This window comes from Triticum aestivum, chromosome 1A (assembly GCF_018294505.1).
Source record: "Triticum aestivum cultivar Chinese Spring chromosome 1A, IWGSC CS RefSeq v2.1, whole genome shotgun sequence".
NCBI classification, from domain to species: Eukaryota; Viridiplantae; Streptophyta; class Magnoliopsida; order Poales; family Poaceae; genus Triticum; species Triticum aestivum.
The window spans coordinates 37,721,740-37,793,828 of record NC_057794.1 but is presented as its reverse complement, the minus strand read 5'-3'; the positions used below and the strand labels follow the sequence as shown (position 1 = coordinate 37,793,828).

The 72,089-nt window shown below is 43.7% G+C and overlaps 1 protein-coding gene and 2 pseudogenes across 1 annotated transcript; all 3 read right to left on the bottom strand.

The window, feature by feature from the left end:
* The window catches only part of LOC123095524 (ubiquitin-activating enzyme E1 3-like), a 13,187-nt pseudogene extending 8,476 nt beyond the window's left edge, over window positions 1-4,711 (bottom strand).
* A 13,631-nt stretch (window positions 4,712-18,342) lies between these two features.
* Window positions 18,343-19,236, bottom strand: LOC123084807 (uncharacterized). The gene is made up of 2 exons (XM_044506350.1): window positions 18,562-19,236; window positions 18,343-18,453 (listed from the first exon to the last, which is right to left on the bottom strand). The coding sequence occupies exons 1-2, from the start codon at window positions 19,174-19,176 to the stop codon at window positions 18,385-18,387; spliced, it is 684 nt and encodes a 227-aa protein (XP_044362285.1). The 5' UTR covers window positions 19,177-19,236; the 3' UTR covers window positions 18,343-18,384.
* Window positions 19,237-20,776: 1,540 nt separating this feature from the next.
* LOC123084723 (ubiquitin-activating enzyme E1 3-like) lies at window positions 20,777-65,220 on the bottom strand (annotated as a pseudogene).
* Window positions 65,221-72,089: the final 6,869 nt, after the last annotated feature.

The following is a 72,089-nucleotide window of genomic DNA, read 5'->3' as shown; positions in this document are numbered from 1 at the left end:
TGTTCACTTCTTACCAGGTCACAGGTCACGGGTCCGTATTGATGGGGAATGGCGCGAGTGCTTCTATTCATGGTGTTGGCACGGTCGATCTGAAATTTACTTCGGGAAGGATCGTGCAGCTGAAGAACGTGCAGCATGTCCCCGCCATCAAGAAGAACCTCGTTAGTGGCTCCCTTCTATGTAGAGAAGGGTTTAAGTTGGTTTTCGAGTCTAATAAATTAGTTGTTACAAAATATGGACTCTTTGTTGGAAAAGGTTATGAGAGCGGAGGGATGTTCCGCCTTTCCCTCGCAGATTTTTGTAATAAAGTCGTGAACCATATTCATTCGAATGTTAATGAATCTGAAGTTTGGCATTCACGTCTTTGTCACATTAGTTTTGGTGTTATGACGCAGCTAGCCAAGTTGGATTTAATCCCGAGTTTCACTTTAGCCAAAGGTTCTAAGTGCCTTTCATGTGTGCAAGCTAAGCAACCTCGCAAGCCTCATAAGGCCGCGGAGGAGAGACACCTGGCACCATTAGAACTCATACATTCTGATCTTTGCGAGATGAATGGTGTGTTGACTAAAGGTGGAAAGAGATACTTTATGACATTGATAGATGATTCCACTAGATATTGCTATGTGTATCTGTTAAATACTAAAGATGAGGCTCTACACTACTTTAAAATCTATAAGGCAGAAGTTGAAAATCAACTTGAAAAGAAAATTAAACGAGTCCGGTCAGATCGTGATGGAGAGTACTTCTCGAGTGAGTTTGATTCCTTCTGTGCGGAACACGGCATTATTCATGAGAGGACGCCTCCCTATTCACCCCAGTCAAACGGGGTTGCCGAGCGGAAAAACCGTACTCTAACTGATTTGGTTAACGCCATGTTAGATACATCGGGTTTATCCAAGCATGGTGGGGGGAGGCTATATTGACGGCATGTCATGTCCTGAATAAAGTTCCGACAAAGGATAGTGAGATCACTCCCTATGAGAAATGGGCAAAGAGAAGGACGACACTCTCGTACTTGCGCACTTGGGGCTGTTTGGCGAAAGTCAACGTGCCGATCCCCTAAAAAGCGTAAGCTTGGACATAAGACCGTGGACTGCATTAATTTGGGCTACGCTAAGAACAGCGTTGGCTATAGATTTCTAGTAGTGAAATCTGAGGTACCTGACCAGAAGATCGGTACAATTATGGAGTCTAAGAATGCTACATTCTTTGAGGATATTTTTCCTATGAGAGATATGCAAAGCACTTCTAGACAGGAATCTGAGGAGACTCCTGAACCTGCCATCCCTATGGAATATTATGAACAAACACATGATGAAAATCCTGAGGAGGATGACGAGGAAACCCTTGGTAGGGGCAAGAGACAAAGAACTGCAAAGACCTTTGGTGATGATTTCTTCGTGTACCTCGTGGATGATACTCCCACTTCTATTTCAGAAGCGTATGCCTCTCCAGAAGCTGACTACTGGAAGGATGCGGTCCGTAGCGAGATGGATTCCATCATGGCTAACGGGACATGGGAGATCACTGACCGTCCCTATGGTTGCAAACCACTGGGATGTAAGTGGGTGTTCAAAAAGAAGCTTAGGCCCGATGGTACGATTGAAAAGTACAAGGCTAGGCTTGTGGCCAAGGGCTATGACCAGCAAGAAGAGGAAGATTTCTTTGATACTTATTCACATGTGGCTAGACTGACCACCATTCGAGTATTACTCTCGTTGGCGGCCTCACATGGTCTTCTCGTCCATCAGATGGATGTTAAGACGGCTTTTCTAAATGGAGAGCTAAAGGAGGAAATCTACATGCAACAGCCTGATGGCTTTGTGATAGATGGTCAGGAAAGAAAGGTGTGTAGGTTGATAAAATCTTTATATGGCCTGAAACAAGCACCTAAGCAATGGCATGATAAGTTTAATACAACTCTGACATCTGTTGGTTTCGTTGTTAATGAGGCTGACAAATGTGTATACTATCGCCATGGTGGGGGCGAAGGAGTTATACTGTGCTTGTATGTTGATGACATACTGATATTCGGAACAAACCTCAAAGTCATTGAGGAGGTCAAATCGTTTCTATCTCAGAACTTTGAGATGAAAGACCTTGGTGTGGCTGATGTTATCTTGAACATCAAGCTACTGAGAGATAATGAGGGTGGGATCACACTTCTGCAATCCCATTACGTTGAGAAGGTGTTGAGTCGTTTTGGATATTCGAACTGCACACCATCTCAAACACCATATGATCCTAGCGTATTGATTCGAAAGTCCAAAGGCATGGCTAAAGATCAATTGAGATACTCTCAAATCATTGGTTCACTGATGTACCTAGCGAGCGCAACGAGGCCTGATATCGCGTTTGCTGTGAGAAAACTGAGCCGGTTTGTTTCCAAACCGGGTGATGTACATTGGCATGCTGTTGAGAGAGTTATGCGCTATCTGAAAGGTACTATGAACTATGGACTTCACTATACCGGATACCCGTCGGTACTTGAAGGGTATAGTGATGCGAATTGGATCTCTGATGCTGATGAGATGAAGGCCACAACTGGGTATATGTTTACTCTTGGAGGTGGCGCTGTTTCCTGGAAGTCTTGCAAGAAACGATCTTAACGAGATCGACAATGGAAGCAGAATTAACGGCATTAGACACATCTGGTGTTGAAGCGAGATGGCTTCGAGATCTTTTGATGGACTTGCCATTGGTTGATAAACCGGTTCCGGCTATCCTTATGAACTGTGACAATCAGACTGTCATCACCAAGGTGAAGAGTTCAAAGGACAACATGAAGTCCACCAAACACATAAGAATGAGATTAAAAGCTGTCAGAAAATTAAGAAACTCCGGAGTGATAGCGTTGGACTATGTCCATACGGATAAGAATCTGGCAGATCCCTTTACAAAAGGGCTATCACGTGTTGTGATAGATAATGCATCGAGGGAGATGGGTATGAGACCCACATGAGTTGCCATGGTGGTAACCCAACCTATGTGATCGGAGATCCCGTGAACTAGGACCTGGGAAAACAAGCCAGTGGTGAACTGAGGAGAGTAACTATACTAACCCACTCCGTTGGAGATGCAATACTCTCGATACTGTATGGTAGGATGACTACGGTCTCAATGTGTTCCAAAGCTTATAAAAGCAAGATGCTATCCTACAGAGCGATCTTTGGAGGAACACACCTATATGAGCCCGACTGCTGGTCACAGTCTATGAGATTGGGGTGATCTCTAGTAAGCTCATGAATAGGCCAGGAGTGCGACTTATATGCTCCACCCGAGGGGTCAGCCTTCAACAGCCTAGTACTAGTAAGACATGTAGTGAAACTTCTTTACGCCAAACTGACAATTCAAGGCATAGTCCATTATTCAGTTGTGAAGGAGTGTAGCCACTTGTTCTAGGTGAAGTTCAACCTTAACAGGTCTTCACTGAAACACTGGTATATCGAAACAGCAATTGGAACAAAGGACACAATGGGCCCTCGAGATCTGGTGGGGGATTGCTGAAATCTGAGATGGGCTCTAGGCCCATATTGCAATTTCTGAAAAATCTCTAAGGTCCCATGTGGGTTATATGGCACTAGGTGTGGTGGGAAGTTTAGTCCCACCCCGGAAGTGGAAGGAGAGTTGGAGTGGTTTATAAGGGTTTCTCTTCTACATGCTATTGGAGCTTGAGAAGAGAAGAGGCCCTCGCGCACTCCTCCTCCGCCGCCCGCCTCGTCACGACGCGCCGTGGGTTGCGGGATTGAGCCGAGCCGAGCTCACACCTACGCGCTTATTTTTGCCAGTCACTAACGGAGAGTTTTCTGACAGCTGGGCCACGATCTGAGACGTCGGATTGTGGGCTGTCACGGACTCGGACGTGGGTCGAGCCCACGTCTCTCCACGCGGCTGCGCCTATAAGTATGCGGTGTCTCCTAACCCTAGCCGCCACGAACAGATCACATCTGCTCACGCGCACGCCCACCGTCGTTCCTTTGCTGCTGCTGCCGCCGGTGACTCCATCCCGTCCGCCGCGTACACGGTCGACGGGAGAGCAGGTCTCCGAAACCATGCCCTTCTGGTTCCTGTACGGGGTGAGGGGCGAATAGGTTTTTGGGCAGCGATTACGCGACTGCTCGCTTCCGATCGTCTACTTCCTCTACGTCCGCGTCGCCTTCATCATCACCATGTCCACCGACGCCGACCGTGCCGCCGCCGAGAAAGCTGAAGCCGACAAGAAGGCCGTCAAGGACGCCGCTGCTGCCACCAAAGCCGCGGCCTCTGCGTGGCCTACTGGAGGGTATAACTCGTTTATCCCGCTCCTGATTATTTTCATATTAGCAGTACTAGCAGTATGTGTAGATTTGTCTACTGTTTGCTTAGTACGTGCATGTTTAGATCAGAGTCAGTACGTCATCAACTTAGTCAATGCCACGCTAGTGATTTACTCATGGATTAATTTAATCGAGAAAGTGCCTATTTACTCAACAATAATCATCTGTTATAGTTAGCTTCCCTTTACGGCCACAAGAAACCCCCATTAAAGCGAAGTTCTTCAAGAATTCACATCCAAGAGCACCAGATCCCACAACAAAAATATTAGAGTCTCGCATCTTCTTCTGAAGCTTAGAACCAAAAACAGAAATCTGAGCATCGCAGCAGCTATTCAATGGCTTCAAGTCTTTAGGGTCCAATGCATACATACTTCAGCTCTAGATTGTTGTTTAATTGAGCTGAAAAAAATTCATTTGTGATTAGAATTTTGTGCGCCTTTTTCTGCTAGTTGAGTACCTGAAATGAAATGGGAGGTCAGCTTTGAGGTGGAGCACTTCATGTTTTCTGCCAATAGGAGCGCCCACGGATTACAAGCTAATATCTAATTTTTGCCTTTTGTTTCAGGTGTGTGAACATTGATTCATATGATTAATTAATTGGTACTTGAGATCATTGATCACCGCTTTCCACAATGATCAAGGAAGTTCAGTATAATAGGTATGGATGTTAAACTGTGTGGGGAACCTTATTTGATTGTTCCTATGCCATCATCTTTTGTTTCAGGTATGTTATCATTGCTTCATTACGATGATCTAATGTTTGAGAACAGGGAGAGCCATGGTGTTCCACATGACTCAAGCAAGTGAGAGACTAGATATATGATTCTAAATGACCAGTGAGATCTAATTGGCCAATCTTTCTGGAGCATTTGTGCTTTATCATGCAAAAGTTCAAGCCGTTAAGAGCATGAGGTTTATACACAGAAGATGCTGCTATATTTAGTGAGATTGCCTTTTACAACAATTTTGCAGAACTTCTACAGATGATAATCACTAACTGTACAATTCATTTTAAGATTTTGTTCTATTTAGTAAACACTGAATGCCATACAGATTTTCGAGGTTAATCAATAAAGATATAAATATCCATGTTTATTTATGTAGCTTATTGCGTTGATGTGATTCCAAATATTAGCTGTACGATATTCACGCTAGCTTTGCCCTAAATGTAAAATGCTAAAAGGTCTGGGTGCTACTTCATTTGGAATTTTACTGTGTTTTCTTTATATACATACATACTATGCCTTGCAGGAGTGCTCCCTTCTCCCAAGATAGATTGATTCATGTGTTCCATGGTGTGTTAAAACAGAGAGAAACATGCTAGACTTAATAATTTAATAAGGTTTTGACGGGACCCTTTCTTCTATTACCCCTGTTCCATTGCATAATGTGTAGAGAAAATGTAATGGTGTCTATTTTTACTCGGATGGTGCATCCAGCGGAGAAAGATGAGTACTATCCCCACTCCCCAGCAGTAATAACAAATAATGTTAGTCTCTGTATTGCTTTCACATCTATTGTGATGGATTTTCTATGCAATTATATGTAGGGATCAGTTATGCAATTCTAGCCCCACAAGCTTAGCATGTATAACAGATCGATTTACTTGGTGCGAAGAAATTGACAAGGACCACAACTTGGACATAATAGGAAGTGGCCGTACTAGTTTTTAGCTGTAATAATTTTTTAAAGCACGTCCTTGTGTTAAAATAAACCTCCTTTACAGTTAATGTATTGCTGAAATTTTTAACACATCCATCTGCACGGGTTGATGACTAGTTCAAATAGTAAGAATATTACCGTTGAAAAACGGGTTATTTCCTACATAACACTGCATACAAGATTTGAGCTCTGAATACAAGTGTGTAAACCTTATGTTAGTGGCGTTCTGTTAAACTTAAATCACATGAAAAGTTGTCATTACTGTCCTTCACTTTGGTGCCAAAACGAATAGAAGTTATTGTCATTCACTCTGGTGCCAAACGCGAATTAGACTGGTCTTTACATAAACTACGTGGCTCTAACAAGAGATTAATGGAATGGCGTTAAGAGAACCCAAAATTGTTATCCACTAATAAATAGGAACTAATATATACAAACAATTGATTTAAATTTTTTTTGGGGGGGGGGGAGGACTCAAAATATCAATCTATAGTACAACAAAAAAATGACAATAATCAAGCCAAAAATTATCCAGCGATACATAGGGAAAAGTTCATAACTTAATATATAGAGAGGATTGATATAATCATGGGACAAAAACTCAAATTATTAAGCTGTAATAGAACAAATAAATTGACAATAATCAAAGCCAAGAACAAGTCTGCAATGTCTACAGTGGCATCATGTCAGACCCAGAGGAGTCTGAAGAATAATATTCAGAGAAAAGGGGGAGGATTCCACTCAAACTAGCTCGATTTACTGGCTTAATTCAGAGAGTTTTAGTACAAGCCAAGAGGAACCTATGGCCGGCCAGGAACACTGGCGGCGGAAGAGGGAAACCCTAACAATTTCATGCCCTTGAACGAGCAGGAATCCTTGGCTTTATAGCCTTACAAATTGGAGAAAAAGTAAGAAAGTAAAACGAAAAGCAGTGGGACGCTGTAAGTCCTTGCCGGAAAGTGAACAACGACCCGAGCCTTGCTGCTAGCCGTCCGATGCCACTTCGACGCAATCCAGAGCTTCTCCTTACCCGAAGCGGTACGAGCGAAAGAAGAGCGTCCGATGGGCGATGGACGGCCCGGGAAGCTTTGCGCCAACGGCAGGGAATTTAAACTTAGCCGGACTGCTATTGATTCTTCAGTTGGGTCCTGACAACTCCCCCCGAACGACTTCAGACCAGTCCTCAGGGCTGAAATCCAGGAAAAACCTTTTGTATGAACGTTGCATCCTCCCAAGTAGCATCTTTCTCGTCCATGTTACACCATTTGATAAGCCAGCGCACTGATGGTATTTGGATATCTCCTTGAGTTCTGGGAATAAGTTTCCTTTCCAAGAGCTTTTCCGGTTCCAGGAGAATGGTACCATCAGCATTGATGAGTGGCCGTCTGGGGTTTGGAATTGCTTGTGGCCCCAGGTGCTTTTTCAATTGGCTGACATGGAATGTAGGATGCAGTTTGCAATCGTCAGGTAGCAGTAGTTAATAAGCCACTGGGCCAACTTTCTCTGTTATTCTGAAGGGGCCATGATATTTAGAGTGAAGCTTGAGACAGCGATGGACACTCAATGTAGTGTGTCTGTAGGGTTGAAGTTTAAGGTACACCATGTCACCCACTTCTAAAGTTCGTTCAGATCTCTTTTTGTCTGCATAATGCTTCATTCTGGTTTGGGCCTTCAGCAGATTAGCCTTGATCTGAGCTGCTGTTTGTTCAGCAGTGAGGACAGAGGAAAATTCTTGGACCTGCTCAGTTGGGTAGAGAGCTGCTTCAGAGATCATGTTGGGAGACCTGTTATATAGTGCTTGGAATGGAGTGATCTGTAGAGCAGTATGATAACTAGTGTTGTACCACCATTCAGCCAAGGAGAGCCAGTTCATCCATTTCTTAGGTTGCAGGAAAGCCATGCATCTTAAATAGTTTTTCAAGCATTGATTGACCCTCTCAGTTTGGCCATCTGATTGAGGACGGTAGGAAGTGCTCATGTGCAGTTTAATGCCCAGCTTTTTAAACAGTGCCTGCCAAAGATTGCTAGTGAAGATGGTATCTCTGTCAGTGACTATAACTGAAGGTAGTCCATGTAACTTGAAGATGTTATCAGTGAATGCTTTGGCCACAGTACTGACAGTGATGGGGTGTTGCATTGGAATAAAATGCCCATATTTGGTGAACCTGTCCACCACAACTAGAATCATATTTTTGTTTTGAGAGGTGGGGAGGCCTTCAACAAAATCCATACTAATGTGACACCAAGCAAAGTCTGGGACCGGGAGAGGTTGAAGCAGTCCAGGATACTTGCAGTGCTCTGGTTTGTTGATTTGGCATGCGGGGCATTGTTTAATATAATCCACAATGAATTGCTTCATGCCAGGCCAGTGAAAGAGGAGTTTAACTCTCTGATATGTTGCTCTGTGGCCAGAGTGGCCCCCCAGTTCAGAATTGTGTAGAGCAGACACCAACTGATTTCTGAGGTTGGAATTTTGGCCAATGATTCTTCTGTTTTTGTATCTCAGAATTCCCTGCTGAAGAGCATAATTAGGAACAACAGTGGCAGAAGTTGCAAGTTGTGCCATAAGGTCCTTGCACCTTTGATCCTGGGTATAACTTGAGATAACTTCAGTTATCCAGGCAGGTTTCACTTGAGTAGCAACCAGTGATTGTAACCTATATTTCACTCTAGAAAGAGCATCAGTAACTTTATTATTCTTGCCTTGTTTGTATTCAATTTTGAAATTGTAACCCAATAGCTTGACCAGTAACTTGTGTTGAATGCCCTCAGTTAGCTTTTGTTCTTGTATGTATTTCAAACTCTGCTGACCAATTCTTATAATCAATGAAGAAGCAGCAAAGTAATGTTTCCAATGTTTCAATGCTTCAATGATGGCCATGGCCTCTTTATCATAAGTTGAAAGGGCAACAGCCTTAGGGCCAATGGTTTTGCTGAAGTAGGAGATTGGTTTGCCCTCCTGCATGAGCACAGCCCCAATTCCATAAGCACAAGCATCTGTTTCCAAGATGAAAGGTTGAGAAAAATTAGGTAAGGCCAGGACAGGGGCTTGGGTCATTTTATGCTTCAGTACATTGAAAGCTTCCTATTGCTCCTTCTCCCATCTGAAGTTGTCCTTTTTTAAAGATTAAAACAGGGGTTTGCAGATAAATCCATAGTTTTGGATGAATCTCCTGTAATAACCAATGAGGCCAAGGAAACTTCTCAGCTGAGTTACATTTTCAGGAGTGGGCCACTGGCTGATTGCATCAATCTTGGAAGGATCAGTTGCTACTCCATCTCCCCTTATAATATGGCCCAAGTACTCCACCTGTGGTTGTGCAAATGTGCATTTGCTCATTTTTGCATATAGTTGGTTGGATTGCAAAACTTCAAGGACTTGTTGTAGATGGAGCAAGTGCTCTTTCATATTTCTGCTGTATATCAGGATATCATCAAAGAAAACCAACACAAATTTCCTCAGATAAGGTGCTAGGATTGTGTTCATTAGCAGCTGAAAGGTTGCTGGAGCATTAGTAAGTCCAAAGGGCATAACTAAATACTCATAGTGGCCACAATGGGTGCTGAAAGCAGTTTTTCCAATATCCTCTTCCTGCATTCTGATTTGATGATATCCACTTTTTAGGTCCAGTTTAGTAAATACAGTGGCACCTTTCAACTCATCCAAGAGATCTTCTATGACAGGGATTGGATATTTGTTCTTTACTGTTTGTTGGTTAATTTTTCTGAAATCATTGACCAATCTCCAAGTCATGTCCTTCTTTTTAACAAGGAGAGCAGGGGAAGAGTAAGGGCTAGAACTATCCCTGATTACTTTGGTCTTGATCATGTCCTTGATTATAGTTTCCATAGCATCTTTCTGGTGGTGTGGAAGTCTGTAAGGTCTCTGGTTGATTATTTTGGCCTCAGGAGTGAAAGGTATGGCATGATCCACAATTTTTTTGGAGGGAGATCAGTTGGAGTGCTAAAAACTGGTGAGTATTTGTCCAAAAGCAGCTGGACCAGAGCAGGAATTACAGTGTCTACTGGTTCTTGAACAACAATTATGTTCAAGAGTAAGACAGCTCCACAAACAGGCTCTTCAGAGAAATCCTCTATAGTTTCTTCTTCCTGCACAGCTACAGAAGGTAGGCTCTCATCTTTGAAAATTTTCTTTTCACCATTTTTCAGAGTGATCTTCACATGCATTTCATCAAAATCCAACTCTACTGGGCTAAAGGAAGCCATCCAATCTGCCCCCAGGATTACATCATAACCCTGAAGTTGTAGTACTCTGAGATCAGTGGAGAATTGTGTTCCTTGCAGTGAGAATGGGCATTGCAGTGCAGTAAATTCTGACCAGAGAGTTTCTCCATTAGCTACCACCACTTTCCTTTTTCTGGTGGGAGTGAGAGCACAATTAGCTAGGTGGGCAATCTTAGGAGTGATGAATGTAGCAGTACTGCCACTATCAATGAGGGCAGTAGCTGGAGTGTTTCCAAGCATGACTGTGACTGTAAAACTGAGCTTCTTAGTTGATTTGATACCCATAAGAGCATGCATAGAGATTTGGAGGGGGTATCATCACTTTCCATTGGGGGAGGGATGTCAGTTTCATCCAGAACTTTAGTATAGTAGACCAGTTCAGCATCATCAGGGCAAGCAGCTTGTAGTGCTTGAATCTGAACTTGATTTGCCAGTTTGCAGACCTTTTTATGACCAGGAAACCAAGGTTATTTACACTTGTAGCATATGCCCTTCATTCTAGCTTGTTGAATGATTGTAGCTGTGTTGGTCGGTCCAGGTTTTCCTGGATCAAGTTGCAACTGCCTTCTCACCTGAGGCAAACTGTTGTTAGGTATAACAGTTTTCTTATGTGGCTGTGCTTGTTCCATTCTTCTCGCAAGCCGGATTGCTTTTTGTAAGTCAGCAGGTTCATGACACTGGACATGGTGTTGTATATTGTCATGTAGTCCAGAGATAAAACTGGTTTTGTAGTAATCCTAGGGCAGAGCAGAATTATCTCTTCTCATCAAGTTCATGGCCTGCTCAAATTTGAGGATGTAGTCATTTACAGATCCTGTTTGGGTGAGTGCATGAAAGGATCTCACATTGTCACAAACAGAGGTTTCTGCAAACCTGTCACCCAGGAGCCTACAGAACCTGTACCAAGGCAGGGTGTTAGGTACAATTCCAGTACCTCTCCACCATTCTATTGCAGGGCCTTTAAGGTATGTTACTGCAATTTCTGTTTTCTGCTCCAGTGGGGTTCTAACAGCCTCAAAGTACAGCTCAATAGTCTGTATCCAGGAATCAGTACCAGTGCCATCAAATTTAGGAATGTTGTATTTTGCTGGTTTGACTATTGGTAGAGGTCTTCTGTTGTCCAATCCTTGGTCTCTCTACCCTATTCCACCTCTGGTTTCTTTTGGGACTTGTTCAACTTGCTCCAGGTCCAGCTGCACTATCTGCTGAGCATTCAGAGTTTGATTTACAATAGTGGGTGCTCTGGTTTCAGGAACAGGTTGTTTACTAGCAGCAAAGTGTGGATGCCTGTAAGGGGCCTTGTTGCTTCCATCCAAGTTCAGCTCTTGCCAGTGTTTTTGTCCACTAAGGTTGCAGAACCAATAGTTGGGGGAGTTTGAAGGACAGCCGCTGGTGCATGAGTTGGGCCTTGTGGTGTTTGTTGTCGTTGGCCACTACCTTGTGCTATCTGTTGAGGGCTTGGAGGATTTTCCCTGGGTTTGGGAAAGCCCGCAATGAAGCTGTTCAGAGAGCCCTGCAATTCACTCAAGGTTTTCTGCAGTGAGTGAAAATTTGTAGCAACATGGTCTCTGAAATCCTCAAAGTCTTGTTTGTCTGTTTCTCTGTTCTGCTGCAAGGTTTTGACATCTAGTTGCAAGGATTGGAGCTCCAGGTTTGCAGTAGAGGAGGAATCCGTAGGGCCCGTCATGCTTGCACCAACAGAACACACGGAGGGTTTTTAGAACTGGCAGACTGCCGAGTAACCTCGCTGTGTGTGATCAGCCGGCGAAGGGAGGAATTTTACCACAGCCGGAGCTGCAACCCGACCTTGGCCTTCGATCTTGCCGCCGCCAGCACCGCCGCCAACGCCGTGTCTCCAGAAGTACACCGGATCTGGGAGGGAGGGATTTTACCACAGAGACGATGTGTTTCTGCAACCTCTTCCCGCGCCCAAACCTGTACCGAATTTCTCACCGCTGCCAATCACCACTGGAGAACCACCGTCGCCCAACGTCGCTGGTGAGAAGTGGAGGATTTTATGGCGCCTCCAACTCCACTTCGGCACCGGATCTCGCGCCGCCAAGGAGAAACCTTGCTCTGATTACCACTTGTCAGACCCAGAGGAGTCTGAAGAATAATATTCAGAGAAAAGGGGGAGGATTCCACTCAAACTAGCTCGATTTACTGGCTTAATTCAGAGAGTTTTAGTACAAGCCAAGAGGAACCTATGGCCGGCCAGGAACACTGGCGGCGGAAGGGGGAAACCCTAACAATTTCATGCCCTTGAACGAGCAGGAATCCTTGGCTTTATAGCCTTACAAATTGGAGAAAAAGTAAGAAAGTAAAACGAAAAGCAGTGGGACGCTGTAAGTCCTTGCCGGAAAGTGAACAGCGACCCGAGCCTTGCGGCTAGCCGTCCGATGCCACTTCGACGCGATCCAGAACTTCTCCTTACGCGAAGCGGTACGAGCGAAAGAAGAGCGTCCGATGGGCGATGGACGGCCCGGGAAGCTTCGCGCCATCGGCAGGGAATTTAAACTTAGCCGGACTGCTGTTGATTCTTCAGTTGGGTCCTGACACATCACTAAATAAAAAGTCACTAGAAAAGGGAGGGTGTTACCCAAACCGGAGAAGGCCAGTTCATCCAGGAATTAGTAAGCAAATCACTATCAAAAGTCTGCAGACTCTTGTTTTCTATATCCCAAACTCCGATTTGTCGCCCAGTTATGCTTACCGATGTTGACATACTCATAAGAGTCATCCGTGATATAGACACAGTTTGGCTTCAATGTTGGAAAATCTTTAGTGGCAAAACACATGGTGCTATTATAACCAAGGAATAGTGCATGACCTGCTAAGCTTGTCATCTTCACAAGTGTCTGGTTCTCAAGGTCAACCTTATAGATCTCTATTTCAGTTGTTCTCAGCTCAATATACCGGTCTATGTCATCTTCGTTGTGACCCAGCAGATCTCCAGGAAGCTCCACGGGTGTTGATGAATCGACGTAGCTCCTCCACCTCCATATTTGCAAAATATCACCCCATGGAGCTTGCAGGATGTACATGCTAGAAGGATCATTTCCCTTCCTATCTCTGCGCATGATCTTTTTAACAACAAGGAATGGGCCATTGAAATTTAGGGTGAAAACCGATCTGTGGCTACGAAGCACATAGAACAAACCATCATCCTCATTGTAGAAAGAGTCCATGAAGCCCCAACTGATGCCCATGAGCTGGTGGTCGTCGGGCGAGATCAACGTCCACCGCTCGTCACCGAGCCGGGCGTAAGAGAGCTCGCCGTCTGGCATGTGCACCAGCAGCACGATGCAAGCGCTCCCAGCCGCCGGGCTGCAGGAGAGGGTAACACGGTGGTACATGCAATCCCTGGCCTCGCGCGCGTCAAAGGGGATCGGCTCCGGATCACCGCCCTCAAAGACATTGTACATGAGGCGGCCTTCGGCGTCGGTACAGCTCTCGACATGGTGGAGGGTGGTGATGGGCGGGAGCGCGGCGTGGGCGCCCGTGATTGGATTGAGGACGTGGAGGTTGGAGGCCTCGTCAGCGGTGACGAGCCAACCGTGCGCGGAGCCGATGGTGGAGTGGCGGGTGAGCGGGGGCTGCGGCAGGGGGACTCGGACGGAATCCCCGGTGAAGGGGCAGCATACGACGGCGCCGTCTGCGGCGGAATCGCGGCATGCGTAGAGCAGGCAGGGCAGCTGATTCCGGGGGATCGGAAGGGGGAAGCGATGGCGGCGGACGTCTAGGTAAGCAGCATGCCACGAGGCGCAGACAGCACCTGAGCGGACGAGGTCGGGGATCTCCAGCTCCTGCATGAACATGAGGAGTATTTCCTCCGGTAGCCCCGCCCAATCGCGATCGTAAGAACCAGCGGCGGCGGCTATTGCGAGAGCGCCCGCCATGGTCGGCGGCGGAGGCGCGCGAGGGTTTCCTCGGCGTCTGGTTTTTTTAGGGGTTTCCTTTGTGGATCTACTTGTTGTCCTTGGGCCCTTGACACTTTTTCTTTTAGAATTTGGGCCGTTGACACATAAACAAGGCCTACAGGCGCATCCAATTAGAAAAGATGCTACAAAAAGGGATGAGACTATTTTTCGCGTTAGGCAACATCAGCCAACATGAGCCAACCCCTCAAAAAAGAAAACAACAGGAGCCACGCGGAGCTCCTGTTCCACGCTTAAGGACCCGCTAGCAATATTAGCCGAAATCACTAGTCGAGGAGTACTCATTGTAAAGATCACTTCAACCTTTTCAGATTGCGACAAGTGGCGCGCTGTATGTGCGTCATTTGTCATAATCTGAAAGTTTTTTCCTTTTTTTATAGATCCGTTTATTCAAAACATTTTATCTCTTAAACCGTGCGTTCAAATTCCGAACCGCTTTCATCGTTGGATTCCTCATGTCAAGATTTTCAAAACTAGATCCCATGTTGATAAGTTTTAACGAAAAAAAATTTCATGAAAAAAAAACAGACGAAAAAACCGAACCAGGAACACGGGGTTTTTTCCTTTCTGAAAGAGGCATGCCTGTACCTTTCACGAAATCATAACCGTGCCTCTCGCGGAAACAAAACCGTGACTCTCGTGGAAGGAAAAAAAAAGAGAAAACACGTTTTTTTCGTTTCTAAAGAGGCACAACCATGCTTCTCGCGAAAGCACAACTATGCCTTTCGCGGAAGCAAAACCGTGACTCGCGTGAAAGAAAAAAACGGCTCACCAGAAGTTCAAAGAGATAGAAGAAAGGTTCCCGCACATTTTTTTGGTGAGTTGAAAGCAGCTCATAGTAAAAGTCGGCGTAGATTGGAGCCCATACTTGACAAGTACCTCCCTTGCTGTCTTGAAGAGCCCTTGGCCCTTCCATCCTGCCACCTTCTCACGTGCACTCTCACTGACATATTTGAAAGTCCCGTCCTTGGATCTCCCTACCACCGTAGGGAGCCCCAAGTATCTCTCACTTAAGGCCTCAGAAGCTATCCCAATCACCCGTTTGAGGTCCTCTTTACTCTCCTCCGTGCTCCCCTTACCAAAAAATATTGATGACTTCTGCAAGTTAACTTTGTGACCTGAGGCAACCTCATAGTCCTGCAGAATGGCTCGGAGTGAAGCAAAGTTTTGTTGAGTTCCCTCTAGAAACACCACACTATCATCTACAAAGAGAAGATGAGTAACAGTGGCCGTTGCTCCCAAACAATACTCTCTTTATTTCCCTTTCCCTTTGTGCATTCCTTAGTAGCGCCGAAAACCCCTCCACACCAAAAAGAAAAAGATATGGGGATAGGGGGTCTCCCTGCCGAGGCCCTCTTGAAGGGACAAAACTGTTGGAGAGTCATCCATTCATCTTTACAGGGAATTTTGCTGTTTTAACACACCTCATGACCATCTCCGTCCAGTGACTAGAGAAGCCAAACTTCATCAACATTTTATTAAGGAAATCCCGTTCTACCCTGTCATACACCTTCATCATATCTAGCTTTACAACATATAATGGTTTCCTCCTCTTGTGTGTCCTAATGGCGTGCACACATTCATATGCCACCAAAACATTGTCCGTTATCAACCTTTCGGGAACGAAGGCACTTTGCTCCTCCAAGATCATAAAAGGCAGCGCCACTTTGAGGCGGTTGGGCAGTGCCTTCGCCGCAATTTTATACAATACATTACACAAGCTTATAGGTCGGAATTGTGACAGTAACTCCAGTGAGTTTACCTTTGGAATCATCACAATTATGGTGTCATTAAATCCGTTAAATATTAGTAAAATGACATTCAACATTTCTTCAAATATTAATAAAATGCCATTTCTCTTATGTCATGGATTCAAACTCACCTTTATCCACCTCCCATGGATTGGCGAAGGCAAGCCACCATTGTACTCTCTCTGTCCGGGGTTTATTAGGCTTCCTTTTATTTTTGGTCAAAGTTTGACATGAGTTTTAACTAATAAAATTTAACTTATATGTCACACAAAATATACCATGAAAAATCTCTTTCAAATACAAATCTAACAATATGCTTTTTGTAAAATATACTTTGTATTTTTTTAGTCATAAGAAAGTCAAAGTTGAATCCAAAATACAAGAGGGGTTAATAAACCCGGATGGAGGTAGTATCTACAAGACAATGACTATGAAGTTGATGCCCTGACCTATCTCCTCGCCTTATAAAGGGGGGCAAGGCCTAGGGTCACAAGAATCCTACCAACCTAAGCCATGCTCGGTAGGGGAGTCCTTGGTGTGCCTACCAAGGTACTAGATTTCTTGCACAGGGCTCCTTGCATTAGTCGCAGGCCTTCTAAATTGTCACGGCCCGCTGGCCCCTAGGGACAGCCCAGCATCCAGTTTGCCATCTGACGGGCCACCCAAGGTGTAGCGCATGTTATATAATTTGTAGTTTTTAGTCAAATAGAAAGTCAAAGTTGGATCCAAAATACAAGGGGGGCTAATAAACCCGGATGGAGGTACTATCTACCAAAACGTTGACTTCCTTGACCTATCCACTATCCTCGCCTTATAAAGGTGGACGAGGCCTAGGGTTACAAGAATCCTACCGACCTAAAGCCATGCTCGGTGGAGTCCTTTGCGTGCCTGCCAAGGTACTAGACTTTCTTGGCGAGGGCTCCTTGCGTTAGTCGGAGGCCTTCTGAATTGTTACAGCCCGCTGGCCCCTAGGGCCAGCCCAACATCCAGCTTGCCATCCGACGAGCCACCCTAGGTGTAGCGCACCATCATATGGTGGAGTCGTGCACAAGTTTGGGCTATCTGAACATGCCTTAGATTTCATATCCCAAATGAGTAGGGGATTACATCAACAACTTATACTCCCACCACCCACAATATTTGGCGCATTTTTTATGAAGATAGTGGGCAGCAGAAAGACCGATTTTTGATTGAGATGCCCCCACTAGGTCTTAATTGCGGCCGTGAAATCTTGCCAAAATTGAGGAAAAGCAGGCCATTGATGGCTGAGAGAGGGATCAGTGTGAGATGTGAGGAGAGAGAACACATCGGATGTAAAAGCTAGATCATTAATCGCCTCCTCACATAGATTGCCTATAATTACTCTCTACCACAATTTAGAGGGGCAAGATTAGAAGTTTGATTCATTTGCGAGCCTTGGTTAAATCGTTTGAAGTTTATGCCGCCTATTTTGGGTTGGAGATATGATACGAATCTTTTGGGTCGAGTTGCATGGGAATGTATTATGAAATACATAATTTCAAATAGACAATAAATGACTTGAGATGAATCAATGGTACTAGGAATACGAATAACAAATGAATCTGATAGGTTTGGAAGTGCAAAACATAGCATTGTCACAAAAGACATGAACACTGTAGGAATAGTCGCTTTGGTAAAACAAAGAAATAACCCCCCTTGATCCCATCAAAAACGCGTGCACGAACTGTGCCCATGCATCAGCCCCACTCACACCCAGAAAGCGCATGAACCATGCAGCGTCATCGAACCCTGGGATGCTCCAGGACGATGATAGGGACCACCAAGGGTTTGGATACATGTATGTCATTCAATTACCTCACTCGGGTCTCCCAGACACGCCAACCCCATGAGGAATCAGGAAACAAGTGACGAACTACGCAGCACCCACTGGCAAGGCCACGCGGTGCCAGGGTTTTCGAAACTTTTTGGTCCCGGCCCCACATGTCAACCAGCTACAATGCGACCAAGCAGTACCGGCACTTGCCATAGCAGTTAGCTAGCAAAAACATCTTCTAGAGAAAAAATAGCAAGAAATTGTATGCATGAAGTTGGTACTAGCATTGATATTGCAATAGTGATGTATATGAATGAATGTACTATCATCAATGAACATACTAACTCGAGCATCAAGAGAAATGCAATTACTAGTACACCACATTATGTCCTTCCAATTGCTGATGATACCAAAGTAACGAACCACCACTAGTGCTATTACGGAAATGAATATCACAGAGTACAACTCAAAATTAGAAATTACTAACAAGTCATCACTTGCTGCTTACAACTAGTTTCCTGGTGGGATCCATACAAACCAACTCTGATTCTATCTGAACAATTAATCGATGGATTATGTAGCTAAAAATGGTAGCACTGAATTGAATGTGAACTGTGATCTGCGAATTCACTTTGCTTGCTTACTGTCGGGTGGAGGCGCTTGTTGAGTTGACAGGGTCAGTGATTGTCCGGCACCCGGTAGGACTCCATGTTGATCTGTGATAACCACGCGCCAGGAAATAGCAGCTGGGGACAAGAGCGTTTATGGAATTAAAATGGGTTCCTAGGGAGGAGCAGCAGGGGCTGGAATGTAAGGGGGTCAGGGGAGGGAGCAGAGGAGGCACGGGAACTCACATCGATCTGCTTTTGCACTTTGCGGGGCCGACCGCGAGGGTGGCTACGCGGGAGTGCACCGGTGAGGCCGTAGATGTCTTCCTCAATCTCTCTCACGGAGAGTGATACGGAGAACCGCGGCCTCTTGAGCGCATCCGCGCGGACCGACCGCCGCTCGCACTCAAACGCCTGCTGCAACGCGCTCGCAGCGGTCGTGGCCATGAGGGATGGCATCGCAAGTCGACGTGGGCGACCAGGGCGTGCCTTCAACGGCTGTGGAGAAACCGCCTCGGTGACCTCAGGGTACTTGTCGACTACGGGGTTGCCGGTGCCTGATGGCTCTGCCACCTTGCCAAGGCCAAGCTGTAGCCTCTCGTTGACATCATATTGCTGATTTGAGGAGGAACCCGTGTCCGAGGCAATAATTTTGCCATGGCGGTTGACGGGAACGCACCGCAGCCGCCGTTGACTCCCCCATGGCTTGAGCATTGATGGCAGTGACACCAGCCTCCCTCGGTGGGCACTCGACGGTGTTGGATCTACCTCCGCGGCTCCGTCACCTGCCCCCCTAGCCCCACCTTCCTTGGTGCGATCCGATGGGAAAGCCGCAGGCGACGGCTCCGCCGAGTTCACCATGGCTGGGGGCGATGTCGTGCTCACGATCGCCGCTTTTGCAGCCGATCTAGATCTGGCTGCGGCGGCAATGAGAAGGGTGTGGTGAGGACGAGATCTAAGATATGACGAGGACGAGGGTGGGTTTGCTTGCGGCATTTAAAGCATGGGTTAAAGGGGAAATAGATGGATGTGTCATTGATAAGTAACCGGGGGGGGGGGGGGGAGCGTGTGTACGCGTGAATTCAGGGGGGGGGGTACAATGAGGTTTCCCCCTATGCTTTATGTCTTTTTTGGGGATTTATTTATGGAACAGTGTGTTTTTGCCATTTTATGTTTACTTTCTTTTTTTCCGGGAGAAAGTCATGTGTGTACACTCCATTTCTCTATGAATTTCTCCCTCTAGACCATTGTATGGATCACCGTTTTTAAAACTAATCTTGCAATGTACCTTCCTGCGTAGGGAAAAAATTGCATACAATGCAATGCTGATCTACACATTTACCTTCATGTTGGAATGATCCTATTAAAAGAACACTTTAAAGCTTCATTCTACAGCGAATCTAAGGATATATTTTTTAATGACGTGCAAGACGTGTTTCAGTAGTCAAATTGACAACCTAAAACCATGCATATGCCATACAAAACTGGATATAGTAACCATGCTCATAAGAGCATATCCAGCAATATGCCAACCCTGCCTTTTTAGGCTTCTGGAGGCCAAAAAACCTCTCTAATAGCTGCCCAAAAACTCCAACATGGTCAAAAACGTTTTTGCGTAGCGTAGCCCAAAAAACAGGGCACAACCGGCTACATATATGCAAGGTTGCTGCCCAAAAACGCCAATCAACCCCTCGCTGCCCAACCGCCTCTTTACCACAACCCCCTGTAGCCAAATCCTGTCGCCGCCGCTGCCACACTGAATCCGACCGATTCCGTCCGGACCCAGCCACCACCAACACCATCGCACCTCCCCGCCGCATGGGTCTGCCGCCTCCCGAGGGGTGGTGTCTGCCGAGGGGAGCGTTTGTTGCCATTAAGTTTTGGCTCCATAGCATGTGTTTGGATTGGCACATGTAGAAACTCAACTCTTTTCCATTTCCTGCTTCCTGAACCTCGCTTTGAACTTGCTGGCTACAAATTGGCTAGCTCTTGTATTTCCGTTATGTCAAAGCAATGAAAAGGGATCAGCCAAGTTGATTTTTTTTTGCAAAACTGCTAGATACAGTTTTGCTTAACCACAACAACAATATGTTCATAGCTTAACTCCAGGGATAAAGAAGAATAAAGTGATGGTTGCAGTGAGGTACTGATGTATGTGAGGTAAAAATTGTAATGACTCGATGAACACATCTTCAAGCAACCCCAAAATATCAATCCCATGCTACCCAGTGGATAGGCTATGGTTCATTCATCAAAATATCAGACAACATCGCACACCTGCAAATACTTGGCATGCAACAACAGAGCGGAAGGACCCACACAAAACGCCATGGATATCTATCTAGGCTACCAATGCAAAAAGAAACCAAACCAACCAAGAAGAGTAGGAATGTTTCAAACATCTCTCCACATGAATTCTTTGCACAATCGTCTATCCTCACAATAGAGTGACAGCGCCTGCCTATCGGATGTAAATGGAGATAAGGGAGAGATAAATGTCATTCCCCTTATATCCTCACAAGCCACAACAAAATCAAAATGCTTCCTGTATGCTGGAACATCTATCTAGATCCCTGTGCATCGGGACCATGGTGTTGGTATAGCAAGGATGTGCCACAAGAGACACTGTAAGTAGTCAGGACCTTGCCGCTTAACCGCTTAGGTAGTTCTGGCGACAGTAATGTTGCCCTTGATAGACATCGGTCCCACATTGTTCGTCTCAAGTCTTGATGCTTCACCACCTTGGGCGGAACAGGTTCAGCCATGGAGAACATTGGTAGTCCCAAGCTTGCAAATGTATTGCGGTAGTCTTCAACTGCGTGATCACCTGCCAGAACCTTGTAAAGCTCAAGGCACACAAGGCATGTGGCCATGGCCATCGTAGTTGCAATAGCTGGAATGATTCTTCCTGCAATGAACTTCGCCTTTGAAGCAAATATGCCCTAGAGGCAATAATAAAGTTATTATTTATTTCCTTATATCATGATAAATGTTTATTATTCATGCTAGAATTGTTGGGGAACGTAGCAGAATTTTAAAATTTTCTATGCATCACCAAGATCAATCTATGGAGTCATCTAGCAACGAGGGAGAGGGGAGTGCATCTACATACCCTTGTAGATCGCGCGCGGAAGCGTTCAAGAGAACGGGGTTGATGGAGTTGTACTCGTCGTGATCCAAATCACCGATGACCTAGTGCCGAACGGACGACACCTCTGCGTTCAACACACGTACGGTTGGGAAGACGTCTCCTCCAACTTGATCCAGCAAGGGGGAAGGAGAATTTGATGAAGATTCAGCAGCACGACGGCGTGGTGGTGGAAGCAACGATGATCTCGGCAGGGCTTCGCCAAGCTCACGGAGAGGGAGGAGTGTCACGGGAGGGAGAGGGAGGCGCCAGGGGCTAGGGTGCGGCTGCCCTCCCTCCCCCCACTATATATAGGACCCCTAGGGGGCGCCGGCCCTAGGAGATGCAATCTCCAAGGGGGGCGGTGTCTAAGGGGGGTGGAGTGCCCCCCAAGCCAATTGGGGCGCCCCCACCCCTAGGGTTTCCAACCCTAGGCGCAGGGGAGGCCCATGGGGGGGCGCACCAGCCCACTAGGGGCTGGTTCCCCTCCCACTTCGGCCCATGGGGCCCTCCGGGATAGGTGGCCCCACCCGGTGGACCCCTGGGACCCTTCCGGTGGTCTCGGTACAATACCGATTACCCCCGAAACTTCCCCGATGGCCGAAACTTAACTTCATATATATAAATCTTCACCTCCGAACCATTCCAGGACTCCTCGTGACGTCCGGGATCTCATCCGGGACTCCGAACAACTTTCGGGTTACCGTATACTAATATCTCAACAACCCTAGCGTCACCGAACCTTAAGTGTGTAGACCCTATGGGTTCAGGAGACACGCAGACATGACCGAGACGACTCTCCGGTCAATAACCAACAGCGGGATCTGGATACCCATGCTGGCTCCCACATGCTCCTCGATGATCTCATCGGATGAACCACGATGCCGAGGATTCAATCAATCCCGTATACAATTCCCTTTGTCAATCGGTACGTTACTTGCCCGAGACTCGATCGTCGGTATCCCAATACCTCGTTCAATCTCATTACCGGCAAGTCACTTTACTCGTACCATAATGCATGATCCCGTGATCAACCACTTGGTCACATTGAGCTCATTATGATGATGCATTACCGAGTGGGCCCAGAGATACCTCTCCGTCATACAGAGTGACAAATCCTAGTCTCGATTCGTGCCAACCCAACAGACACTTTCGGAGATACCTGTAGTGTACCTTTATAGTCACCCAGTTATGTTGTGACGTTTGGCACACCCAAAGCACTCCTACGGTATCCGGGAGTTGCACAATCTCATGGTCTAAGGAAATGATACTTGACATTCGGAAAAGCTATAGCAAACGAACTACATGATCTTTGAGCTATTCTTAGGATTGGGCCTTGTCCATCACATCATTCTCCTAATGATGTGATCCTATTATTAATGACATCCAATGTCCATAGTCAGGAAACCATGACTATCTTTTGATCAACGAGCTAGTCAACTAGAGGCTCACTAGGGACATGTTGTGGTCTATGTATTCACACATGTATTACGATTTCCGGATAACACAATTATAGCATGAACAATAGACAGTTATCATGAACAAAGAAATATAATAATAACCATTTTATTATTGCCTCTAGGGCATATTTCCAACAGTCTCCCACTTGCACTAGAGTTAATAGTCTAGTTACATTGTGATGAATTGAACACCCATGCAGTTCTGGTGTTGATCATGTTTTGCTCTAGGGAGAGGTTTAGTCAATGGATCTGCCACATTCAGGTCTGTATGTACTTTACAAATATCTATGTCTCCATTTTGAACACTTCCACGAATGGAGTTGAAGCGACGCTTGATATGCCTGGTCTTCCTGTGAAACCTGGGCTCCTTGGCAAGGGCAATAGCTCCAGTGTTGTCACAGAAAAGAGTCATTGGGCCCGACGCATTGGGTATGACTCCTAGGTCGGTAATGAACTCCTTCACCCAGATTGCCTCTTGTGCTGCCTCCGAGGCTGCCATGTACTCCGCTTCACATGTAGATCCCGCCACAACGCTTTGCTTGCAACTGCACCAGCTTACTGCCCCACCATTCAAAATATAAACGTATCCGGTTTGTGACTTAGAGTCATCCAGATCTGTGTCGAAGCTAGCATCGATGTAACCCTTTACGACGAGCTCTTCGTCACTTCCATATACGAGAAACATATCCTTAGTCCTCTTCAGGTACTTCAGGATATTCTTGACCGCTGTCCAGTGTTCCATGCCGGGATTACTTTGGTACCTTCCTACCAAACTTACGGCAAGCTTTACATCAGGTCTGGTACATAGCATAGCATACATGATAGACCCTATGGCCGAGGCATAGGGGACGACACTCATCTTTTCTTTATCTTCTGCCGTGGTCGGACATTGAGCCGTGCTCAATCTCGTACCTTGCAATACAGGCAAGAACCCCTTCTTTGACTGATCCATTTTGAACTTCTTCAATATCTTGTCAAGGTACGTACTCTGTGAAAGACCAATGAGGCGTCTCGATATATCTCTATAGATCTTGATGCCTAATATATAAGCAGCTTCTCCAAGATCCTTCATTGAAAAACACTTGTTCAAGTAGGCCTTTATGCTTTCCAAGAATTCTATATCATTTCCCATCAACAGTATGTCATCCACATACAATATGAGAAATGCTACAGAGCTCCCACTCACTTTCTTGTAAATGCAGGCTTCTCCATAAGTCTGCGTAAACCCAAACGCTTTGATCATCTCATCAAAACGAATGTTCCAACTCCGAGATGCTTGCACCAGCCCATAAATCGAGCGTTGGAGCTTGCACACCTTGTCAGCATTCTTAGGATCGACAAAACCTTCCGGCCGCATCATATACAATTCTTCCTTAAGGAAACCATTAAGGAATGCCGTTTTGACGTCCATTTGCCATATCTCATAATCATAGAATGCAGCAATTGCTAACATGATTTGGACGGACTTCAGCTTCGCTACGGGTGAGAAAGTCTCATCGTAGTCAACCCCTTGAACTTGTCGATAACCCTTAGCGACAAGCCGAGCTTTATACATGGTTACATTACCATCCGTGGCCGTCTTCTTCTTAAAGATCCATTTATTTTCTATGGCTCGCCGATCATCGGGCAAGTCAGTCAAAGTCCATACTTCGTTTTCATACATGGATCCTATCTCGGATTTCATGGCTTCCAGCCATTTGTCAGAATCTGGGCCCGCCATCGCTTCTTCATAGTTCGAAGGTTCACCGTTGTCTAACAACATGACTTCCAAGACAGGGTTGTCGTACCACTCTGGTGCGGAACGTGTCCTTGTGGACCTACGAAGTTCAGTAGCAACTTGATCTGAAGTTTCATGATCATCATCATTAACTTCCTCTCTAGTCGGTGCAGGCACCTCAGGAACATTTTCTTGAGCTGCGCCACTTACCGGTTCAAGAGGTAATACTTCATCGAGTTCTACTTTCCTCCCACTTATTTCTTTCGAGAGAAACTCTTTCTCTAGAAAATATCCATTCTTGTCAACAAAGATCTTGCCTTCGGATCTGAGGTAGAAGGTATACCCAATAGTTTCTTTAGGGTATCCTGTGAAGACGCATTTTTCCGACTTGGGTTCGAGCTTTTCAGGTTGAAGTTTCTTGACATAAGCATCGCATCCCCAAACTTTTAGAAACGACAGCTTAGGTTTCTTCCCAAACCATAATTCATACGGTGTCGTCTCAACGGATTTCGACGGAGCCCTATTTAAAGTGAATGCGGCAGTCTCTAAAGCGTAGCCCCAAAATGACAGCGGTAAATCGGTAAGAGACATCATAGATCGCACCATATCCAATAGAGTGCGATTACGACGTTCGGACACACCATTACGCTGAGGTGTTCCAGGCGGCATGAGTTGTGAAACTATTCCATATTTCCTTAAGTGTGTGCCAAATTCGTGACTCAAGTATTCTCCCCCACGATCTGATCGCAAGAACTTGATTTTCTTGTCACGTTGATTGTCAACCTCACTCTAAAATTCCTTGAACTTTTCAAAGGTCTCAGACTTGTGTTTCATTAAGTAGACATACCCATATCTACTCAAGTCATCAGTGAGGGTGAGAACGTAACGATAGCCACCGCGAGCCTCAACACTCATTGGACCGCACACATCAGTATGTATGATTTCCAATAAGTTGGTTGCTTGCTCCATTGTTCCTAAGAATGGAGTCTTGGTCATTTTACCCATGAGGCATGGTTCGCACGTGTCAAATGATTCATAATCAAGAGACTCTAAAAGTCCATCTGCATGGAGCTTCTTCATGCGTTTGACACCTATGTGACCAAGGCGGCAATGCCACAAGTATGTGGGACTATCATTATCAACCTTACATCTTTTGGTATTCACACTATGAATATGTGTAACATTACGCTCAAGATTCATTAATAATAAACCATTCACCAGCGGAGCATGACCATAAAACATATCTCTCATATAAATAGAACAACCATTATTCTCGGATTTAAATGAGTAGCCATCTCGAATTAAACGAGATCCTGATACAATGTTCATGCTCAAAGATGGCACTAAATAACAATTATTGAGGTTTAAAACTAATCCCGTAGGTAAATTAGAGGTAGCGTGCCGAAGGCGATCACATCAACCTTGGAACCATTCCCGACGCGCATCGTCACCTTGTCCTTCGCCAGTCTCCGCTTATTCCGCAGCTCCTGCTTTGAGTTACAAATGTGAGCAACCGCACCGGTATCAAATACCCAGGAGCTACTACGAGTACTGATAAGGTACACATTAATTACATGTATATCACATATACCTTTAGTGTTGCCAGCCTTCTTGTCCGCTAAGTATTTGGGGCAGTTCCGCTTCCAGTGACCACTTCCCTTGCAATAAAAACACTCAGTCTCAGGCTTGGGTCCATTCTTTGACTTCTTCCCAGCAGCTTGCTTACCGGGCGTGGCAACTCCCTTGCCGTCCTTCTTGAAGTTCTTTTTACCCTTGCCTTTCTTGAACTTAGTGGTTTTATTCACCGTCAACACTTGATGTTCCTTTTTGATTTCCACCTCCGCTGATTTCAGCATTGAATATACCTCAGGAATGGTCTTTTCCATCCCCTGCATACTGAAGTTCATCACAAAGCTCTTGTAGCTTGGTGGAAGCGACTGAAGGATTCTGTCAATGACCGCGTCATCTAGGACATTAACTCCCAGCTGAGTCAAGCGGTTATGCAACCCAGACATTTTGAGTATGTGCTCACTGACAGAACTATTTTCCTCCATCTTACAACTGAAGAACTTGTCGGAGACTTCATATCTCTCAACCCGGGCATGAGCTTGGAAAACCATTTTCAGCTCTTCGAACATCTCATATGCTCCGTGTCGCTCAAAACGCTTTTGGAGCCCCGGTTCTAAGCTGTAAAGCATGCCGCACTGAACGAGGGAGTAATCATCAGCACGTGACTGCCAAGCGTACATAACGTCTTGGTTCTCTGGGATGGGTGCGTCACCTAGCGGTGCTTCTAGGACATAATCTTTCTTGGCAGCTATGAGGATGATCCTCAGGTTCCGGACCCAGTCCGTATAGTTGCTGCCATCATCTTTCAGCTTGGTTTTCTCTAGGAACGCGTTGAAGTTGAGGGCAACATTAGCGTGGGCCATTTGATCTACAAGACATAGTGTAAAGATTTTAGACTAAGTTCATGATAATTAAGTTCATCTAATCAAATTATTCAATGAACTCCCACTCAGATAGACATCCCTCTAGTCATCTAAGTGAAACATGATCCGAGTCAACTAGGCCATGTCTGATCATCACGTGAGACGGACTAGTCAACATCGGTGAACATCTTCATGTTGATCGTATCTTCTATACGACTCATGCTCGACCTTTCAGTCTTCTGTGTTCCGAGGCCATGTCTGTACATGCTAGGCTCGTCAAGTCATCCTAAGTGTATTGCGTGTGTAAATATGGCTTACACCCGTTGTATTTGAACGTTAGAATCTATCACACCCGATCATCACGTGGTGCTTCAAAACAACGAACCTTCGCAACGGTGCACAGTTAGGGGGAATACTTTCTTGAAATTATTACGAGGGATCATCTTATTTAAGCTACCGTCATTCTAAGCAAATAAGATGCAAAACATGATAAACATCACATACAATCAAATAGTGACATGATATGGCCAATATCATTTGCTCCTTTTGATCTCCATCTTCGGGGCTTCATGATCATCGTTGTCACCAACATGACACCATGATCTCCATCATCGTGTCTTCTTGAAGTTGTCTCGTCATCTATTACTTCTACTACTATGGCTAACGCTTTAGCAATAAAGTAAAGTAATTACATGACGTTTATGTTGACACGCAGGTCATAAATAAATTAAGACAACTCCTATGGCTCCTGCCGGTTGTCATACTCATCGACATGCAAGTCGTGATTCCTATTACAAGAACATGATCAATCTCATACATCACATATATCATTCATCACATCCTTTTGGCCATATCACATCACACGACACATGCTGCAAAAACAAGTTAGACGTCCTCTAATTGTTGTTGCAAGTTTTTACGTGGCTGCTATAGGTTTCTAGCAAGAACGTTTCTTACCTACGCCAAAACCACAACGTGATATGCCAATTTCTATTTACCCTTCATAGGGACCCTTTTCATCGAATCCGATCCGACTAAAGTGGGAGAGACAGACACCCGCTAGCCACCTTATGCAACTAGTGCATGTCAATCGGTGGAACCAGTCTCACGTAAGCGTACGTGTAAGGTCGGTCCGGGCTGCTTCATCCCATGATGCCGCCGAATCAAGATAAGATGTAACACCCCGGATGTAACTTTCCCAATTTGTACTCCAACTCTTGCCGTTTCCGGCGTTAAGTTATTTTATTTTCTCGAGTTCGGGTTTTTGTCTCCGTGTGTTGTGGTCGTTGTTATGCATCTCATATCATGTCATCATGTGCATTGCATTTGCATACGTGTTCATCTCATGCATTCGAGCATTTTCCCCGTTGTCCGTTTTGCTTTCCGGCGCTTCGTTCTCCTCCGGTGGTCATTTCTACCTTTCTTTCATGTGTGGGGATTAAACATTTCCGGATTGGACCGAGACTTGCCAAGCGGCCTTGGTTTACTACCGGTAGACCGCCTGTCAAGTTTCGTACCATTTGGACTTCGTTTGATGCTCCAACGGTTAACCGAGGGACCGATAAGGCCTCGTGTGTGTTGCAGCCCAACACCCCTCCAAATTGGCCCAAAACCCACCTAAGCCTTCTCCATCATCTAGAGCATTCGATCATGATCGCGTGGCCGAAAACCGCACCTCATTTGGACTCTCCTAGCTCCCTCTACCTATAAATATAGCCTCCTCCCCGAAAATCTCGGATCCCCTCCCCGAAACCCTAGAAAAATCCACCTCGCGCCGGCCGGACACGTCCGTCCCCGGCCGGACACGTCCGCCGCCCCACCCGGGCCAATCCCGCACCGCCATGTGGCAGCGTGCCCACATCGCCACGCCGCCACCCGCGAGGGCCCGCCAGGCCCAGTGCCGGCCCCCGAGGGCCCGAAGCCGCTGCCCGCCTCCTTCGCTCCCCGCCGCCCGCGCCTCGCTGCGCCGCCTCGCCACCGCCATCGCCGGTCGCCGCCTCGCCGCGCGCCGCCGTCATCTCCAGCCGCCACTCCGCCCCGCCTCGCCTCGGCTTCCGCGCCGCCCCGAGGCCACCGCGCCCTCACCGCTTGGCGGTGCCGCCGCCATCGCCGTCCTCGCCAAGTCCGGTCACCGACAAGTCCCACGTCGCCGGATCCGGTCGTCTATAGTGATTTCGGCGAAGATTCCGGCCATCTTTGAAATCCGTGCCGCGGTCAAACCCTAGATCCGGAGGTCGAATTCTACTAAGTCCCCGATTTTTTCCAGTTTCAAGCGCCCATGTTCATCATGCCGTAACTTTGCATCCGTAGCTCCGATTCATGCATATGGCATATCAAAGTGTTCATCTCAGAGAGTACATCATTTCATTCCATTGCATCATTTTCATTTGAGTTCATCTTGATGCCCGAAATGCTGTTAGAAGAGGGCTACTTGAGATATTTGTCAGATCTGCTGCTCCATTTAGATATTTGTCATTTTTGCCATGATTACTGTGTGCATGATATGCCCATGAGTTCTACATGTGTTTTGCTAAGGGTTTTGCCATATTTACAGAGGTGCAACCCATGTAATTTTGTGATGTGTGGTGACTAGCACAAGCTTGCAAAGTGAGGCGCTTGTTAGTGCTGATTTCAGGGACTTAGCATTCTCACTAAGTTCTTGAGCTGTTTATCTCATATGGCCTTTTTGTTCATGTTGTTTCCTAGAGATCCGTGCCTCTTTTGAGGACGATCAGTAAGGATGTTTTGTTAATCTTGTAGTGCTCTATCCATCCATGTCTTTGTTTGCAATTATGGAGCAACCTAGATTGAGTCAATCGAGCTCTACTTTTGCTACTTTGTGAATCTGGGCAGATTGTCAACTTGTTTGCAATTTTGCCAATGATGTTGTAGTTGATCCGTGCATGCTATGTTATTGATCTTGCCATGTCTAGCTTGAATTTTGTGTATTCTTGATGGGTGTATGCTTAGCTTTTCATGACTTGCTCTGTGGTGAGTGCATCGAGCTCGTAAACATGCCTACTTGATATCTGTTTTTAGCATGTGCCAGTTTTCACTAAGTCTGAGAACTGATTATGTTTTTGCCATGTTCACATGCTTGCAATTGTATTTTCTGATCCTTTTGGCTCAAGGTCACTAAGGGACTTTTGTTAAGCTCTTTGAGTAGCTCCATGCCATGCTTTACCTTGCCATGTTCAAGTCCTGTAGTATGTAGTTTTGTTGCTCCGAAGAGTGCTACCTGATCTGAAATTCTAGACAAGTGTTAATTTCACTAAGTCTGAAATCTGTTTGTCATATGCATTTTTGCCATGCTTGTTTGAACCTGTTAATGGATGAATTGGCCGTAGCTCAGTGCTAGACTTTTGTTAAGCATCTTGAATGCATCCCTGCCATGTATTTTGTTGTCATGTTTGGGTGCCGTAACATGTTCATTTCGTTGCATTTAGATGGCTACTTGCTGTAAATCGCAGACCGGTGTCATATTTGAATCGCTTGCCATTTCCAAACCGCAACTTCGGTTCCAGCGTTCTTTATATCGTTTTCAAGCGATTTCATCTCATCTTTCCAGTGGTACACTTGGATTCCCAATTTGAGGCCAGGTTCATGCATCCCTTGTCAAATCTTGCATATGCATCCCGCATAGCATACCATCTTTGCATCATATTGTTTGAGTTTTGCACATGGTTGATTGTGTCCTTGTTGCTTGTTTGTCTTGTTTGGGTAGAGCCGGGAGACGAGTTCAGTAACGAGGAGCCCGTTGAGTTTGCTTTCGAGGATCCAGTCAACTCTAACAACTGTGCAGGCAAGATGATCATACCCTCGAAATCACTACTATCTTTGCTATGCTAGATTGCTCGCTCTTTTGCTATGCCAATGCTACGATGCCTATCACTTACTTTCAAGCCTCCCAAATTTCCATGTCAAACCTCTAACGTACCATGTCCTAGCAAACCGTTGATTGGCTATGTTACCGCTTTGCTCAGCCCCTCTTATAGCGTTGCTAGTTGCAGGTGAAGATTGGAGGCCGTTCCTTGTTGGAACATTTATTTACTTGCTGGGTATCATTATATTATGTTGTTATCTTAATGCATCTATATACTTGGTAAAGGGTGGAAGGCTCGGCCTCTCGCCTAGTGTTTTGTTCCACTCTTGCCGCCCTAGTTTCCGTCATATTGGTGTTATGTTCCCGGATTTTGCGTTCCTTACGCGGTTGGGTTATAATGGGAACCCTTTGATAGTTCGCCTTGATTAAAGCTTTTCCAGCAATGCCCAACCTTGGTTTTACCATTTTCCACCTAGCCTCTTTTTCCCTTGGGTTTCCGGAGCCCGAGGGTCATCTTATTTAAACCCCCCCGGGCCAGCGCTCCTCTGAGTGTTGGTCCGAACTGAGCTGCCTGCGGGGCCACCTCGGGGAAACTTGAGGGTTGGTTTTACTCGTAGCTAGTCTCATCTGAGTGTGCCCTGAGAACGAGATATGTGCAGCTCCTATCGGGATTTGTCGGCACATTCGGGCGGTGTTGCTGGTCTTGTTTTAACCTGTCGAAGTGTCTTGAAGAACCGAGATACCGAGTCTGATCGGAACGTCTTGGGAGGAGGTCTATTCCTTCGTTGACCATGAGAGCTTGTCATGGGCTAAGTTGGGACTCCCCTGCAGGGATTTGAACTTTCAAAAGCCATGCCCGCGGTTATGGGCAGATGGGAATTTGTTAATGTCCGGTTGTAGATAACTTGAACCTTAACTTAACTAAAATGAATCAACTGAGTGTGTTGCCGTGATGGCCTCTTCTCGGCGAAGTCCGGGAAGCGGACACGGTATTGGAGTAATGTTTGCGCAGGTTGTTCTCTAGCTTCTCGCTCGCACTTTGCCTTCTCTTCTCGCTCTCTTTTGCGAACAGGATAGACACCATATATGCTAGTTGCTTGCTGCAGCTCCACATATATTTTTACCTTGCCTTACCTATAAGCTTAAATAGTCTTGATCGCGAGGGTGCGAGATTGCTGAGTCCCCGTGGCTCACAGATTACTATTACACCAGATGCAGGGCCCGATGATTCCGCTCCAGGTGACACGCTCGAGCTCAAGTGGGAGTTCGATGAGGACTCTCAACGTTACTATGTTTCCTTTCCTGATGATCAGTAGTGGTGCCCAGTTGGGGTTGATCGGGACCGTGTCGCATGTTGGGTTATCTTTTATTTTGGCGCCGTAGTCGGGCCATGAGTGTTTGGATGATGTAATGTTATTTATGTACTTGATTGACGTGGCGAGTGTAAGCCAACTATGTTATCTCCCCTGTTATTAACTATATTACATGGGATGTTGTGAAGATTGCCTTACTTGCGACATATGCCTTCAATGCGATTATGCCTCTAAGTCGTGCCTCGACACGTGGGAGATATAGTCACATCGAGGGTGTTACAAGTTGGTATTCAGAGCCTTCCCCAACCTTAGGAGCCCCATTGCTTGATCGTTTTTAGCGGCCGAGTTGTGTCTAGAAAAATGTTTTGAGTCATTTAGGAATTATATATCGGAGAGTTTAGGAATTCTTTTTACTTCCCAGTCTCCTCATCGCTCTGGTAAGGCATCCTGACGTAGAGTTTTGACTCTTCTCTTCTCAAATTTCACAAATTTTTTTTAGGATCACGCGGGTATCTTGGAATCGTTTCGATGGTTTTATGATGAGAACATTGTCTTGGTGCCTCCTGTCAGGGGTTTTGTGGAAGTGTCCCGGGGAGTTGAGCTCTGAGGTGTTGTCATCATAATTTTATCGTTGCAGTTCTGGAATACCTGAGTTTAGTACGCCGACATTGAAAATCTCTTTTATGCAGTTCATTGGTGAGATAACCTCGACGCCACCCAGTACTGGGGCGGGAGTTCGGGAGTATTGCCATAACTTGTATAACGGATGCTTTTCGAAGGTTGAGGTAGATGGTTTCCGAATTTTTTCTCGGTTATGTGTTGAAGGATGGATACAGCTGGATGTAGGATTCACTCGAAGGGATTGGTAGGTGCAGGATTTTGAGTTGAGCATCACTTGGAAATTTTTCCTTAGTATTTCCTCGACCCCCTTTAACAGTACGGTGTTTCCTATGACTCAAGAAAGAGAAAATGAAACTACGAAAACAAAAGTCTTCACGCTTCATGTTCCTCGAATGAATACCAAGTCTTCAGGATCATACCAATTTATTCACTTTCAAAGTCTTCAGAAATCCAAAGTCTTCAGCTGAAGAACTTCATTTTTAGGGCTCGACTTTCTCTATAAATATCAAAATCCTCATAGACTTATAGACCTGTGTACACTCACAAACACATCAGTCCCTTAACCTATAAGTCTTCAATACACCAAAATCACTAAGGGGCACTAGATGCACTTACAATCTCCCCCTTTTTGGCGATTGATGAAAATATAGGTTAAGTTTTCAACGGGGATAAACATATGAAGTGTAAATACTGATATTGAGGAATTTGATTGCAAGATATAGAAGAACTCCCCCTGAAAATGTGCATAGTGAGGAATTAGCTTTTGAAGCAATGCACACTCGAAGAGTAGAATCATGGAGATGTCCCCCTATATCTTGTAATCCATACACACATTTAACATATAATATGAAGAATTTGAAATGCATGATGAAATATGGTGACTGATGTAATTCAGCATGCGTGCATTAACATATATGAGGAATAAGCATAAAGAAGAACACAACAAAAGTATGAGACCACCATCAGGTTTTAAGTTTACAACTCGATCCAGCAAAGTCTTCAAAAGAACGAGAGTTGTAACTTAGAAAAAAACACCCATATAAGTAGACCCGCTTGAAGACTAACTCAAATTTCTCCCCCTTTGTCATCGAATTACCAAAAGGGACAAAAAATGAGGACTAACACCCCTGAAGAATATCATCACTGAGTCAATGAAGGAGCGCCAAAATTTTTGGGGTCAGTTGTTGAAGTAGGGCCTGCCGCAATGTCGTCCAAGTCTTCATGTTCATGTGTCGCGTGTGATGAAGAATATGAGCTGGCTACCAAGGAAGGAACTTTAGTCTTCTTGAAGTTCTTCGCCGGTGGCGGATGAGACCATTCAAAGTCCTGCTTGAAACCCATTTGCTTTAGATCATCTGCACCATACAGATGTGACAAAACAACCCAGGTGCGACCAAAGACTTCATGGAGGTAGTAATGGTTTTTCTTCATTGCATTGTGTGTAGCAGTCATGTTGTGAAGAATAGAACCAAACTGACGCTTAACCCATTTGTGGTTGCGATCGACCTTCTGGTGAAGACTGAGGAGAAGCTCACGATCAGTCATCACCCTTGGAGCCATGCCTTGAGGATTTTGCTTTGAAGCATTTGCGGTAGAGTTGTGAGTGGCAGAGTCATCATTGGTGGAGTAGGATGCAGCTTTGCAGAACAGACTATCAATGGACGAATGCCTTCATCAATAATTGCAGTAGCCTTGCCCTTTCCATCGGATGAGGAAAATGTCCGCTTGAGGACTTCAATGGGGGGCAAGTAACTGACATGATTATGAAAATCAACCTTGTAGTTGAGTGAAGACCTAGTTCTGAGGAATCTCATAATCCAAGGAGCATAAGGCTTCAACTCAAACGGAGAGAGGGCAACATTTGCCAGAGTCCTCATGAAGAAATCGTGGTAGTTGATAGGAATGCCATGTAATTGAATAGCAGATTCTTCATGATGGCAACAACTTCTTCATCATTTAAATCGTGGCCTTTGATTGGACTCAATGACTTCGTCAGAATGCGATAGACAGTTCTAGGCACAAACAACAATTCCTTCACTAGGAATTTGGTCCTTGGAGCTTGACCGGGCTTCAGCGGCTTCATCAACACTTGCATGTAGTGAGCAGTAAGTTCAGGTTCATGATAGATGCAACGAGCGCCTTCAAGGGGAGGACTGACAGGCAGGGCATGAAGTAATTCAAAGGCCGGTGCTTTGAAATGTGTGTTCTCTGTCATCCAGTCCAATACCCAAGTGTTCACATCTTCAGCTTCTCCTGTGATGTGCAGCGTCGCATAGAACTGAAGAATTAACTCTTCATTCCAATCAACAACATCTGTGCAAAAGTTGAGCAGCCCAACATCATGAAGAACACTAAGGACTGGCGTGAAGCAGGGTAGTGATTCCATGTCCACGTGAGGAATATGCTCATGGTCGAAGACTTTGTCTTTGTTGAACAGCAGCGAAGAATAGAAGTTTCCTTGGCTGGCAGTCCAGAAGCACTTCCATCTAAGGCGAGCAGAGTCATAGGGGTTGTAGTCCGTGAAGAAAACATGCTCGTGGAAGAAGTCATCGGCCTTGAATTTTTGCTTCTTTGAGAAAGGATCCTTTGGCTTGGGGTGAGGAGTGTCAATTAATTGCATCACAACCTCAGGAATCGCAATCTCAGGTTCCATAGGCTGAGGAATTTCAGTTTCTTCTTCAGTGGCAGCCAGGGTCTTCAATTCTACAGTAGCAATGTCATCAGCGCTAGTGGTTGGAATCTCTTCAGGGATGGATGTAGTGGGTTGTGGTTCTTCAGAACCCATTTGAACTTTAGTAGTCACCGGGGACTGAGGAATTTGTTGCAGAGAAGTGAACAACGGAGAATTGGGGTGCTGACTTCCCAAAAGTCATCATTCAGAACTGGCGTTGTGCACCCAATGTCCACATCATCATCTTCTCCACTCATTTCTTCAACACCGGCCTCTTCAGTAAACTGAGGCATGGGCAATGAAACAACTGGGGTTGAAGGGATTGCATTCATGATACGTCTCCAATGTATCTATAATTTTTGATTGCTCCATGCTATATTATCTACTGTTTTGGACATTATTGGGCTTTATTATCCACTTTTATATTACTTTTGGACTAACCTATTAACCGGAGGCCTAGCCCAGAATTGCTTTTTTTTTGCCTATTTTAGGGTTTCGAAGAAAAGGAATATCAAACGGAGTCCAAACGGAATGAAACCTTCGGGAACGTGATTTTCGGAACGAACAAGATCCAGGAGACTTGGACCCTATGTCAAGAAACAAAGGAGGAGGCCACGAGGTAGGGGGGTGCGCCTACCCCCCCAGGCGCGCCCTCCACCCTCGTGGGCCCCCTGTTGCTCCACCGACGTACTCCTTCCTCCTATATATACATACGTACCCCAAATGATCAGATACGGAGCCAAAAACCTAATTCCACCGCCGCAACTTTCTGTATCCACGAGATCCCATCTTGGGGCCTGTTTCGGAGCTCCGCCGGAGGGGGCATCCATCACAGAGGGCTTCTATATCAACACCATAGCCTCTCCGATGAAGTGTGAGTAGTTTACCTCAGAACTTGGGGTCCATAGTTATTAGCTAGACGACTTCTTCTCTCTTTTTGGATCTCAATACAAAGTTCTCCACCTCTCTTGTGGAGATCTATTCGATGTAATCTTCTTTTTGCGGTGTGTTTGTTGAGACCGATGAATTGTGGGTTTATGATCAAGATTATCTATGAACAATATTTGAATCTTCTCTGAATTCTTTTATGTATGACTGGTTATCTTTGCAAGTCTCTTCAAATTATCAGTTTGGTTTGGCCTACTAGATTGATCTTTCTTGCAATGGGAGAAGTGCTTAGCTTTGGGTTCAATCTTGCGGTGTCCTTTCCAAGTGACAGTAGGGGCAGCAAGGCACGTATTGTATTGTTGCCATCGAGGATAACAAGATGGTTTTTTTATCATATTGCATGAATTTATCCCTCTACATCATGTCATCTTGCTTAAGGCATTACTCTGTTTCCATGAACTTAATACTCTAGATGCATGCTGGATAGCGGTCGATGAGTGGAGTAATAGTAGTAGATGCAGGCAGGAGTCGGTCTACTTGTCTCGGACGTGATGCCTATATACATGATCATACATAGATACTCTCATAACTATGCTCAATTCTGTCAATTGCTCAACAGTAATTCGTTGACCCACCGTAAAATACTTATGCTCTTGAGAGAAGCCACTAGTGAAACCTATGGCCCCCGGGTCTATCTTCATCATATTAATCTTCCAATAGTTAGTTATTTACTTTGCTTTTATTTTAATTTGCATCTTTATCACAAAAATACCAAAAATATTATCTTATCATATCTATCAGATCTCACTCTCGTAAGTGACCGTGAAGGAATTGACAACCCCTTATCGCGTTGGTTGCGAGGAGCTATTTGTTTTGTGCAGGTACGAGGGACTCACGTGTAGCCTCCTACTGGATTGATACCTTAGTTCTCAAAAACTGAGGGAAATACTTACGTACTTTGCTGCATAATCCTTTCCTCTTCAAGGAAATCCAACGCAGTGCTCAAGAGGTAGCAATCCACTTCAATTTCTTCATCCAACTGCTCAGAGGAAGCAATAGAAGGAATGTCTTCATTGGATCCGCTTGGGATAACGTATTCTTCATCAAAAGGAATGAGTTCCTTTGATGGAATGCTTGAGACTTGAACAACATCAATTGGATTTTCAAACGAGCTGGTCAATTTCTTCATCTTCCTCGGAGCTGAAGTGTCTAATGAAGTTGATGCTTTCCTTTTCTTCACAGCTGCACGCTCCAGAGCCTTGCTCTTCTTAGCTTCTGATGCAGAAGGAAGAATTGGACTTGGTGCAGGTGCAGGAGGAGCAGAGGAAATTGGGTCTATGTCTTCAGGCACAACATATGTGGTTGCCCCAGTAGAAACAGTTTCTTCAGGCACATCGGTTGAAGCTTCGGCTGTCCTCGCAATTTCTTCAGGCGCAACATTAGAGGTTGCCCTGGCAGTTTCATCAGTGGCTGGAATGCATTCATTAACCATGGTACTAGTATTTTCTTCAGCAGCCTGATTATCATAAGCAGTGCTGGCATTTTCTTAAGTAGGCTGAGAAGATGCTTCAGCCTGAGGAGTTTCTTGTTGCGTAGGGGCTGCAACATTGGTAGTGAACTTTTCAGTTATGTTTACAAATCTGATTTTGGCTCCAAGCCAGTCAGCATAGTAGCGATCAAATTCACCACTCAGTTTCTTGATCTCTGATTGCAGAGCTACAAGTTCTTTAGGTAAAAGCTTCAAGAAGTTTTGCTTCAGAAAGCACTCTTTCTTGTATTGCGCTTTCTTCACCTTCCTCCCCTTTCATATTTCCATTTTTCTTCATCAATGAAGTGAGTCAACACATGACTTTGACCAGGAGTGAGGTTCAGCTCAGGCAGAGGTGTGTTGGGGTCCTTGTGCCACAAGTCAATGAAGTCGAGGATCAACTTTGGATCTAGCATCAATGGCACATTACTGCCTTTGGCTTTAGCGGCCTAGTGCTGCCTATCTCTGATGATTTCAACGAGTTCTTCATCATCAACTTCGTCATCATCGGACGGTACTTGGAAGGCGACCTGCTTCTTTTGAGGACTTGGTCTAGTGCCTCGTCCTGCAGTGGCCTTGGTCTTCAACAGAGTGGGGCTAGTTAAAGAGTGCAGAGGAGCTGATGAACTTGCAGAGGCTCCTGAGGCAATAGAGATGCTTGTTGTCCTTTGGCATGAGGCAAGATGCGTAGGTACTGAGGACTTTGAAGGAGGATCTGAGGAATTTTAAGGAGCTGGTGCGGCTTGAGGAATTGGCCGTGAGGGCTTGGCAGAAGTTGGCCGTGAGGGCATTGAAGAAGAAGGAGCACCAGGCTTGTGTGCGAGCTTCTTAGGCATGGCCTTCTTCGGCTTGCTAGCAGATGCCTCAGAGTGGCAGCAGCAGCAATGGAGTCTTCATTGAATTTCCTCACTGCTTCTTTTGCTACTGTGGCCAACTTAGCTTGACGCTTGGCCCATTCATCAGGATAGTCCTCACCGCGCTTGAGGCTAGTGGGATCAACTTCTTGGCCAGGTGCTAATGGATGTCTTGGGAAAGGAGGGTGAAGAGAGAATTTCTTCATATATTTTGGAGTGACATAGCGATATTCCCTCCATTCCCGTGCCCATCTCCTCTCAATCTTCTGGATGTGCACTTTGCGCTCATTCTTGGTTTCCTCAGGGGGTGTGCAATATCCATCATAGATATCATCAGATTTCAAATGCAGTGTTGACCTCCAGTCTCTTTCCTCCCTTCTGAGGTTTCTTGCCGTCAGCCATTTTCTTCAGCTGAGGGTTTTGAACTATTGAGTTCTTTGAAGAGGTATGCAAATTTTCTTTAAGGAACGCTGCAAATGAGTTAAGTTGATGACAACCTAGAGATTCAGCAACGGACATGCGTACCTGTGAACAGAGTATAGGTGCGAAGAATTTGGAGAGGTCATATGCGCTCTCAGAAGTTTTTGCAAAAAAGAACAAGTTTGAGGAATTTGACCGAATGAGTCTTGAGGAATTTCACTAAGCGTTCTTTGACTTAGGTTCCAGAGTAGTACAGATTTGAAAATCCACACAATTGAGGAATCTTGAAGAAAAATGTTGCTTAGAGAAACAGATCAAGATCAGATGATATGTGAGGTGTTTAGTGTGTGAAGAGTTGAGGAATAAACACCTTTTGAAGATTTGAAGAAAACATCAGAATCAACAAGGGCAGTAAAAGTAACTTTTAATTACCCATGATGAAGAACACGATGAACCATGAAGTGTAGATTTGAAGCTCGTCGTATTAGATCTTCCACGCCCTAACTTGGCTGAGGAAGACAGCTACGGCGGCGGCAGAGTGAATAAATCTGCGGCTGGCGTGATTACGGCGGTGACAAGGTCGAGGCAGTGAAGCTCTTCCTCACCGGCGATGATGGAAGTAGTAGTGGCTCTAGGGTTTGAGAGCTCGAGCGAGGGAGTGAGGTCGAGCGAAGTAAAAACGAATTGAGAAAGGGAAAGGGGTATTTATAGCCGAAGTGAAAAACTGCTCGCCAGAGGAAATTGGACGAATGTGCCCCTGACCCTTCTCATTCGCGTGACATGTGTCACCCACGTACTGAGAGGCGACGATCGTGTACGATCATGGGTGAATAGATAAGTATTATCGTGGAATGTGTAACGGTTTGAGCGGCAAAAGCCGAAAATTCAAATAAGATAAGTTTAAAGTTTCGTTTGCAATTTCTTCAACTGCCAAGAACACAATGAAGATTTTGAATGAGTTTCAAATATAACTCACATGAAGAATTTATGAATAGACTGGGTTGAGTTTAGCATAGAGGGGGAAGGGTCCAATCACATTCACTTAGCAGAACAAGCAACTTGAAGAAATATCAATAAGTGAATGCCATAGAGGACATAAACTTATATATAGCCAATGAAGAACAACAACGGAAAGTGAAGACAATGCAAAGTAAAAAACAACTAAGGAATTTCACAGAGAGGAAAAACTCAAATTTAGGATTTTCAACTTTTGGTGGTGGCGTTACCACCGTATAAGAATGATGATTTCAGACACCGCGTACAATTAATATAGGGTTCTGAGAATCAAATTCTTCATTAATTTCTTTACACTTAGAGGGTTAGTCTTCATTGATTGAAGAAAAACGTTACTTTGTGTGTTGCACATCTAAGTCATCAATTTTGCATACTAGTCGCCAACCCGTGCATTCGCACGGCCTAGTTGCCTAATATTACATTAGGTCTATATTGCTAACATATAATTATGAGTTGTGTACAACTATATCAGGATGGTGCCATCTTATAATCATACTAAAGGACTTGAGCAACAGGGATTGACAGGAGAGTGTGTATGCACAAATGTGTTAGTCGGACGAAGTTAATCACATTAAATTATAAGCCAACACATGAAAAATAATATGTACTGAGATAACTTGATATAATTTCTTGTTATGGTTAAATTATACTGTATATATAGAGGTTAGTGATTAAACTTAGCCGCAAAAAAGAAGGAAATGATTAAAATCATTCAAGAAATATGCAAAGTCGACTAACATGTTCCTTACTTTCTTAGTTATATTCATATCCATATATGCTTCAACTATCTCAAGAAGTTATGCGTGTATCAATGATAGTCCCCAATGAAAATATTAAACTATATTAACTATGGCATGCTAAAATAATTCTGTTTACCTTAATGATAAAAATTGTTACGCTCAAAAACTATATTATTCTATTAAAATCACAAAGTAGAATATTTCCATATACTTGATATTCTTGACAGTTCATATATCTTTTAAACTAACTAAGCACTTTTTTGAAAGAAAATAATCATGACTCGTTTCTTTGATCATCAAGTAGCAGTAAGGAAAAAATGCATTGGAATTTAAAAAATGACATACCTTAATACATTTGGAATTTGTAGAACGCCATGACTTGAAGAGAGCCTTTGTTTAAAATCATAGGAAATAATCTTAATAACGGATTTGTATTGGACAGTATAGATCTACCACATCAATGACGGTCTAAGGTGAATTTTTTTACTGCTGTATTTACACGTGCTGACTGCATGACACACTTATGTGTTATTACAGAGCTAACAGGCCCGGATGAGGGCTATGTTCTTCTCCTTTTTATAGACTCGGACTCTTGGTTCTTGGTTAAACCGGAAACAATAAGAGAGCCTGGTAGTTCTCATCATGAATTTTGCACAGAAGCCCATAAGATGATTTCAAATTATAGTTATTACTATCAAAGTAGTTCAGAGTTAGGTTGTCTATACATGGGTTATGTTCTATATCTACCAAGAAAAAAAATTGTAGATCATCATATTCCAGTGGTAGACCAAACTTAGTGTCTCAGTTTATGCACATGTCTATTTTAACTTTTTACCTACCATTTAAATTTTCCTGAAAATAGTTTCCACTAATAATTCTATGCACCAATTGATGGTCAAATACACATGTCTAGCACCATGCTAGTTTATAAAATGTCCTATTTTCAGGACAAATAACGTACCTCTAATCAGCCATATTGTCTGATTCAGTTGTTGCTTATGCATTACAAACTCCTTCCTCGGATTATAAGTTAAATCACTACATGAAATTTGTATGTAATTTTTTGCATAAAATATGCTGCACTATTTTCCTCTCAAACATGTCTTGAAAGAGATACTTGTTAGCAAGTACTTCCTCCGTCCCATATTAGTTGTCACCGAGATGGATGTATCTATATGTATTTGTGACGCCCGGATAGTTACGCTACAATAATCCTTCGCTAATGATGCCACGTCACCTCGATTACTGTTGATTAATCTCGCGTTAGTTCGAAACCGATTCAAATTCAAATTCAAATTGAGGCAAACCATAAAAGTTTTCAAATATTAAAAACTAAATGTTTGGGTGGAGGCGAATAATGCATAGGTAATTATGGTGGAGGAACCACACTTTTATAAAATGTTTAATTAATCTAAAATGAATAAAACAGTAGCAAAACCGATATTTAAATGCTTTTATAAATAAATAAAATACTAAACTAAATTATTTTGGGATAAAACCTTTTGTGGCAGTGGTTTCATGGTATTACTAATTTAGGGATCATTTTAATATTAAGTAAAAAGTAAACTTAAAAGAAAGTAAAATAAAAACAAAAAGAAAATAAATAAAAAGAAAAGAAAACACAAAACCAGAAAAGAAAACTAACAAAAAAAAGGGAAAAGAAAACCCCCCAGGCCAACTGGCCTCGGCCCAACCAGTGGCCTGCCAGGCTGGCCCATTCCCTCCCCTGGCCTATAACCCCCTGGGGGCACCAAACCCTAACCTACCCACTCCCCGATCCCCACTCCCCCCACTCTCCCCTCACTCCCCCGATCTGGATCGAGATCGGGGCGACCACGCCACCGCCCCGGATCGCCCTCGCCGTTGCCTTCTCGCCCCCCCTCTCCTCCCGCGACCCCCCCCCCCCCGACGCTCGCCCCCCCGGATCCCGACCACCGCCCCCCTGCCGCTCGTCCTCACCCCCTCCTCGCCGGACGCCGTGGACGCGCGCCGTCCCGCCGCTGCCCATCGCCAGACCTCGCCGTCCTCCTCCTCTACGTCGTCGGACCTCATTGCCCCGCCGCACGTCGTCCCCGTCACCCTCCTCGAGCTCGAGCCCGCTGCCCCGCCGTCGCCGCGTCCCCGTCCTCCACCTCGCCGTACTGCGCCCGCCTCCCCGACGCCGCGGCGACGCCTCGTCCCCGTCCTCCTCCACAACGGTCGCCCCTGAGCCTCGCCGCCCCGCTTCTCTGCAACGCCGGTGAGGCCACGGCCTCCTCTTCCTCTTTGTGCCCGCTCTGCACGTCTCCCCGTCGCCACCCACACCGGCCTCCCCTGCTCGACGCACCACCGCGCGCGCCCGGCGCTCGTCGCCGTGGCCACCGCACGCGTGCGTCCCGTGCACGCCATGCCTCCTCGCACCACCACCGCGCCCGGCTCCCCTGCCGCCCGCGGGCCCGCTCGTCGCCGGCCCCGCACTCCGTTTCCCCCACGCCTGCCGGCCACCGCGGCCGCCCTGGCCACTGGCCTCGCCCTGTCGCACTCCCTGCGGGCGAGCGCCCGCCCAAGCGCCCGTTGCCCCCTTCCCGGGTGGACTCGGGCGCACGCCCGCATGCCCATGCCCGCTAAGGCCATTGGCCCTATGACAAGCAAACCCCACCCCAAGAACATTTTAATAAAAAAAGAAAAGGAATTAAAAATATATATTAAATAAATAAATAAATAATTAAAATAGTAATTAATTAATTAAATAACTAATTAAGTTAATTAATCCTGATTAGATTAACCTAATCACTAATTAAACTAATTAATCTGTTTCAGTTAATCTTAGTCAATGACAGTGGGACCCACACGTCAGGTTGACCAGGTCAATGGTCAACGTTGGCTGCTGACATCACTCTGATGTCATGCTGACGTCATCATTTACTATTCTGGATAATGTTGGATTTAAATAAATAATTAAATAAAATCAGAAAATGATTAAATCTTTAGAAAATCATATCTTTTAATCCGTAACTCGGATTAAAATACTTTCTACATGAAAGTTGCTCAGAACGAAGAGACGAATCCGGATACGCAACCCGTTTGTCCGCCACACATCCCTAGCATAGCAAACACGCAACTTTCCCACTCCGGTTCATCTGTCCGAAAACACGAAACACCGGGGATACTTTCCCGGATGTTTTCCCCCCTTCGCTGGTATCACCTAATACCGCGTGAGGGCACACCTAACACGCCGTTTGCTTTGTCACGCATCGTCATGCTTATGTTGCATTGTATTTATTGTTTCTTCCCCCTCTTCTCTTCGGTAGACTACGAGGCTGATGCTGCTGCTGATACCCCGATCGACTACGGTGTTGACGACCCCTCCTTCTTGTCTGAGCAACCAGGCAAGCCCCCCCCCCTTGATCACCAGATATCGCCTATTCTCCTCTATACTGCTTGCATTAGAGTAGTGTAGCATGTTACTGCTTTCCGTTAATCCTATTCTGATGCATAGCCTGACATTGTTGCTACATCTGTTGATACCTTACCTGCAATCCTAAATACTTAGTATAGGATGCTAGTTTATCATCATTGGCCCTACCTTCTTGTCAGTCTGCCTTGCTATACTATTGGGCTGTGATCACTCGGGAGGTGATCACGGGTATATACTATACATACATACATACTATACAGATGGTGACTAAAGTCGGGTCAGCTCGATGAGTACCCGCAAGTGATTCTGATGAGGGGGCTGAAAGGACAGGTGGCTCCATCCCGGTAGAGGTGGGCCTGGGTTCCCGACGGCCCCTGACTGTTACTTTGTGGCGGAGCGACAGGGCATGTTGAGACCACCTAGGAGACCGGTGGGCCTGGCCCTGTTCGGCGTTCGCGGATACTTAACACGCTTAACGAGATCTTGGTATTTGATCTGAGTCTGGCCATTTGGTCTATACGCACTAACCATCTACGTGGGAGTAGTTATGGGTATCCCGACGTCGTGGTATCAGCCGAAGCCTTCTTGACGTCAGCGACGGAGCGGCGCGCGCCGGATTGGACTGCGTTAACGCAACTTCCTTTGTAATGGAGGTTGCTAGGTCTGCTTCCGTCCGCCCTCGCAACGTGCAGGTGTGCAATGGGCGATGGGCCCAGACCCCTGCGCGCATAGGATTTAGACCGGCGGGCTGACCTCTCTGTTGTGCCTAGGTGGGGCTGCGACGTGTTGATCTTCCGAGGCCGGGCATGACCCAGGAAAGTGTGTCCGGCCAAATGGGATCGAGCGTGTTGGGTTATGTGGTGCACCCCTGCAGGGAAGTTAATCTATTCGAATAGCCGCGATCTTCGGTAACAGGACGACTTGGAGTTGCACCTTGACCTTATGACAACTAGAACTGGATACTCAATAAAACACACCCTTCCAAGTTCCACAGACAACCCGGTGATCGCTTTTCCACAGGGCGACGAGGGGAGGATCGCCGGGTAGGATTATGCTATGCGATGCTACTGGAGATGCTACTTGGAGATACTACTTGGAGGACTTCAATCTACTCTCTTCTACATGCTGCAAGACGGAGGCTGCCAGAAGCGTAGTCTTCGATAGGACTAGCTATCCCCCTCTTATTCTGGCATTCTGCAGTTCAGTCCACTGATATGGCCTCCTTACACATATACCCATGCATATGTAGTGTAGTTCCTTGCTTGCGAGTACTTTGGATGAGTACTCACGGTTGCTTTCTTCCCCCCTTTCCCCCTTTCCTTTCTTTCTGGTTGTCGCAACCAGATGCTGGAGTCCAGGAGCCAGACGCCACCTTCGACGATGACTCCTACTACTCTGGAGGTGCCTACTACTACGTGCTGCCCGCTGACGACGACCAGGAGTAGTTTAGGAGGATCCCAGGCAGGAGGCCTGCGCCTCTTTCGATTTGTATTCCATTTTGTGCTAGCCTTCTTAAGGCAAACTTGTTTAACTTATGTCTGTACTCAGATATTGTTGCTTCCGCTGACTCGTTTATGATCAAGCACTTGTATTCGAGCCCTCGAGGCCCCTGGCTTGTATTATGATGCTTGTATGACTTATTTATGTTTTAGAGTTGTGTTGTGATATCTTCCCCTGAGTCCCTGATCTTGATCGTACACGTTTGCATGCATGATTAGTGTACGATTGAATCGGGGGCGTCACAGTATTTTACTGCTAGATACATCCGTTTGAGCATCAACTTATATGGGGCGGAGGTAGAAGAATTCATTTTTGCTACCATGTATAGAAGACTTTATATATATTGTCGCAAGTAATTTAGTCTACGTCTTCATGTTCTATAAACTCTCATCAGAGACAACTATAGTAACCTATTTGTTATGTAAAGAAACATAATAACCTCTTTATCATGTAAAGAAAAATAGTGGCCTCTTTGTCATGTGCTTAGCATGCCAAATGAAAGCAACTATCGAAGCATATCACATGTTGTTGGTTCACATACAATTTCCACACAGAAATAGAATTAGAGAAGTTTTAAAATAGGGAAAAGGTAGAAAACAAACCAAGGTCAACACTTGTTATATAACCTACACGGCAACAACAATAATGTTTCATAATGGTAAATCTCGCATATTTACCATCCAAACTTAAAAAGTGGTAAAAAGAATTTATGTAACCTGCAAGCGACTTTGTTGGCAACACCAGGAGACATCTAATTTTTGTTTGTCTACACCACAGTGGCATTGCTTTATAGGAATTCCCGATGGGCACAACAATGTCTAAACTAAATCTCGTTCCAAGTGACCCGGTATAATAAAAAATTATAACATGTGAATCCTTTGCATTTGATTAAATATACACAGAGGAAAAAAAATCTGAGAATTGAAAGCAGCAAAACAGAAATTCATTGGTGAGTTAAGCTCAAATGAAAAGGAATGATGATGTTGTGGTTAAGAAGACCACCATATAACAAAATATTTGGATGCAAGCATTAACTTTTGCACGTCACAACCATGTATCCACATGTATACGTCAAGGCTGAAGCCCTTGTGGTTTCGGCATGTACTTCCTTATTACACCTACATTCTCTGTGTCAACTAAGAGGATAAGCATAGACTGCATATCCATCTTTCATGGATACTTTTCAATTTCGATATACCATGCCTTGTGTCCTAGATACATTTCAGTTTTGCTACTACCAATTGATGTGTTGCACACACATCACACATACTGATCGATATAGAGATTTAGCAAAACCACATTACATGTTCAGTACTAATGGAGCTAAGAAATCATCACGCTCTCACCCATGTGCTCGAATAGCAGTGTAGTAGCTTCATTCATTGTGGCATAGAACTATTTAATCGAATAGCACTGCAGTAGAATCATTGATAGTGGTTTGTGCATATCTTTCAGAATGAATTTAAAATGTCTCACATTTAAACTATTTTTTTAGTTGGATGCCCTCTATAATGCCAAGTAAGTTTTCTTTTATCTTTCAGAATAAATTACCATGTAGAACTATTTCAAAACAAAAAAAAGATTACACATGCCACATTAGAAACTCTAACTGTATCCTTCAGAGTAATCGGGTGTGCTCTCATGTGGCACCAGATTAACTGTTCTGGTTTTTAGTTTAAACAACTTGCACTAAATTTGCATAGTTATGCTTATGTAAGAAATCAATCGAGCAACCTCGCTTCTCGATGGGGAATCCTCAGAAGATATGTATCCACCCGAAACAAATAACAACTTTCTAATATGATTTTGAGAAACTAAATTAGGGAATCTTACATGTAATCACCTTTTGAAATATAAACAATAAAACAGTAGGTGAAATGGCATATAGTAACTATTATTTTGTCACGCACGCACAAATAATTCAATCTGAACCTAAAGTCTGAATAAAAAATCTTTATATGTACGTGCATGTAAGTATAATGAATATTTATTCGACACTTGCAAGAATAATAAGAACGCATTCAACAAATTAAAGAGAAAATTGTGTACTATATACGCACTTGCAGATTGTATGACACCAATCAGATCGTTCCTGCCGGAAGCAAGCAAGAGCCCTCTGCTGAAAGATAGCTAGATATATAGTTAAAAAAATCTTTGCCTAGAATGCTTCCGTGAGAAGTGTCATAACCTGGTGCCACATGGGAGCACACCCGATTACTTTGAAGTCTAAACACCCAACTGAAACTCTAACTGTATCCTTTGGCACTGAATTTTTCTCCCTATTTTCTGTGTAAGTGGAACACAAATATTGGAACTGTCACATAACACTGACTTAGTTGAAGATCTAGGGAACCGATTTGCAGGCCCCTCTTCTGTAGGATCAAACAGAAATACAAAACAAAATCGTTTCAACATATATTGTTCTTAAAGAGGAGAAATTAGTGGGAAACTAGATGCAAGGCAATGCATCAATCTCGCTGAAGCCCTTGTAAGCACTCCTTGCTTGATTACTTCGGACCAAACCTTGACACCCTCAACAACAGCATGACGGCCTCCCACACTGAGGACTGCATGTATTAGAACACATCAATCTTTCCACTTTCAATCTGAGCCATGGCTGAACATGGAGATCCGGCATGGTTTCCATGTGCGTCTGTTCTCACCAGTGTGCGCCTGCAGCCGAGGATGATTTCATATCAAACCTCATATTGTGTGCGTGTCTCCCATGATCAAGCCGCATGGTTTCCCATGTGCGTGTGTGTGTTTCCAAGATCAAGCCGCCAAGTTTGCTTATTTGCACATCTCTCCAGGAGATGAGTCAAGTGCTAAGAGCCTGAAATTCATCGGCAAGACCAGCGAGAAGATAACCGGCGAGGAGGGATTGAGTGGATCTGGCGCTAATATAGGGTCAGCTGGAGAGGATCTTGTGGCGGCGTAGGCAAGATTAGGAGAAAGCTTTTCCTGTTCATAGAAGCGTCGTGAATTGCACTTGCAATGGAAGAGGATGTTACGGCTGCATAGGCAAGATTAGAAGAAATGTTTTTTCTTTTTGTAGGATTAGGGATAGGGCAGTTTTCTTTACCCTTTTCCTAGGACTGATTTGAGAGTTTGTTAGAGATACGTGAGAGACTGACCGAGAGATTGAGGGAGTTGTGTCACGGGAGAGAGAGTTTATTAGAGATACGTGAGAGATTGAGGGATTTGGGTCATGGGAGAAAGCTACGTGAATATTTTTCTCATTGGACAGATATGTGAGACGTGATTGATAGAGAGAGTTGCGTAAAGGGAGAGAGATACGTGAGTTTTTTTTGCTGTGAGTTGATTGGGTCATGGGAGAGAGATACGTCAGTTTTTTTTACCGTGAGTCGATCTACACCGTAATAACTCGGCCCCATCAGATTAACGGCTCCTAATTACTGATTAACGTGGGAATTAATAGGGAGTCTGTAATTAGTATAGGTATAGAAGTGTTAGGATGTGTGTCCTTTTCAAAGGACATTCGAAGATTCTAAGATATTTAGCTCACACCTCAACATGCTAAATCTCTTCTCATCCAAGGGCTTAGTGAAGATATCGGCTAGCTGTTCTTCAGTCTTCACATGCTCAATAGAGATGTCGCCCTTCAACACACGATCATGAAGAAAATGATGACGAATCTGAATGTGCTTTGTCTTCGAGTGCTGAACTGAGTTATGAGCAATCTTGATGGCACTCTTATTGTCACAGTAGAGAGGCACATTCTTCATGTTGATGTCGTAGTCCTTGAGGGTTTGCTTCATCCATAGCAATTGAGCACAACAAGAACCAGCAACAATGTACTCGGCTTCAGCAGTAGACAATGATACACAGTTCTGTTTCTTCGAGGACCAACAGACCAAGGATCGTCCAAGGAAATGGCATGTGCCAGATGTTGACTTATGGTCCACACGATCACCAGCATAGGCAGAGTATGAATATCCAATGAGATCAAAAGCCGAGCCCTTGGGATACCATAATCCAGGTGTTAGTGTGTGAGCTAGATATCAAAGAATATGCTTCACAGCCTTATGGTGTCATTCCTTCGGTGTAGCTTGAAATCGGGCACACATGCAAACACTAAGCATAATATCTGGCCTAGATACACATAAATACAATAAAGAGCCAATCATGGAGCGGTATACCTTTTTATCAAAGTCAATACCATTTTCATCAGTGCATAGATGGCCATTTGTGGGCATAGGGATTTTGACTCCTTTGCAATCTTGCATGCCAAATTTCCTCAGCACATCCTTGAGGTATTTCTCCTGAGATATGAATATGCCATTGTGCTATTGACGAATCTGAAGACCTAAGAAGAATTTCAATTCTCCCATCATAGACATTTGATATTCTTCACTCATCATATAGGAAAATTCATCACTGTAACGTTGGTCAGTACAGCCGAAAATGATATCATCAACATATATTTGGCACACAAACAGTTCACCATCATAAGATTTAGTGAAAATAGTTGGGTCAAGTGAACCGGGTTTTAAGCCTTTCTTCATGAGGAATTCCTTCAAAGTAACATACCACGCCCGAGGGGCCTTCTTGAGGCCATAGAGGGCCTTATTGAGTCTGAAGACTTTGTTGGGATGCTTTGGATCTTCAAAACCTGGGGGTTGAGCAACATATACTTGTTCCTCAAGCTTACCATTGAGGAATGCACTTTTCACATCCATTTGATATAAGATGATATCATCATGGTTAGCATAAGCAAGTAATATGCGAATAGCTTCAAGTCTAGCAACAGGTGCAAAAGTTTCATCGAAATCAATTCCTTCAACCTGTGTATAGCCTTGAGCTACAAGTCGTGCCTTATTCCTCACCACAAGGCCATTTTCATCTTGCTTGTTGCAGTAGATCCACTTTGTGCCAATGATATTGTGCTTGTGAGGATCTGGACGTTTGACCAGTTCCTAGACGTTGTTGAGCTCAAATTGATGTAATTCCTCTTGCATAGCTTGAATCCACTCAGGCTCCAGGAATGCCTCATCTATCTTAGTGGGCCATGTGATAGAGACAAAAGCAAAGTGCCCACAAAAGTTAGATAAATGTGAAGCTCTTGAGCGTGTGAGAGGACCTAGAATGTTGATGTCGCTGATGATTTTCTCAATATGCACTTCATTTGCAACGCGATGGTGAGCTGGTTGTCGCTGAGGAATTTGATCAGCATTTTCTTCAGCACCATTTTCCTCAGGTGCATTAACATGACGTTCTTCATGTTCTGGAACACTTCTTCAGTAGATTCTTCGGTAGGAATGACATCCTCAGTAGCTTTGAACTTAATAGATTCCTCATGAGGTATTTCATCTGTCACAGGAGGTAGGTGCTCTCTTTGCGAGCCATTAGTTTCATCGAACCGCACATTTATAGTTTCAACAACCTTGTGGTGATAGGTGTTGAAGACTCTGTAGGTGTGTGAGTCCTTACCTTAACCGAGCATAAAACCTTCATGTGCTTTCAGTGCGAATTTAGAACTGTGATGAGGATCTCTAATCTAGAATTGCATCGAAGACTTTGAAATAACTCACATTGGGTTTCTTGTCAGTGAGAAGTTCATATGTAGTTTTCTTGAAGAATTTGTGAAGATATACCCTGTTGATGATGTGGCACGCAGTATCAATTACCTCAGGCCAGAAGCGAGTAGGCGTCTTGTACTCATCAAGCATAGTGCAAGCCATCTCAACAAGAGTCCTGTTCTTGCGCTCCACGACGCCATATAAGGAGCAGATAACTCATGAGTGATACCAAGTTCATCAAGATAGTTATCAAGGCCAGTGTTCTTGAACTCAGTTCCATTGTCACTTCTGATGTGCTTGATCTTCACACCAAAGTTGGTTGAAGCCCCCGAGGAAAAATCGTTTGAAGACTTCCTGCACTTCAGTTTTGTAAGTGATGATATGCACCCATGTGTATCGAGAATAATCATCAACAATGACAAAGCCATATAAAGATGTAGCATTAGTAAATGCGGCATAGTGAGTAGGGCCAAAGAGATCCATGTGAAGCAATTCAAATGGATGAGTGGTAGTCATGATGGTCTTTGAGGGATGCTTGGCCTTGGTCATCTTTCTGGCTTCACAAGCTCCACACAAATGGTCCTTGAGGAATTTGACGCCCTCGATGCCAATGACATGTTTCTTCTTCGCGAGCGTGTGCAAGTTCCTCATCCCAGCATGACCAAGTGGTCGGTGCCATAGCCAACCTTCTGAAGCTTTTGCAAGTAGACATGTAGCAGGTTGTGGACCTGTAGAGAAATTAACAATATACAAATCTCCTCTCCTAAAGCCTTCGAAGACTTTGGAATTGTTAGCTTCCATGATCACAACACAATGATACTTGCCAAAGACAACAACCATATCAAAATCACAAAGCATTGAGACAAACATGAGGTTGAACCCTAAGGACTCGTCAAGCATGACTTTGTCCATGTGTTGATCCTTTGAGATTGCAACCTTACTAAGACCCAATACCTTGCTTTTTCCTTTGTCAGCGTAGGTGATATGCTTCAGATGTGATGGAGATAGTGCAGAGTCCATCAATAAGATCCTGTCACCAGTTATGTGATTTGTACATCCACTATCGACGACCCACCCAGTGGCTTTGGGTTGATCATCCTGCAGATGAATTAGTGCAGCTTACGAACTCATATACTTCATCAGTGAAGAATATGATATCAATTTCATCAGATCAATTTCGTCAAGCAATAGAATAGATAACAAAGTATGAGGACGTGAGAAATGAGAATTCATTTCTTCATGATTAGCTTGCGTCCTTTCAAGCATATTCAGGTCTCCAGCAAATTCTTCATACGATTAAGTTCGTCTGGAGACCTGACCCTGCATAAGAGTTTAGTTCTTTTTCTTCACCACCCACATCTGAAGGGGTGGCAAAGAGTTCATCATTCTGCGAGCTCCATAAGAGAAAGGTGGCATAGATGCCAATCCACCTTGTTTCACATAAGAGGGGTTAGGGTAAGCATAAGAGTAAGCAGAGAAATTCTTCGAGGATTTATGAACATAATGATTTGAAGAATAATGCACATATCCATAATCCTTAGATGTTCCCTGCAAAACAGAAGGGTTAGCACGATGATGTTCATATGAGGACTTTGATCCTTTTGAGGAATTTGATCCATATGAAGAGTTTGATCTGGGGTTCCTATTCTTCACAGGTGTTGTCATGATGACTGATACATCTCCAACATATCTATAATTTTTGATTTATCCATGCTATATTATATACTATTTTAGATGTTTATCGGGCTTTATTATACACTTTTAAATTATTTTTGGGACTAACATATTAACCGGAGGCCCAGCCCAAATTGCTGTTTTTTGCCTATTTCAGTGTTTCACAGAAAAGGAATATCAAACGGAGTCCAAACGGAATGAAACCTTCGGAAACGTGATTTTCTCAGCAAACATGATCCAGGAGACTTGGAGTCCATGTAAAGCAATCAACGAGGAAGGCACGAGGCAGGGGGGCGCGCCTACCCCCCAGGCACGCCCTCCACCCTCATGGGCCCCTCGTTGCTCCACCGACGTACTTCTTCCTCCTATATATACCCATATACCCTGTAAACACCACACACGGATCCAAAACCCTAATTCCACCACCGCAGCCTTCTGTACCTGTGAGATCCCATCTTGGGGCCTTTTCCGGAGCTCCGCCGGAGGGGGCATTGATCATGGAGGGCTTCTACATCAACACCATAGCCTCTCCGATGATGTGTGAGTAGTTTATTTCAGACCTTCAGGTCCATAGTTATTAGCTAGATGTCTTCTTCTCTCTCTTTGGATCTCAATACAAAGTTCTCCTCGATTCTCTTGGAGATCTATTCGATGTAATCTTCTTTTGCGGTGTGTTTGTCGAGATCCGATGAATTGTGGGTTTATGATCAAGTTTATCTATGAACAATATTTAAATCTTTTCTAAATTCTTTTATGTATGATTGGTTACCTTTGCAAGTCTCTTGGAATTATCAGTTTGGTTTGGCCTACTAGATTGATCTTTCTTGCAATGGGAGAAGTGCTTAGCTTTGGGTTCAATCTTGAGGTGCTCGATCCGAGTGACAGAAAGGGAAATGACACGTATTGTATTGTTGGCATCGAGGATAAAAAGACGGGGTTTATATCATATTGCATGAGTTTATCCCTCTACATCATGTCATCTTACTTAAAGCATTACTCTGTTCTCATGAACTTAATACTCTAGATGCATGCTGGATAGCGGTCGATGTGAGGAGTAATAGTAGTAGATGCAGGCAGGAGTCGGTCTACTTGTCGCGGACGTGATGCCTATATACATGATCATACCTAGATATTCTCATAACTATGCTCAATTCTATCAATTGCTCGACAGTAATTTGTTTACCCACCATAATACTTATGCTCTCGAGAGAAGCCACTAGTGAAACCTATGGCCCCTGGGTCTATCTTCTATCATAATAATCTTGCAACACTTAGTTATTTCTATTGCCGTTTATTTTACTTTGCATCTTTAATTTCTCTTTATCATAAAAATACCAAAAATATTATCTTATCATATCTATTAGATCTCACTCTCGTAAGTGACTATGAAGGGATTGACAACCCCTTTATCGCGTTGGTTGCGAGGTTCTTATTTGTTTGTGTAGGTGCGTGGGACTTTAGCATGATCTCCTACTAGATTGATACCTTGGTTCTCAAAAACTGAGAGAAATACTTACGCTACTTTACTGCATCACCCTTTCCTCTTCAAGGGAAAACCAACGCAATGGTCAAGAGGTAGCAAGAAGGATTTCTAGCACTGTTGCCGGGGAGATTTGCGCCAAGTCAAGTCAAGATTTGACTCCGGACAAGGAGTCATTTCTGGCGCCGTTGCAAGTCAAGACATACCAAGTACCCATCACAAACTCTTATCCCTCGCATTACATTATTTGCCATTTGCCTCTCATTTTCCTCTTCCCCACTTCACCCTTGCCGTTTTATTCACCCTCTCTTTCCCTTCTGCTCCTCTTTCCCAATTTGGCTCTTTTTTGCTTGCTTCTTGTTTGCTTGTGTTTTGGATTGCTTGCTTGTCACGATGTCTCAAGATAATACTAAATTGTGTGACTTTACCAATACCAACAATAATTATTTTCCTAGCACTCTGATTGCTCCTCTTACCGATGCTGAATCTTGTGAAACTAATGCTGCTTTGTTGAATCTTGTCATGAAAGAAAATTCGCCGGCCTTCCTAGTGAAGATGCCGCTACCCATCTAAATAGCTTTGTTGATTTATGTGATATGCAAAAGAAGAAAGATGTGGACAATGATATTGTTAAATTGAAGCTATTTCCTTTTTTCGCTTAGAGATCGTGCTAAAGCTTGGTTTTCGTCTTTGCCTAAAAATAGTATTGATTCATGGAATAAGTGCAAAGATGCTTTTATATCTAAGTATTTTCCTCCCGCTAATATCATCTCTCTTAGAAACTATATTATGAATTTTACGAAACTTGATCATGAACATGTTGCACAAGCTTGGGAGAGGATGAAATTAATGATACGTAATTGCCCTACACATGGTTTGAATCTTTGGATGATTATACAAAAAATTAATGCCGGATTGAATTTTGCTTCTAGAAACCTTTTAGATTTGGCCGCGGAAGGCACTTTTATGGAAATCACTTTAGGAGAAGCTACTAAACTCCTAGATAATATTATGGTTAATTATTCTCAATGGCACACCGAAAGATCTACTAATAAAAAAGTGCATGCGATAGAAGAAATTAATGTTTTGAGTGGAAAGATGGATGAACTTATGAAATTGTTTGCTAATAAGAGTGCTCCTACTGATCCTAATGATATGCCTTTGTCTACTTTGATTGAGAATAATAATGAATCTATGGATGTGAATTTTGTTGGTAGGAATAATTTTGGTAATAACGCGTATAGAGGTAATTTTAATCCTAGGCCGTTTCCTAGTAATTCCTCTAATAATTATGGTAATTCATACAACAATTCTTATGGAAATTATAATAAGATGCCCTCTGATTTTGAATCTAATATTAAAGAATTTATTACTTCGCAAAAGAATTTCAATGCTTTGATTGAAGAAAAATTGCTTAAGATTGATGAATTGGCTAGGAACATTGATAGAATTTCTCTTGATGTTGATTCTTTGAAACTTAGATCTATTCCACCTAAGCATGATATCAATGAGTCTCTCAAAGCCATGATAATTTCCATTGATGAGTTCAAAGAAAGAACCGCTAGGATGTGATCTAAGAAAGATTGCTTTGTGAAAGCATGTTCTTCTAGTTTTCATGATAATAAAGATGAAGATCTTAAAGTTATTGATGTGTCCCCTATTATATCTTTGGTTTGCAATATGAATCTTGATAATGATGGGACTGAAGATGAGCCACCTTTACCTAGAAGGCATTCCAAAAATTCGGAGTTTTTAGATCTTGATGCTAAAATTGATAAAAGTGGGATTGAAGAAGTTAAAACTTTAGATATCCATGTACACACTTTCTTGGATTTCAAGGAATTTAATCATGATAATTGCTCTTTGATATACTATATTTCCTTGTTGCAATCCATGCTAAATTCTCCTGATGATTATAGTCAAAATAAAGCTTTTACTAAACATATCGTTGATGCTTTGATGCAATCTTATGAAGAAAAACTTGAGTTGGAAGTTTCTATTCCTAGAAAACTTTATGATGAGTGGGAACCTACAATAAAAATTAAAATTAAAGATCATGAATGTTATGCTTTGTGTGATTTGGGTGCTAGTGTTTCCACAATTCCAAAAACTTTATGTGATTTGTTAGGTTTCTGCGATTTTGATGATTGTTCTTTAAACTTGCACCTTGCGGATTCCACTATTAAGAAACCTATGGGAAGAATTAATGATGTTCTTATTGTTGCAAATAGGAATTATGTGCCCGTAGATTTCAATGTTCTTGATATAGATTGCAATCCTTCATGTCCCATTATTCTTGGTAGACCTTTCCTTAGAACGATTGGTGCAATTATTGATATGAAGGAAGGGAATATTAAATTCCAATTTACATTAAGGAAAGGAAGGGAACACTTTCCTAGAAATAAAATTAAATTACCATATGAATCTTTTATGAGAGCCACTTATGGATTGCATACCAGAGATGGCAATACCTAGATCTATCCTTGCTTTCATGCCTAGCTAGGGCGTTAAACGATAGCGCTTGTTGGGAGGCAACCCAATTTTATTTTTATTACTTGCTTTTTATCCTGTTTAGTAATAAATAATTTATCTAGCCTCTGTTTTGGTTGTGTTTTTTGTTTTTAATTATTGTTTGTGCCAAGTAGAACCGTTGGGAAGACTTGGGGAAAGTCTTTTTAATCTTGTTGTAAAAAAACAGAAACTTTAGCGCTCACGAGAATCGCTGCCATTTTTATTTGGAAAGTGATATTTAGTTAATTATTTTTGCAGATGATTAATATATAAATTCCTCACGTCCATAAATTTATTTTAGAATTTTTTGGGTTCCAGAGTTTGCGTTAGCTACACTTTACTACAGACTGTTCTGTTTTTGACAGATTCTGTTTTCCGTGTGTTGTTTGCTTATTTTGATGAATCTATGGCTAGTAAAATAGTTTATAAACCATAGAGAAGTTGGAATACAGTAGGTTTAACACCAATATAATTCAATAATTAATGAGTTCATTATAGTACCTTGAAGTGGTGTTTTGTTTTCTTTCGCTAACGGAGCTCATGAGATTTTCTATTTTGAGTTTTGTGTTGTGAAGTTTTCAAGTTTTGGGTAGAGATTCGATGAATTATGGAACAAGGAGTGGAAAGAGCCTAAGCTTGGGGATTCCCATGGCACCCCAAGATAATATAAGGACACCAAAAAGCAAAGCTTGGGGATGCCCCGGAAGGTATCCCCTCTTTCGTCTTCGTCTATCGGTAACTTTACTTGGAGCTATATTTTTATTCACCACATGATATGTGTTTTTCTTGGAGCGTATTGTATGATTTGAGTCTTTGATTTTTAGTTTACCACAATCATCCTTACTGTACACACCTTTTGAGAGAGACACACATGATTCGGAATTTATTAGAATACTTTATGTGCTTCACTTATATCTTTTGAGCTATATAGTTTTTGCTATAGTGCTTCACTTATATATTTTAGAGCACGGTGGTGGATTTGTTTTATAGAAACTATTGTTCTCTCATGCTTCACTTATATTATTTTTAGAGTCCTTTAGAACAACATGGCAATTGCTTTTAGGATTAATAAAAATTATCTTATGAGTGTGTTGAATACTATGAGAAGTTTGATACTTGATAATTGTTTTGAGATATGGAGATGGTGATATTAGAGTCATGCTAGTTGAGTAGTTGTGAATTTGAGAAATACTTGTGTTGAAGTTTGTGATTCCCATAGCATGCACGTATGGTGATCCGTTATGTGATGAAGTTGGAGCATGATGTATTTATTGATTGTCTTCCTTATGAGTGGCGGTCGGGGACAAGCGATGGTCTTTTCCTACTAATATATCCCCATAGGAGCATGCGCGTAATACTTTGTTTTGATAACTAATAGATTTTTGCAACAAGTATATGAGTTCTCTATGACTAATGTTGAGTCCATGGATCATACACACTCTGACCCTTCCACCGTTGCTAGCCTCTCTAATACCGCACAACTTTCGCCAGTATCATACACCCACCATATACCTTCCTGAAAACAACCACCATACCTACCTATCATGGCATTTCCATAGCCATTCCGAGATATATTGCCATACAAATTTCCACCGTTCTATTATTATGACACGCTTCATCATTGTCATATTGCTTGCATGATCATGTAGTTGACATCGTATTTGTGGCAAAGCCACCGTTCATAATTCTTTCATACATGTCACCATGAATCATTGCACATCCCGGTACACCACCGGAGGCATTCACATAGAGTCATATTTTGTTCTAAGTATCGGGTTGTAATTCTTGAGTTGTAAAGTAAATAAAAGTGCGATGATCATCATTATTAGAGCATTGTCCCAAGTGAGGAAAGGATGATGGAGACTGTGATTCCCCCACAAGTTGGGATGAGACTCCGGACGAAAAAATAGGCCATAAAAAAGAGAAAAGGCCCAAATAAAAAAATGAGAGAAAAATAGAGAAGGGACAATCATACTATCCTTTTCCCACACTTGTGCTTCAAAGTAGCACCATGATCTTCATGATAGAGAGTCTCCTATGTTATCACTTTCATATATTAGTGGGAATTTTTCATTATAGAACTTGGCTTGTATATTCCAATGATGGGCTTCCTCAAAATGCCCTAGGTCTTCATGAGCAAGCAAGTTGGATGCACACCCACTTAGTTTCTTTTGTTGAGCTTTCATATACTTATTGCTCTAGTGCATCCGTTGCATGGCAATCCCTACTCACTCACATTGATATCTATTGATGGGCATCTCCATAGCCCGTTGATACGCCTAGTTGATGTGAGACTATCTTCTCCCTTTTGTATTCTCCACAACCACCATTCTATTCCACATATAGTGCTATGTCCATGGCTCACACTCATGTATTGCGTGAAGATTGAAAAAGTTTGAGAACACCAAAAGTATGAAACAATTGCTTGGCTTGTCATCGGGGTTGTGCATGATTTAAATATTTTGTGTGGTGAAGATAGAGCATAGCCAGACTATATGATTTTGTAGGGATAACTTTCTTTGGCCATGTTATTTTGAGAAGACATAATTTCTTAGTTAGTATGCTTGAAGTATTATTATTTTTATGTCAATATTAAACTTTTGTATTGAATCTTTCGGATCTGAATATTCATACCACAAATAAGATAATTACATTGGAAATTATGCCAAGTAGCATTCCACATCAAAAATTCTTCTTTTATCATTTACCTGCTCGAGGACGATCAGGAATTAAGCTTGGGGATGCTTGATACGTCTCCAACGTATCTATAATTTTTGATTGCTCCATGCTATATTATATACTGTTTTAGATGTTTATTGGGCTTTATTATACACTTCTATATTATTTTTGGGACTAACCTATTAACCGGAGGCCTAGCCCATATTGCTGTTTTTTTTGCCTATTTTAGTGTTTCGAAGAAAAGGAATATCATATGGAGTCCAAACGGAATGAAACCTTTGAGAACGTGATTTTCTGAACAAACGTGATCCAGAGGACTTGGAGTGGACGTCAAGGAATCAACGAGGAGGCCACGAGGCAGGGGGGCGTGCCTACCCCCTTGGGCGCGCCCTCCACCCTCGTGGGCCCCTCGTTGCTCCACCGACGTACTTCTTCCTCATATATATACCCATATACCCAGGAAACACCAAAAACGGAGCCAAAACCCTAATTCCACCGCTACAACCTTCTGTACCCGTGAGATCCCATCTTGGGACCTTTTTCGGAGCTCCGCCGGAGGGGGCATTGATCACAGAGGGCTTCTACATCAACACCATAGCCTCTCCGATGATGTGTGAGTAGTTTATTTCAGACCTTTGGGTCCATATTTATTAGCTAGATGGCTTCTTCTCTCTCTTTGGATCTCAATACAAAGTTCTCCTCGATTCACTTGGAGATCTATTCGATGTAATCTTCTTTTGCGGTGTGTTTGTCGAGATTCGATGAATTGTGGGTTTATGATCAAGTTTATCTATGAACAATATTTGAATCTCCTCTGAATTCTTTTATGTACGATTGGTTATCTTTGCAAGTCTCCTCAAATTATCAGTTTGGTTTGGCCTACTAGATTGATCTTTCTTGCAATGGGAGAAGTGCTTAGCTTGGGGTTCAATCTTGCGGTGCTCGATCCCAATGATAGAAAGGGAAACGACACGTATTGTATTGTTGCCATCGAGGATAAAAATATGGGGTTTATATCATATTGCATGACTTTATCCCTCTACATCATGTCATCTTACTTAAAGCATTACTCTGTTCTTATGAACTTAATACTCTAGATGCATGCTGGATAGTGGTGGATGTGTGGATTAATAGTAGTAGATGCAGGCAGGAGTCGGTCTACTTGTCGCGGACGTGATGCCTATATACATGATCATACCTTGATATTCTCATAACTATGCTCAATTCTATCAATTGCTCGATAGTAATTCGTTTACCCACCGTAATACTTATGCTCTCGAGAGATGTCACTAGTGAAACCTATGGCCCCCGGGTCTATCTTCTATCATATTAATCTTCCAACACTTAGTTATTTCTATTGTCGTTTATTTTACTTTGCATCTTTGGTTTCTATTTATCATAAAAATACCAAAAATATTATCTTATCATATCTATCAGATCTCACTCTCGTAAGTGACTGTGAAAGGATTAACAAGCCCTTTATCGCATTGGTTGCGAGGTTCTTATTTGTTTGTGTAGGTGCATGGGACTTGAGCATGATCTCCTACTGGATTGATACCTTGGTTCTCAAAAACTGAGGGAAATACTTACGCTACTTACTGCATCACCCTTTCCTCTTCAAGGGAAAACCAACGCAGTGCTCAAGAGGTAGCAATGGCATTCACCTGAAGACTTTCAAGGCACCTTTTGGGAACCCAGATTTTCTTCATAGGAGAACTGTTCCTGCAGTTAGTGCCAACATATCTAGCAAATAATTTACCATTCTAATTTTTGAATAGTTTATAGTTGGATTCAATTGACTCATCAGGAGAATATGAAGATTCACATGTAAATCTAGATAAAGTAGACGGATCCATTAAAGGTCCCTTTGCAGCAATCCATGAGGTTTTGGGATACTGCTCAGGTTTTCAGTAGGTTCCATCAGCATCTATTTTCCTCTCAAAGGCAATACCCTCTTTCCTAGGGTTCCTATTGAGGATCTGCTTTGTAAGCACATCACAAAGAGCCTGATGCCCTTTGAGGCTTTTTACATGCCTGTCATATACAATTCCTTCAGCCCTACATCATCAGTGATACTAGCAATGTCCTCAGTTGAGGAATTAGTGATAGTAGAGACAATTGAAGAGTTTGCAGCAATGGAAGCATTTGAGCATTCAGGTGAAGAATTAGCAGATTCACGTTCAATGCACTTCAAACATGGAGGAATAAATTCTTCCTGAGTAGTGCTGGTTTGTTGAGCAAGTAATGAATCACGCTCCTTCTGAAGATCTTCATAACTCACTCTTAACTTCTCAAGATCTTGCTTTCTTTGAAGAAATTCATAAGAAAGCTTCTCATTATCAGAGTGTTACGATGACCTTGAAGATTGTCAAACTTGGATAGAAGTCTCTGAAGATTTTTAGTCAAAATTTTAGTGTGATCCATTTCATCACCCAACATATCATCGCTTTTGTCTAGCATATTTTGAACCTTTTCAAGAGCCTTTTGTTGTTTCACAACAATCTTAGCAAGTTTAGAATAACTAGGCTTGAGATTTTCATCAGATTCATCCTCACTTGATTCAGAGAAGGGATATTTGAGTACCTTTGCACCTTTTGCCATGAAGCAATAGGTGGGAGCGTAGTCATCATCACCGTCGTCAATGGTGTTGGAGAGGTCCTTTTCCTCAGATTTAAAGATGGACTTGCTGACGAACGCGGTAGCGAGGGCTAGGCTCGCCACACCAGAGTCCGACTCCTCAGATTCCTCCTCTTCCTCATTTTCCTCAGATTCAGCTTCAGAGTCCATTTCCTTGCCAATGAATGCCCGAGCCTTCTTGGAGCCGCTCTTCTTGTGAGATGAAGACCTTGAAGGTTTTGATGAAGAGGACTTTGAAGATTTCTTCTTCTTCTTTGAACCATCAGAACTGTAGTCCTTGTACTTCTTCTTCTTTGATTCCTTTTCCCACTGAGGACAATCTTGAATGTAGTGACCGGTTTTCTTGCATTTATGTCAAAGTCTCTTCTTGTAATTATGGAATGAGGAATCTGATCTTAAGTCACTAGTTAGTCTTGAGGATTTTCCAAAACGACCACGTCTTGAGAACTTCTGGAATTTCCTCACGAGCATTGCTAGCTCCTGGCTCAGTTCTTCAGGGTCACCAAGGCTGCTACCAGAATCTTCACCTTCAGATTCAGACACTGCCTTGGCCTTCAGAGCTCGTGATCTGCCATAGCTTGGTCCATAGAGATCTCTCTTCTCAGCAAGATGGAACTCATGAGTGTTTAGCCTCTCGAGGATATCAGCGGGATCAAGTGACTTATAGTCTCCATGTTCTTGTATCATCAATGTCAAAGTATCAAATGAGGAATCAAGCGATCTCAGTAATTTCTTCACCACCTCATGGTCGGTGATGTCAGTGGCACCAAGTGCTTGAAGCTCATTTGAGATGTCAGTGAGTCGATTGAAGGTTTGTAGAACATTTTCATTGTCGAGTCTTTTGAAGCGGTTGAAGAGATTGGAAAGAATGTCAACTCGAGAGTCAAGCTGTGTTGAGACTCCTTCATTGACCTTAGACAACATGTACCAGATAAGCTTTGCTGTTTCCAAAGCACTCACTCTGCCATACTGCCCTTTGCTCAGATTGCCACATATGATGTTCTTCACTTGAGAGTCGAGTTGCTTGAATCTCTTCACATCAGCAGCATTGATGGTAGGAGTGACAGAGGGAACGCCATTTTCCACAACGTACCAGAGATCGTTGTCAATTGCCTCAAGATGCATGCGCATCTTATTCTTTCAGTAGGGGTAGTCCATCCCATCGAAGGTAGGACACCCGTCAGAAACCTTGATCTTACCTGCGGTCGACATAACTAAAACTCCAGGCGGTTAAACCAAAATCACACAAAACAAGGGAGTACCTTGCTTTGATACCAATTAAAAGTGTGTTAAGTCGACGAGGGGGGGTGAATAGGCGATATTTATGAATTCTTCACTGAGGAATTTCAGGGTGAGGAAATTCCTGAGCGAAGAACTACTTGCAGCGGAATAAGTACTCAGAAGTAAGCATAATAGAATATAAGCATGGTCTTCATGATGAAATGAAAACAAGCACAAATTACAAAAAGCGTAAACATAGGATAAACAGAATGAAGACAAACAGACTAAATAAATTGAACTGAGGAAATATAGAAAGTCTTCAGTCAAAGTCTTCAAACAGATATGAACAAGCACACAACACAGAAATGAGGAAATGAAAGGGTTGAGGAAATGGAACTAGTTAGCTCGGTGAAGACAATGATTTGGTAGACCAGTTCCAACTGTTGTGACAGTTGTACGTCTGGTTAGGGCGGCTAGGTATTCAAACCTGAGGACACATAGTCCCGGACACCCAGTCCTGAACACGTAGTCCAGAACACTCAGTCCTCGCCGTATTCCCCTTGAGCTAAGGTCACACAGACCTCGCCTAATCACTCGTGGTAAGTCTTCAGGTGACTTCTGAACCTTCACAAACTCGGTCACTCGACGATCCACAATTTCCTCTTGGATGCTCTAGACCATGACACCTAACCGTTTGGAAGATGCACAGTCTTCAAAGGTGACAAGCGTCGGATCCACACAGGATCAATCTCTTTAGTGATGCTCAATCACTTTGGGTTTGAAGGTGTTTGGGTTTGGGTTTTCCTCACTTGATGATTTTTGCTCAAAGTCCTCGGAGGATGGGATGCTCTCAAATGACAAGTGTCAGTTTCTCTCAGAGTAGCCAACCAGCTAGTGGTTGTAGGGGGCGGCTATGTATAGCCTAGGGAGCAGCCCTACATGATAAGACATAAATGCCCTTCAATGATATGACCGTTAGGTGGAAGGATATTTTGGGACAGCTGGCGCGTAGCACAGCAACTGTCGGAAATTTGACTAACAAATTCCTCAGGGCTATCATGTTTCTCTCTTGTAGGCAATCCGCACTGGCGAATTCCTAACTCCTCAGTCAGAAAAAATTCCTCATAGACCAGAAGAGATTCGTCTCTGTCACTGAAGAAATTGACTGAACTATATGAGATTTCCAATGGCTTCACTCGAAGGGATTGGTAGGTGTAGGATTTTGAGTTGAGCATCACTTGGAAATTTTTCCTTAGTATTTCCTCGACCCCCTTTAATAGTACGGTGTTTCCTATGACTCAAGAAAGAGAAAATGAAACTACGAAAACAAAAGTCTTCACACTTCATGTTCCTCGAATGAATACCAAGTCTTCAGGATCACACCAATTTCTTCACTTTCAAATTCTTCAGAAAGTCTTCAGAAATCCAAAGTCTTCAGCTGAAGAACTTCATTTTTAGGGGTCGACTTCCTCTGTAAATATCAAACTCCTCATAGACTTATAGACCTGTGTACACTCACAAATGCATCAGTCCCTTAACCTATAAGTCTTCAATACCCCAAAATCACTAAGGGGCACTAGATGCACTTATAGCTTGTCAACCTCTTGCATACCATAGTTCCTCACATGCATATTAGCAAGACCAGCAATCAAGTCCATGTGGAGACATGTATCATCATCCTACAAAAGAAAAATGTCATGTAACCAGAATTAGTGAAGAAAGAGGATCAGCTATAAATATTTGATTATTTTTCTCCTTTTATAGTGGTTTGTCAGAATATATTTTGAGAACTGAAATTAACAAATTCCCATAAGCTAGAATTGCATTCCTTATGCTTCATACCAGAAACAAGGAAGTTATTAAGAATATATAACAAAGTCAACAACAACTATTTGAAACAGGCAATCACAGATGAAAACATCTTTATGGTGCCAGCACATAAAACAGAAGCACTCGATGTCTCTTTCAAATAGTCTGCTCCCCGCCAGCACCCATGCTATCCTGCTACTACACATGCCTTTTTCTCTCTTTGACACACATGTCACACCATTCCCCCTTCCCTTACACTAGGTTTACATCATTAGTGGTCTTTCTACTCCACATACACACACTACCTCTCACACACAAACACGCGCACAAACACACAGACATGCACAAACACCCATCTAGCTATTTGGATCCTTCTTTTAAGACACACACACTTGCATATTCTATACAACTCTAGATATGTATATATCCCCCCTCTCTAGCTGAGATGCACACCAAAATTCTCCATCTCTCCAAATCACACATCTCTCCCCATGTTCGCATGTCTATCTCACACACTCATTCTCTGGCTATGTCTATGTGAATCCACGTTACACAACACAAAGCCCCATGTACATGCCTCTCTCTATCCTCCACACACATAGACACAAAGAATCTCTTATCATTGCATCAGTCTCTAGACATATCACACATGCACTCTCTCTCTCTCAAACACGCTCAACAAGGGTTTCCTCGTGAATAACTTACCGTCTATTCATCAACAGTCGTGGCAGTACGGTGACCACGAGAAGTGAAAAAGAACAAATCTACACGTGCGTAGACCACCTAGTATGACTACTAGGACTAGAGCAAGCCGAAAGCGCGCCGTCGCCCCCCCCTCCTTATTGGCGATGGGAAAACATTTGTTTTACACAACCGAGAAGTCATTGTGCTAAGGCCCCACATGCTGAGCCGGTGAATAGAATGTAGATCCTAGTTTACGGAAACAAGTATCGGTAATACGTTTGTATCTCCATACTTATATTTCTTCTCTTATAAAAAACCAAGTTGGTGATGATGGTATACGTGCCATCTTGCAATAGACCGTCCGATCTATATCTGACGGATGGAAATTAAACTAAAAGATACCCGCACCTCTCTTCTTATCTCCAACAACCTCATTGTTGAGCAATTAAAAAAGGAAGCCTTTGGAACAAACTGGCCTGGTGGCCGCTGCCGACGTCGTCCATCCCCTTGCCTCCGCTTAGTCCGACCACCAATCATCACCACGCCCCACTCCACTTCACCTTATCTCCTCTTTCTGGAGATATCATTAGTTTTAACACATGGGATTACTCCTACATGGTTCAATCACAACAAGTGTTTTATAAAAATATGCATCTTGATGTACCGTGCAATGCACGGACATCTTGCTAGTACTCCTACAGAAGACTAAGTTGGTGATGATGGTGTGTGTGCCATCCGTCATTTCTGACCATTAGATCTACATCTAATGACTGTGAGGTAAGTTGTTGCATTTTCTCACTAACATCCCACTTCTCTACCAATTTGCGGAAAAACCCATAATTAGTATCTTAAAACCAGCCACGCCCCTCCCTCACCTCACCAAAACAACCCAAGAAATATTTTCTGATTGAAACATAATATATCTCTAGTGATATATGTATATCAAAATTAGAGTGTTTTGTATCAAGTTTGTGAATAAGTATTATTCTAATTATGATCCGTTGCAACACACGTGAACATTGCTAGTATTTCCAACCATTCCAAAAAATGCTAGTATTTCCATAGTTTTGAGTTTTCCAGCGAGATATTAGTCACTCATGGTTGATATTTACTTTCAATCACGTACACATAGGCACTATGTAAATAGCCTTGCTTATTATTGGCTTCCAAAGCTTAACTTTCACTCCTACTTACAATATATAGAGTATTTAACAAAAACTACCACTTTCAACCAGCCATAGGAAGACTCTATTGTACAAAAAATAGCAAAAACATACCAAAAATTTCTTAATCCGTGCCAAAAACTACTACCTAGTGCCGATTAGGCTCGTTTAAACCCGTTTATGTCAGGGTTGGCCCACGCATCCGTGCTGACGAGGCAACTTAAACCAACACATTTTGTTTGACCATTGACACGAGGGACCCACATCTGACCTTCTATCCTGTTATATTTCCCCTCAAATCATTATTTTTCCTGCACATTACTTCAAACACTACTGATGCGTGTTCGTCGGTGCCGCCGGTGATGAGGGAGTTGTCCGCCGCTCCGCCAGACAGGACGGACGCCGCGCTGGCCTCCGCACAGGTTGGTAAGCTGGCCCGAGCATGACTGACGCACGAGCAAGCCACCGCATTGGCCTTCGCTCGAGCCAGATGACTGGCCTTAGCGCGGCGCGCGCGAGCAAGCCACCGTGCCGCCATGTCAATCTAGCTAGCAAACCTTGCAGACAAGCAGCTGGACAGAGCTATCTTGGCTAGCTAGCAGCCGTGAGCGCCGGACGGAGCTGGCATCCGGGCTATCGCAAGATGGACTTCGCACTGCCAGCGGTTTTAACCTCGCCTTCTACCGGTGACGGTAGCTGCGTCCCATGGCCGAGGATGACTAGGTGGATGGGCCGGAGGTAGGAGGTCACTCAGGGATTTTTGTGCAGACTGACATGTAGGTCCCACAAGTCATAACGCCTAACTTGCCAGTCGAATATAAGGCGTTGACTTAAGGGGCGACATGGGTTGAAACGTGCCTATAACGACACTTTGTAGAGTAGTTGTTTCTTGGTAGGGCTGGTTGGTAAGGGCATGTACAATGGTTGATACTGTAGTCTTTTCTTAAGTCTACCACGTATACAAGTGGTAGTAGTTTCTTGACATTATTAGTGGTTTCTTGGCATTATAGTGGTTTCCTGTAAGGAAAAATGTACTACTAGCAACAAAAGGCGATTCTAGGTTGTGTTGTACTCCAACGAGTACTACTAGTGGTCGCAGGAGTGTATACCTCGCATTGTGGGTTCAATCCCAGCCGAACGCACGGCGGCCTTTTTTTTAAATAGTAACTTCACTGCGAGCCAATATTGTACACGGGTAGTTTGAGTTTTGAAGTCGAACGGATGTGTCGCACCACAATATGGGTGCACTGGATAGCCCAGCCACGTGAACGGGTTTTCCTTCCCATCATCTCATGGCTCGCGTGCTTGCCCTAGTCGCACCTCGCTTGCAGCTTCCTCATCATCTAGTAGCATATTTAAACTAGAACCTCCCAATTAAGCCCGAGGAGCCGGAAAAGCCTGGCGCGGTATTGGGAACTATGCAATATGGCTCTGTACGTAAAGTGCTAGTACTCTACTACTCTGTAGCTTGTGGTGTTGCACGCATGGACTTCACTCCATTATCGGCTCTATAAAAGAAATTCCTCTTGACATTTTTTTGTTTTGAAACAGACGCAAAAGCTTTACCTCATCTCATTCATGAAGAAGGAACTACTAACAAAGTTTGATGAGATCCATCACACCTTCACAAATGGAAGCGAAAAGCCTAATCTCGCTGTATCAAATAACTCAAATGTTCTGCCCCCGCAGTAACCGTCGCTGATAAACATGCTGCTAGTGTGTGCGTGAGAGGAGCGGCTAAGTAGGCCAGCTACGTGATACGTCTCCAATGTATCTATAATTTTTGATTGTTCCATGCTATTATATTATCTGTTTTGGATGTTAAATGGGCTTTATTATACACTTTTATATTATTTTTGGGACTAACCTATTAACTAGAGGCCCAGCCCAAATTGTTGTTTTTTGCCTATTTCAATGTTTCGAAGAAAAGGAATATCAAACGGAGTCCAAACGGAATGAAACCTTCGGGAACGTGATTTTCTGAACAAACGTGATCCAGAGGACTTGGAGTGGATGTCAAGAAATCAATGAGGAGGCCACGAGGCAGGGGGCGCGTCTACCCCCTGGGCGCGCCATCCACCCTCGTGGGCCCCTCGTAGCTCCACCAACCTACTTCTTCCTCCTATATATACCTACGTACCTCGAAAACATTAGGGGAGGAGCCAAAAAACCCCATTTCCACCGCCGCAACCTTCTGTACCCGTGAGATCCCATCTTGGGGCCTTTTCCGGCGCTCCACCGGAGGGAGCATCGATCACGGAGGGCTTCTACATCAACACCATAGCCTCTCCGATGATGTGTGAGTAGTTTACCTCAGACCTTTGGGTCAATAGTTATTAGCTAGATGGCTTCTTCTCTCTCTTTGGATCTCATTACAAAGTTCTCCTCGATTCTCTTGGAGATCTATTCGATTTAATCTTCTTTTGCGGTGTGTTTGTCGAGATCTGATGAATTATGGGTTTATGATCAAGATTATCTATGAACAATATTTGAATCTCCTTTGAATTCTTTTATGTATGATTGGTTATCTTTGCAAGTCTCTTCGAATTATCAGTTTTGTTTGGCCTACTAGATTGATCTTTCTTGCAATGAGAGAAGTGATTAGCTTTGGGTTCAATCTTGCGGTGCTCGATCCCAGTGATAGTCGGGGAAACGACACATATTGTATTGCTGCCATCAAGGATAAAAAGATGGGGTTTATATCATATTGCATGAGTTTATCCCTCTACATCATTTCATCTTGCTTAAAGCCTTACTCCGTTCTTATGAACTTAATACTCTAGATGCATGTTGGATAGCGGTCGATGTGTGGAGTAATAGTGGTAGATGTAGGCAGGAGTCGGTCTACTTGTCACGGTCGTGATGCCTATATACATGATTATACCTAGATATTCTCATAACTATGCTCAATTCTATCAATTGCTCGACAGTAATTTGTTCACCCACCGTAATACTTATGCTATCTTCAGTGAAGCCACTAGTGATGCCTATGGCCCCTGGGTCTATTCTCTATCATATTAATCTACCATTATTTCGATTACTGTTTATTTTGCTTTCTCTACTTTTAGTCTTTATCATAAAAATACCAAAAATATTATCTTATCATTTCTATCAGATCTCACTCTCGTAAGTGACCGAGAAGGGATTGACAACCCCTTTATCGTGTTGGTTGCGAGGTTCTTATTTGTTTGTGTAGGTACGAGAGACTTGAGCATGGTCTCCTACTGGATTGATACCTTGGTTCTCAAAAACTGAGGGAAATACTTACGCTACTTTACTTCATCACCCTTTCCTCTTCAAGGGAAAACCAACACAGTGCTCAAGAGGTAGCACTACGCGCTGGAATAGAGCACCGAGACTACCCATTACGCAGGTGTACTTTCCCTGCATTGATAGTACAGCGATGGTTCTAGAGAATAGTACTACCCTCCACTTCCAACTGTAGCTCCTTGACCCTGAGATTCCAGAGTTCAAAACTTGTGCACTATACTAGAAGTATAGTACTACATCGACTACTACACTAGTACAGCGAGCTCCTAAACAAACGATTTTAACCCCTTTCCACGATGGCATTTGGAAGCGTCACCAAGTGAGTGTGGGCGATAGTGAAGGAAATATGCCCTAGAGGCAATAATAAAGTTATTATTTATTTCCTTATATCATGATAAATGTTTATTATTGATGCTAGAATTGTATTAACCGGAAACATGATACATGTGTGAATACATAGACAAACAGAGTGTCACTAGTATGCCTCTACTTGACTAGCTCATTGATCAAAGATGGTTATGTTTCCTAGCCATAGACATGAGTTGTCATTTGATTAATGGGATCACATCATTAGGAGAATGATGTGATTGACTGACCCATTTCGTTAGCTTAGCACTTGGTCGTTTAGTATGTTGCTATTGCTTTCTTCATGACTTATACATGTTCCTATGACTATGAGATTATGCAACTCCCGTTTACCGAAGGAACACTTTGTGTGCTACCAAATGTCACAACGTAACTGGGTGATTATAAAGGTGCTCTACAGGTGTCTCCGAAGGTACTTGTTGAGTTGGCATATTTCAAGATTAGGATCTATCACCCCGATTGTCGGAGAGGTATCTCTGGGCCCTCTCGGTAATGCACATCACTATAAGCCTTGCAAGCAATGTGACTAATGAGTTAGTTGCAGGATGATGCATTACGGAACGAGTAAAGAGACCTGCGGTAACGAGATTAAACTAGGTATTGAGATACCGACGATCAAATCTCGGGCAAGTAACATACCGATGACAAAGGGAACAACGTATGTTGTTATGCGGTTTGACCGATAAAGATCTTCATAGAATATGTAGGATCCAATATGAGCATCCAGGTTCTGCTATTGGTTATGGACCGGAGACGTGTCTCGGTCATGTATACATAGTTCTCGAACCCGTAGGGTCCGCACGCTTAAAGTTTGGTGACGATCGGTATTATGAGTTTTTGTGTTTTGATGTACCGAAGGTAGTTCGGAATACTGGATATGATCACGGACACAATGAGGAGTCTCGAAATGGTCGAGACGTAAAGATCGATATATTGGACGACTATATTCGGACACCGGAAGTGTTCCGAGTGGTTTCGAATAAAAACTGGAGTACCCGGGGTTAGCGGAACCCCCCGGGGAGTTAATTGGGCCTCATGGGCCTTAGTGGGAGAAGAGGAGGGGCGGCCAGGGCAGCCGCGCGCCCCTCCCCCTCTAGTCCAAATTGTACAAGGAAGGGGGGGGGGCGCCCCCCTTTTTCCTTCTCCTCCTCTCTCCCTTCCTTCCCTCTCCTACTCCAACAAGGAAAAAGAGGAGTCCTACTCCCGGTGCCCTCCTCCTCGCCCGCCGCCTCCCC

Bases quoted from the DNA above. Each gene is read 5' to 3' on its own strand.
- LOC123084807 (XM_044506350.1), bottom strand. From the start codon at position 19,176: ATGGTGAACTCGGCGGAGCCGTCGCCTGCGGCTTTCCCATCGGATCGC. The intron at 18,454-18,561 runs GTGAGTTCCCGT...TCTTGTCCCCAG, and splicing joins AAGTGCAAAAGCAGATCGAT to CTGCTATTTCCTGGCGCGTG.